The sequence below is a fragment of the Macrobrachium nipponense genome, chromosome 18 (assembly GCF_015104395.2).
Source record: "Macrobrachium nipponense isolate FS-2020 chromosome 18, ASM1510439v2, whole genome shotgun sequence".
Classification (NCBI taxonomy): Eukaryota; Metazoa; Arthropoda; class Malacostraca; order Decapoda; family Palaemonidae; genus Macrobrachium; species Macrobrachium nipponense.
In genome coordinates, this window is record NC_087211.1 from 81054328 (window position 1) to 81116364 (window position 62037).

At 37.0% G+C, this 62037-nt stretch overlaps 3 protein-coding genes across 5 annotated transcripts in view; 2 read left to right on the forward strand and 1 right to left on the reverse strand.

Moving 5' to 3' along the window:
• Positions 1–7661, forward strand: part of LOC135197255 (uncharacterized) — a 16871-nt gene extending 9210 nt beyond the window's left edge. The window contains exons 2-7 of the mRNA XM_064224352.1: positions 1345–2336; positions 3065–3117; positions 3545–3647; positions 4173–4501; positions 4909–5092; positions 5205–7661. Of these exons, the coding sequence (XP_064080422.1) occupies positions 2224–2336; positions 3065–3117; positions 3545–3647; positions 4173–4501; positions 4909–5092; positions 5205–5277 (855 nt within the window). The 5' untranslated portion in view covers positions 1345–2223 and the 3' untranslated portion in view covers positions 5278–7661. The remainder of the gene's footprint in view (positions 1–1344; positions 2337–3064; positions 3118–3544; positions 3648–4172; positions 4502–4908; positions 5093–5204) is intronic.
• Positions 7662–17154: 9493 nt separating this feature from the next.
• On the forward strand, positions 17155–42036 carry LOC135197256 (ankyrin repeat, SAM and basic leucine zipper domain-containing protein 1-like). Of its 2 annotated transcripts, none has more exons than XM_064224353.1 (11): positions 17155–17629; positions 20814–20874; positions 24962–25097; positions 25475–25648; positions 26046–26168; positions 27576–27795; positions 34963–35104; positions 35260–35457; positions 36322–36485; positions 37016–37241; positions 38027–42036. In XM_064224353.1, exons 1-11 carry the CDS (start codon positions 17493–17495, stop codon positions 38228–38230), a joined length of 1785 nt encoding a protein of 594 aa, XP_064080423.1. In that variant the 5' UTR covers positions 17155–17492; the 3' UTR covers positions 38231–42036. The 2 variants fall into 2 exon arrangements, with proteins under 2 accessions (XP_064080423.1, XP_064080424.1); XM_064224354.1 differs by lacking the exons at positions 17155–17629; positions 20814–20874 and adding exons at positions 21979–22011; positions 23479–23829.
• Positions 42037–42997: 961 nt separating this feature from the next.
• LOC135197257 (proteasomal ubiquitin receptor ADRM1-B-like) lies at positions 42998–58585 on the reverse strand. 2 transcript variants are annotated; one of them, XM_064224355.1, is made up of 5 exons: positions 58365–58585; positions 52679–52810; positions 45527–45641; positions 44438–45237; positions 42998–43574 (listed from the first exon to the last, which is right to left on the reverse strand). In XM_064224355.1, the coding sequence occupies exons 1-5, from the start codon at positions 58425–58427 to the stop codon at positions 43458–43460; spliced, it is 1227 nt and encodes a 408-aa protein (XP_064080425.1). In that variant the 5' UTR covers positions 58428–58585; the 3' UTR covers positions 42998–43457. The 2 variants fall into 2 exon arrangements, with proteins under 2 accessions (XP_064080425.1, XP_064080426.1); XM_064224356.1 differs by lacking the exon at positions 58365–58585 and adding an exon at positions 53097–53117.
• Positions 58586–62037: the final 3452 nt, after the last annotated feature.

Genomic DNA, 62037 nt, shown 5'->3' on the forward strand with positions numbered 1-62037 from the left:
ATGAAGTGAAATATTCCATATTTCAATAGGAATTTTAAAAAATAACTCCGGCAGTAATTCTTATCCTGAAACATCACAATATTTCTTGAATTTTTTACCTTTTACATTTTATCAGGCTCACGATTTTCAGATAATTACCGTATTCCTAATATTAATATTGCCCTATGATAGATTTTGAATCATTTCAAGGTGTCCCATCTCTCCCTTCCAATCGTAGGTTGTCTGTGAAGGGGTAACCACCCACTAAAATGTCTGGCATTACCATCACAGCATTCTAGGATATGAAGTGCTATTGTATACAAATTTTACTTGGTATCTTCAATGTTGGATGCAGATCCTGTCTCCCTCTCCCCCTCCCGAATCATTGTGGGGTGTCTGTCAGAGGGTAACCACCCACTAAAATGTCTGTCGTTACCATCGCAGTACTCTAGGATGTGCAGTACTATTGTAGTACAAATTTTACTTGGTATCTCCGATGTTGGATGGAGATCCTGTCTCCCCCTCCCCCCCACTCGTTGTGGGGTGTCTGTCAGGGGGTAACTACCCACTAAAATGTCTGTCATTACAACCGCAGTACTCTAGAACGTGCAGTACTATTGTAGTACAAAGTTTACTTGGTTTCTCCATGTTCGATGCAGATCCTGTCTCCACCTCCTCCTCCCCACTCGTTGTGGTGTGTCTGTCAGTGGGTAACCACCCACTAAAAAGTCTGTCATTACCACTAAAGCATTCTTGGATGTGCAGTGCAATTGTAGTACAAATTTTACTTGGTATCTCCAATGTTGGATGCAGATCCTGTCTTCCCCACCCCACTCGCTGTGGGGCGTCTGTCAGGGGTTAACCGGTACCCACTAAAATGTCTGTCATTACCACCACAGTATTCTAGGATGTGCTGTGCTATTGTAGTGCAAATTTTACTCGGTATCTCCTAAGTTGGATCTAGATCCAATTAACCCCCCCTTTTCAGTGCGTCTGTCAGGGGGAACCCACCCTCCAAAATGTCTGTCACTGGTCATTCTATAATCAGTAGAGTTTGCAGATATATTATATATTAGATTTATCTGGTATCTCATATATTGGATCTAGACTCAAAATCTAACAAGCAATTAGTGGTGCTTGTTAAGTAAGCCACCCATATATTTTAGGCAAGTCTACTCCTAAATATCAGTAGAGGTTCCAGTAGGTATCTCGTTCGTTGTATCTCAATGGTCCGGGCTGCCGCTCTATTATACTATGAAAACAATATTATAAGGCAAGAGTTTATTTATTTATGTTTTTTTACTGATTATTAATGATACTATACATCTCTTTTGTATTATTTATTGTCTTTTTCGTATATTTCAGAAGGTGGGAAGCTGATACAGACTGGAAAGGAAGAGAGAGAGAGAGAGAGAGAGAGAGAGAGAGAGAGAGAGAGAGAGAGAGAGAGAGAGAGAGAGAGAGAGAGAGAGAGAGAGAGAGAGTCCAGTCCTTCCTAAGATGAACAGCCCGAAGTTGAAATGTGACTTTGGTGAACTTCAAAAGCGCCAGACTAAGTTTGGTAGACAATTCTTTCTTTCGCCGTAGAGGTGCCACCAAGGTGCATGATTTTTTTGGAACGACGCGAAAAACCAGTTCTTGACAATTGTTTTTTTGTTGCTGCTTTTTTATTTCCCCGATCTAGAAGAGTCTATGGGTTGTTCGACACCAAGAAATGTGTATACTTCTGTCGAAGTATACTAGTCATGGAACAGAGAACCTGCTACTTTTAGATTGTGCTTTGCCGTTACTTGTGATGACAAAATGCTTTGAAATGTCAATTCGCTGAAGTTCAAGTTACTCCATCTTATTTCGACGAGTTCGGCTGTACTAGAAAAAGCAAACCGATAGCACAATACAGTATTTCGGCTTAGAATCTATAACCTTTTAGACAACGCCGCTCTGACAGAGGTCGTATCGACGTTTTGTTAAAGTGTTCACATGTAAAACGTATTTTTCTTTTTGTCCCGCCGATGTGGTCAAGTTCCCGGCGCGCCATGAGGAGCAATAATCACTGGAGCAACTCACCAGATAAAGAAACTAGTACTACTGACATTGCGAAAGCTCAAAATATGATCGCTACATCACGCTGCGTGGATTTCTGGAAAGTCTTTTCGACTTCAAGCCAGGGAGAGAATCAACTTTAGACTTTCCTAAAGTCTAACGATTGTTTTGAGGTGTTTTTCATCTTGGCGAGAGACCAAAATGTTGCTAGGACAAGGTGTGAGGAAGCTCGGTGAAGCTTGCTGGACTCATGCTCAGTGCTTCAGATCTCAGCCGCATGCGCACTGCAAAGGACTCGTTTGCACCTGTGATAGGTAATGTTAATTGAAACATTTTATATGTATTTAAAATCCACCAAACGCATGACGATTTAAGTGTCTTTTTTACAACAAATTGAAAAAATATCGAGTAGGCCTATGAGGCAGCGGATAGTAATAAAGTAACAGGAAAAAAGCAAAAAGTAGCAGAAAAAAAAAATCGCAATTTTTCTGGGGAAAATGTCACGTTAGTTTACAGTCTTTTGTTTGTGGAAGTATTAATGTGGCTTTTTTTGCCCTATGGCTTTTTTTTTCACCTAGATTCATAATGCATTAATGAACGGGTCATGTCCTGAAGTAATATTCTAACTGACAGAATGACTGAGACATCCAAAACTATACTTTTTTTTTTTTCCATCTGTCCATCCGGCTGTGGTGTAAGCGTATGGTAACACTGCGTCCCGGGCTTTATATAGTTACATTCAGCTTACATTCAACAATAATAATAATATCCTATTTCGAATATTAACGGTGTAATTAGCATACAGTAATTTATCAAAACACTTTTCAGTTGCAAATCTGCACCCAGATATCCTTTTATTTACCTTAAACTTACACATAGCGTAACTATTTAAAGCCCGGGACGCAGTGTTACCATGCGAAAATACCACAGGCGGATGGACAGGTGGGAAAAAACAGAGTATAGGTCTAGAGACCTTGTGTCTAGACCTCCACTGTAGAAGTGGTAATATTGTTTTAAAACCTATTTCTTTCTTTCCTTCCAGTGGGTTTCATGATACCGACGGAAAGTGTACGAAACACATGTGGGAAGATTTGGGTAAGCCATGATTCTCGAATTTTGGCAGAAGTTCCTATCACACTTTTAAAAAAAATGTTTCGAAAAAATATATAGTAAGTTTCAAGTTAGTAAAAAAAATAAGAACAATTGCAAGAGCATCCAACAATAACAGTAACTCATAATGTATACTGAATAGAAATCTAGTTTAAGTTCGAATTTTAACTCCATTAAATTGGAGAGGTTAAATGTCAAAAATTATTTTATTTGTTTATTTGTTTAACTCAGAATGTAGACTGTAATTGCCTTGCTAGGTTGGTTGGTTCTGAGACAAAGTATTAGTAAAAAAAAAAAAAAAAAAAAAAAAAAAAAAAAAGATGATTGTGGCGATATATATATATATATATATATATATATATATATATATATATATATATATATATATATATATAAAACTTCATATTTCCAGGTTTGGTCCCTTGGGAAATCATCGTCTTCAGCCTAGTGTTTACAATCTCCGCGTTCGCAATCTTCGTCGGGTGCGTTTACTTCGTCATCTCCAAAGTCGTCAGGTTAGTTATAATTGTTCATGAGAACGCGCTGGTTGCTGAGTTAATTTAACATATCTCTGTTATATTATCATTATGGGATTTTCTGATAGATTTATTTATGTATCTTTATTTCCCGAATACATGGTAGCTACTACTAAAGCTCCTCGGAGGACGCTATACAGTCAGGGTCTTCTGTCGTAGCTTAGAGTTGCCAGGTAAAGTTCGAAATTATAAAGTGATTCTATAGCTACCCAGGCGTTATGCGATAGAACTTGGTGCATATTCATTGAAAGGCCTCGAGATTATTATCGTTCAGAGGGAAACTGGGTCGTAGGACTAAGTGTTTTCCGCTGAAATTATCGCAAATTACTCAGTTGGAGCAAGTCCACAAAAAATAGTTATCTATTGTATATCACCAAACCTTGTTGACTTGTCCTTTAACGGAGTATTTTATTTCTCATGGTTATCTGCATTCCCACCAATCTTAGGACAATGTCAATCTGTAATTATGTTAAATCAGCCATTATAATCGTAACGAATCAACAGGTTTGCCAGAACGCGTCCAGCAGAGACCTTGATTCCCAACAAAAGCTTCAAAGGAGATCCAAGAGAGTTGAAGAAACAGAACTCGGTGGTGGAGGGCAGGATGGCCATCAGAGTCCCCAAAATTTGCGAGACAAAACTGACGGAGGACAGCACAGTTGAAAGCCAGTTGGTCGACGAGACAGCCGTCAGATTCTGCGACTTCTCAGATCTCGGCGACAGCCAGAGCGACGCCAACCACAGAGACAGTATTTCGACGACTTCCACCAGTTTCATGTTTGAGCCGGCCAGGTTCATAACGCCGCTCGACTATAGGTCTACTAGTGAGTCTGGTGAGTTTTTTGGGCAATAATTCATTAAAAAATTTTGTTTTTAAAATTATGTTCAATGTATATATTGTAAATTAAGATAACTCTTTGGAAACCGCAATTCAAGTTTAAAATCATAACTTTCATTTAAAGAAAGAAGAAAAATGACATTTTGCTCGCAAAATCTAAGATTTCATCTATAAAATATACCATTTTTTAGGGTTTAGATGCTTATAGATATCCAGGCATTCTTGGTTTTGTTATATAGACATATTTCAATCTAATAATACAATGAAATCAAAGAGTAGGCCTACATTTATAAACCAGGATTAAAAAAAAGTCAAAATACTTCCCGGAGGAGACGCCTTCCAGAAAGATGGCAGTCGATTATTTTAGAAATTACCTATCTACTTATTCTATCTCTGTCGCAGCCGAGACCCGTCAGAGCTCAAGACGAAGCAGCAGCACCACTCAAAGCGCCATGAGCCAGCCGATGGGCGGTTTCCGTCCTCCTCAGCGCTTCATGAGGGCCTGGTCGACGGCCACCTCCCACGACGATAGCGACGACTGGTTCCAGCCGAACAGGAATCACCTCAGGATGGCGGGATCGAATAGGCGAGTTTTAAATGAGTTTCAGTTTCATCTGCATTATCACGTCCACAGTTTATATTATAGATGTAAAGTTTATTATCTAAAAACATTCATTTTTGTCGTTTTTTTTCAACAGCCCGGGTGGTGCAACGCGTCTTCCACTGCTTCTGAGAGCATCCACTTTTTCGGAGAGTGACGAATCTCCCTGAAGACACGAGATAAGAACCACCCCCCAACCCCAGTTTACGGAAGATTCCAACCCCGTCAGTGTACCTACGAAAGATAAATACGTCGCTATCCTCACATGGGCGATCTTAAACCTACACCTAAAATTAAACTACTTCAATGGATGGAGGACATTCCCTGGTGTTACGAAAACGCTGATGAACCTGGAACCTGGTTAACTGATTTCTTATTAGACTCAACATAAATTTTTTTTTTCCATATCAGTGGAAATTGGTTTAACAGACGTGTCTGTGCATCAGTCCGTATCTGTAACTGCATCAACTGTATTCAACTGTTTGTGTGGTGCGTTTGTAAGCATGTGCGTAACTGTATTTAAGAGAGGGTAATGCGTATGTTTATTATAAACATCTGTAACTTCAGTATAAAAACTGATTTAATGCATGTTTATTTTCCATCCCATTTTTTTCTTATTCCGCGATATAAGTTGGTATCAAGAAGAGGAGAAAAATGATGTACAAAAACCTTCACTTGCCTTAAGATAATAATACAAAAATTTACTGGAGTACTTATTTTATAAATTAGAAGAAACATAACAAATAGTTCAAGAACGTGAGCAGTTAGTAGAGAGCCGTTGCAAGGGTTTCCCTCAGATTAGCCATACTACTAATTCTCAAGCATCTATCTGGTAGATTACTGGTTATTATTTGTGCTTCTGTAATACTTAGCAGGTCAGGATATGTGATTTGATTATGGGGTAGACGGAAAATTAGGCTAAAAAGTTTACTTTAGGCTTGAGAGTTCAATTGATGGCCCTCGTAGTATTCCAGTAAGTAGGCTAATCCTTCAAGTTGATCTTAGGCCTATTTCCCCGCACCACAATACACCGCCTGCAGCCAAAACAAATTCCTGCTAAAGGAAGCCATTGTAGTTAGGCCTTTGTCTACCCAAAATCATGTCAATACGCCCTATAAAAGTAAGCCACATCAGAGACGTTCCATGGCCAACTTTTACCAAAAAATCACCCAGAATAAGAAGTCACTCTATTGTTAGACAGACGCCTCCACCATCTTTTTCTTTGAAAAAGAGTCGCTCCATTTCAATTTGCTTCATCAGGACTGCTTTATTTGTTTGTTTATTTTTTCTGTTTGCAAATTTACAACACTCGAAGTACTACAGTTTTTATGTTTCAAATCGCCCTTGAGTTTATAACTAATTCTTATAATAGGCCTAGTACTACAAGTTTCATAGCCATGTCTCTTGTTTCTGTGACTATAGTAGATTCATTTAAGGTAGATTCTTGCGCCTACGAGACGTTTGTTTGGCGGCCTCTGATTGGCTGGTAGCGGGAGGCAGACTGCTCGCTCAGTGGGTCATATTTTCGTTTGTAGCTTAGAAAACTAGCAATATGTTTACATTTCTTCATTTATCTCACGTTTTACAAAAGATAGGACAGTTTTGGTCATACCAAAGGATTCAGTATTAAATGTACAATTAATGAATCTTTCCCTGAAATCAATAAGTTAAAATACAAAGGAATTACAACGAGTAGAAGTGAAGGGAGAAACATTTCATTCTTTATACCTGTTTTTATTCATCATCGGATTTTGCATAATTCACGAGATCAAGATAAAATGAAATCTTGTGTTTTAAAACAATGAAATCACCCTGAATACGCTGGTGCTTTCAGATTTTAAATACGTGTAATATGTAAAGAGAAAATGAAGAATATGTCTTATTATGTTGCATCCGTGCTTGACTCGGTTTGACAGTAGTGCCGAGAGACGCAAGATATCGAGGGGCTAGTCCTCTCAGCTAGAGCCGTTGGCGTGTTGGCAGTTGCCAATTGGCGATATGAGAAGTTTGCAGTTTCGAGACTATGTATTCACCGAATTATTATGTCATTACATTTTCTATAAATAAATGCATAGAATTCCCATTATGACTTTCGAACATTTTTACTAAAATATTATATATGTCCGTATTTCTGGACATATCTGATAAAAGAAAAGTAAATAATCAGATGGATGCATCTGGGTGTTGGCTTCAATTTAGTCTAAGTGAGAAATGTAGTACATGCTTTATGAGGCTCACTGATAAATAACAGAACTTGTTTCTCTGGCCAATAACATAAAAAGCTTATGGTTTTCATATGTTCACTCAATAAACAAAAGTACAAATGTTTATTTCTTACCATAAAATTTGTTGACGATGTAACGAATATAATATACTGTCTTTTTCAGAATTGCTTGAGTTACTCTTACACCAGAATGTTTATCTCCTTTATATACATGTTACACTTGACAACATGTCTACAACAATGTTTAGGAAAATTTGCTTAGTTTTCTCCTGAGGTAGTTGATTATTCTTGAATCACTTAATTCATACCTGAGTTAGAATAGCTCCCGTAACCGTTCCCACAGCCCTGCATAATTATATATATATATATATATATATATATATATATATATATATATATATATATATATATATATATACATGTATGTAGGAATTGAGACTAATCAGAAAGACTGTTATATCATCATCTTTTTATACAAATAAAATGGAAATTCATGCAGATATATTATGTCATAAACAAAAGAAAGTCATACACAGAAAAGGCCTTCTAGGCTTACATTGGTATGTCATTAGGCTATCGATATGAACAAAAACCAAAGAAATTACAAAAATTTTACCAATTTTCTTAGTCATCATACAAATTAAATTTAAAAAAATAAATAAAGGAAAATCATACATATATACATAGTCATGTATTGGAACAAAAAGAATGCGAAATTATAAAGATACAGTGATATCCCCTTTTCTATTAAAACCAAATAAAAAGAATTTATGAACAGATATGTACATTGTTATGCTATTAAATATTAAAAAAGGAAACTCATATAGATATTACTGTAGTTATGAAATTGCCTATCTAAAAAATGGAAAACTATAGAAACACTGTTAGGTCTTCAACTTTAAAAAAAAATAATGAAAAATCATTGATATATATCATCACTGTCAGTGTCATCCTCCCTAATATCAATATCATCACTGTCAGTTTCGTCATCTCCAATGTCAATAACAAAACTTTCAAACATATGCTCTCTAGCAACATCTTTCCTCCTATAATCATCTTCTAATTTCTTAACGTGGTGAAAACATTTCTTCCAGTCTTCTGTTGTAACTTTGTCTATCGCCAGTCTCGTAAGCTGCTCAACAGTTTTCAAAGATTGATTTGCATTAGAGTTATTTTTTCTGATATCCCCCTTTATTTGAGCCCATATAAGTTCTATGGGGTTAAACTGACAATAATATGGTGGCAGTCTGAGCACATCATGACCATTTGCACGGGCTATCTCATCTATCACATAACTCTGTTTTTCTTTGTGACACTTGGCAATCTGCAGCAATTTTGGCTTTGTTGCTGATGGGTCGTGGGTGACGTTATTAGAAGAAAGCCACTCTATGACTTCACTTTTTCTGTTGCTGGTTGTTGGCACTTTATTTTCTATTTTGCTATGGTAGGGAGCATTGTCCATTATGATTAGAGATCTATCTTCTATATTAGGCAATAGTTGTTCCTTAAACCACTTTAAAAACCTTTCATGGTCCATGGAATCATGGTAGTCCCCTTTGGCACCATTTTTTTGACCTAAACAACAATAGCGCATCTTTGACAAACCCCTTCTCACTCCCCGCGTGCACCACAATAAATGTTGACCCCTTTCCAGTCTTAAGTTTGGGTCCTATTTCGCCTTCACCCGTTGTCCAACACTGACGTACACATTCATTTTGGTTTATCCAAGTTTCATCCAGGAATACTTCAGGTTTACGTTCAGTTGGACTACAATTCCTATTCTTTTCAATTAACCGTAGGTATTCAGTTCTCGCTGCCACTATATCATCACGTTCCATTAAAATTGCTCTTCCACTCGTCACTTTTTTTGTACCGGAATCCAAGCCCTCTCACAATTTTCCATAACGTTGTTCTTCCACCATTAAACTTTACCGGGTCTTCCTTCACTTTTTCCAGTAGGGCATCTAACGTTGGGAGCTCTCCTCTCTCGTAAAAAGACAAAATCTCCTTCCGAATACACTCATTTTCAAAACTATCCACCTTGTCCTTCACTCGGATCCTCTTCATGGGATATACATGTGAAGCGAAGGGGACGTTACCACACTCAGATGACTGTCGCTTGATTTTTTTTCACTGTGTTGGTGGGCACTCCTGTAGCTTTGGCGGTCTTCTCAAATACTTCATTTCTTGAGTCTGCTCCCCACTGTGAGCTGAAGTAACGATGAACATTCATTATAATGTTGCGAGCTTGACTTGCAAATCTGGAAACGGTGCGACGAATGGTGCTGGCATCTCGAGACATCTGCTTGAAAAGAAAAAGAAATCTTGCTTAGTTCGTTGCTGTTTATTGCTCCACTGAGATTATTATTTCATATCACTCAATTAAGTCTCTGATATCTCTTTCGTTTGAAAATATATTCATATAAGAAAATTAGAAACAATATGTTGAAACCAACATCATTAAAACTAAGGATGAGCTGAAGAGTGCGAAGTAGGTCCGTAGATTTCAAATTCATTCCTGGACTGAATTTCCCGCCCGCCCGCGGCCAGCCTACACCTCCAACGATACCGGATGCTTCCATCTGATTATTTACTTTTTTTATCAGATATGTCCAGAAATACGGACATATATGATATTTGAGTAAAAATGTTCGAAAGTCATAATAGGAATTCTATGAATTTATTTATAGAAAATGTAATGACATAATAATTCGGTGAATACATAGCCTCGAAACTGCAAACTTCTCATATCGCCAATTGGCAACTGCCAACACGCCAACGGCTCTAGCTGAGAGGACTAGACCCAACGATTGTCAAACCGAGTCAAGCACGAATGCAACATAATAAGACATATTCTTCATTTTCTCTTTACATATTACACGCATCTAAAATCTGAAAGCACCGCCGTATTCAGGGTGATTTTATTGTTTAATAACACAGATTTTATCTTGATCTCATGAATTATGCAAAATCCGATGATGAATAAAAACAGGTATAAAGAATGAAATGTTTCTCCCTTCACTTCTACTCGTTGTAATTCCTTTGTATTTTAACTTATTGATTTCAGGAAAAGATTATTTAATTGTACATTTAATACCGAATCCTTTGGTATGACCAAAACTGTCCTATCTTTTGTAAAACGTGAGATAAATGAAGAAATGTAAACATATTGCTAGTTTTCTAAGCTACAAACGGGAAAAAAAAAAAATATTGACCCAACTTGGAATAGGCGAGCAGCCTGCCTCCCGCTAACCAGCCGAATCAGAGGCCGCCAAACAAACGTCTCGTAGGCGCAACAATCTACCTTAAATGAATCGACTATAACATAACATTAAAACTTTGGTGCTAAAACATTGGCTTTTGGTTTTAATTTCGTAAAAATTTATTTTAATATAATTATGAATTTGCATTATTGTTTGCATGTATATATATATATATATATATATATATATATATATATATATATATATATATATATATATATATAGGTTGAGAGGTAAAGGCATGTCGATCACAGGTATCGTTTATTTCACCGACGTTTCACATCACATGATGCATCCTCAAGGCTAGAAATTATATATTAAGAATACTAAAATCATCACTCACTCATAAAACTCTAAAAAGCACAACAGATATTTGACATTTACAAAATACAAATAAAACGAGAACTTGAAAGGAACACCTACCAAGGTAAGAGTTAAAAAGTGACTAAAAAGGCAGAGAAAATTAACATAAGAAGATGACTAAACAGAACGTGGAGAGTAAACAAACAGGCAGTTATGCTAAAAACAGTTGCGTGGAACAGGCAGTTATGCTAAAAACAGTTGTGTAGACGACGATCGGGTGTTTAGTGTTGGTACATTGGTCTTAATAAGAAGGGACTCCAGCACCATCAATTCGTCGTCTCTACTTGCTGATCCAATAATCTTAAAATCATTGATGTCCAAGCGGGCACCACAAATCTGAGAGTGATTCCGAATATTAGATAATTCGGGATTGGACAATCTGCATCCTGTCCTAAAGCTGACACCTTGATGGGAGCAGAAACGGACCTTGAGAAGCCTCCTCGTACATCCAACGTAGGTTCCCAGACTACATCTGGGACAGGTATATTTATAAAACAATGTTGGATGTCAAGGAAGGGCTCAGTCTGTCCTTCACTCTGAAAAAAAGAACGTATACTTAGAGGATTTCGTGGAATCAACTTCAAATTAACTGCTGGCAGTTCATTATGAATTAAATTAATGAATTTCTTTTTAAAGCTTTTATCGTGAAGGAAAGGGAACTTAGCATAAATACATAATTTTGGAACGGTATATATGGGAATAGGCGGTTTCATTTTAGTGGTTAGGAGCTTTTTAAGGACTCTATGGAAATAGTGGGATGGAAAACAATTATTGCGGAAGAAATTTGCCAAAAACTCAACTTCTTTATGAAAAGCTGATCAGGTGGAAGTCAGAGAGTATGCCCTGTGGAGGAGGGTAGAGCATGAAAATATTGGCGAAGGTAGGGCCTAAAGGGCTTCCCATTGCCATCCCCTCCACCTGTCTGAAACAAGAATCATTAAAAATAAAGACTGTGTCCCGCACGGCCAATTCTAAAATTTGCTTAAATAAGTGTATTAGAACCGTTAAAAATGGAATCAGGTAATGGAAAAAGTTTGTTTAGTATGATCTCGATCGTCTTCTCAACAGGAACATTAGTGAACAGGGACTCTACCTTCGCCAATATTTTCATGAACTCCCTGGAGGAGACAGTATTTGACAATTGCCACCTTAGTTTTCACCCATTATTTTATAAAAGGTATGTAGACGACACCTTTGCCTTGTTTAAACACGATTTTAACGCCGACTCCTTTTTAGAATTCATTAATGCTCAACACCCCAATATAAAGTTTACAGTAGAGAAAGAAACTCACAACTCTCTATCATTTCTTGATGCACGTGTCACTAGGGAAGATGCTGGGTTTCAAACCAGCATTCATAGGAAAAATACTTTTACAGGGTTGGGCTCCAATTTTTATAGTTCATGCAATTTAAATTTCAAGTTGAATTCTCTCTCTACCCTCCTCCACAGGGCATACTCTCTGACTTCCACCTGGTCAGCTTTTCATAAAGAAGTTGAGTTTTTGGCAAATTTCTTCCGCAATAATTGTTTTCCATCCCACTATTTCCATAGAGTCCTTAAAAAGTTCCTAACCACTAAAATGAAACCGCCTATTCCCATATATACCGTTCCAAAATTATGTATTGATGCTAAGTTCCCTTTCCTTCACGATAAAAGCTTTAAAAAGAAATTCATTAATTTAATTCATAATGAACTGCCAGCAGTTAATTTGAAGTTGATTCCACGAAATCCTCTAAGTATACGTTCTTTTTTCAGAGTGAAGGACAGACTGAGCCCTTCCTTGACATCCAACATTGTTTATAAATATACCTGTCCCAGATGTAGTCTGGGAACCTACGCTGGATGTACGAGGAGGCTTCTCAAGGTCCGTTTTTGCTCCCATCAAGGTGTCAGCTTTAGGACAGGATGCAGATTGTCCAATCCCGAATTATCTAATATTCGGAATCACTCTCAGATTTGTGGTGCCCGCTTGGACATCAATGATTTTAAGATTATTGGATCAGCAAGTAGAGACGACGAATTGATGGTGCTGGAGTCCCTTCTTATTAAGACCAATGTACCAACACTAAACACCCGATCGTCTTCTACACAACTGTTTTTAGCATAACTGCCTGTTCCACGCAACTGTTTTTTTAGCCATAAACTGCCCTGTTTGTTTTTTTTACTCTCCACGTTCTGTTTAGTCATCTTCTTATGTTGGAATTTTTCTCTGCCTTTTTAGTCACTTTTTTAACTCTTACCTTGGTAGGTGTTCCTTTCAAGTTCTCGTTTTAATTTGTATTTGTAAAATGTCAAATATCTGTTGTGCTTTTTTAGATTTTTTATATGATGAGTGATGATGTTTTAGTATTCTTAATATATAATTTCCAGCCTTGAGGATGCATCATGTGATGTGAAATGTCGGTGTAATAAACGATACCTGTGAAAGACATGCCTTTACCTCTTCAACCTGGATGTTGGTCGGGTCTGCTACCCCTATGATTCTTCTAAATTCTTTCTATATTTTATAAAAAAAAAATTTTTTATATATATATATATATATATATATATATATATATATATATATATATATATATATATATATATACATACTATAATATTGCGAATACCACAGGAAAATGATAGCCAGAAATCTAAGTGCTTTCGTCTTTACTAAGACGTTGTCAAGGAACGAATCAAATACAATTGGAGAGAAAGGTCTCAGGTACACAACAAGATCAAGAATACCAGATGGCTTATTGTCAAAAGGGTAAAAATTAAAGAGATAATCCAGGATTATCGGATATTACACGGTCACAAATCTAAACATAGATTTGACCCTAACCGAAATTACAAAGTATCCGTACAGTCCAAAGCATGTAAAAACTGAATATATTAATTTTGTTGCTTTCATCATAGGGTAATTTCTAAAATTACCCTATGATGAAAGGTTTTTAGATATTCCTAGAATTTTAAAGCTTTTTAACATAAATGTTGTTTCCAGTAATATTAATGTCAAGATTTTAGTAATAAATAATTCTCCTAAAGATCTTCCAGGCTGCATATATGAAATTCCTTGCAAAAAGTGAGATAAAGTCTATTACGGACAGACTGGTAAATCTCTTTCACAACGTCTCAAACAGCACCAATATTCTGTGAGAACTGGGCAAATATCGAATGCATTATTCGTACATATGAGAGATTTAGATCATCCTATTAACTGGAATCAAGCAAGTGCCTTAATCCCATATAATGACACAGTTAAAAGGAATATCATTGAATTTTGTTTCATCAAGTCAAATAATGGAAATGTTCTAAATTCAAGTCTTGGGTTATTTAAACTTGATGCCTTCATAATGAAAAAGGTTGTAGATAAATATAAGCAACAAAATTAACATATTCAGTTTTTACATGTTTCGGACTGTATGGATACTTTGTAGTTTCTGCTAGGGTTAAATCTATGTTTAGGTTTGTGACCGTGTGATTTCCGATAATCCTGGATTATCTCTTTAATTTTTACCCTTTTAACAATTAACCGTCTGGTATTCTTGATCTTGTTGTGTACCTGAGACCTTTCTCTCCAATTGTATTTCATTCGTTCCTTGACAATGTCTTACTAAATACAAAAGCGCTTGGATTTCTGACTATCATTTTCCTGTGGCATTCGCTTATTTAATGAAGTCACGTGCATCTACTGTGATTTTTTTTAAGCATATATATATTATATATATTATATATATATATATATATATATATATATATATATATATATATATATACATATATATATATTACTGTTACAAAAAATGTTCTGTTACAACAGATTTCCATCTGATAAAAGGAGCCCATAAAAACACCAAAATATAGAGAGAAAAATACTATATTTCAGAGACTGCAGTCTCCCTCTTCAGGTACATGAATAAGAAAAGTTTACAGAAAAGGTGTTATGTATACAAAGAGGTCCATCCACAGGTAAGCCAATTTAGGTCACTCCCGCTGATAATCTTCCTTTAATCTTCTTTAGCTTTGGTTAAATGAAAACCTTGTTGATGATATCTGAATCCTATGCTCCTTTTGAGATGTTCATTACCTGCCTCTGTTTAATCAAGGCCGATTCCATCATTTGACTCTTGTACCGGCAGTTGCTGCTATAAATTATATGTGACAAATTCCAGTTTATTCTATGGTTATGTTCATTAATATGGTTGAAAATAGTCGAGTTCTGTTGTCCACACCTAACTGACCGTTTGTTATGTATTAATCTCTGGGAAGTGATTTTCCTGTAAATCCAATGTAAGATTGGTCACAGTCCAGGCATGGGATTTTGTAAACACCTGTGTCCTTGGGGGATGTCTTTTGTTGGACGTTAATCAGGGTTTTGGCTAAGGTGTTGGGGTAAGTAAATGCAAAAGGGTTAGATTTTTCAAGAGTCTGGGTCACCGTCTTAATCCTGTCCAGGTGTGGAATTTTTATTTTATTGTTGGGTGTGTCTCTGGCCTTGTCTTGAGGGGGTCGGTAGAAAATTACGTTTGCTTTGTGAATTGCTTTCTCAATTATATGGTCAGGATACCTTAAAGATGAAAGTTGTTTACGAATTAGTTCAAATTTTGGTGTTTTTATGGGCTCCTTTTATTATATATATATATATATATATATATATATATATATATACACACATATATATATATATATATACATATATATATATATATATATATATATCTATATAGTAAACATTGTTCGTTATAAGCATTTTTTTAATTCTGAACGATTGACTTAAGAAAGAGGAGACAAATTCATCTTCAATATATACTAAAAAGTCTTATGAATCTTTTTTTTACACTCGTTAATTAAATGCACGTCAAATAATTCACTGAATAAATGAAACTCGTCAGAACAGCTACAGGCAAACTATACAGCAGTTTTGGACATTTTTGTCCGCGCCAACTATTCAGCAGCCATTCATCCTGATAGAGAGAGAGAGAGAGAGAGACGAGAGAGAGAGAGATAGAAGAGGAGAGAGAAGGAGAGAGAGAGAGAGAAAATAACTTCGTTCTTGGCTAAGTTGACAGGAAGATTAAGAACGGTTTCCTGACGTATAAACCATCGCTAACAGATTTAGCGTTACAACGAGTTACACTGTGACGCCTTTGGACAACGTGTGATTTATAGGAACAGCAAAACGAATTTTATAGCCAAGAAATGTATAAGGAACGGTCTAACTAATGTATTTACTGTTCTGGCCACTCGTCCACTAAGTTTAAAATAAACAAACTGAAAGCTTCAGTAGATAATAAAAAAAAGAATCCAATTCTTTACATAATTAGCATTTCATGCGTAGAAACATGGCAGATGTTCGTTTTTTTTTTCTTATACAGCAAAAAGTCCTGGCATAAGAACACGAAATGTCATTTTGAAGTTTCTTTCTTGCTTTGAGAGAGAATGACAGAGAAGAGAGAGAGAGAGAGAGAGAGAGAGAGAGAGAGTATTGTGCAAGTAGGACCAAGTGCGTATTTTGAAGCTATTCGAACTTGTCAACTAAAAATGAAATAAAGAAATAACCCGCTGTTGCAAGTTGAAACACGTGTTTCGTCTTGTTCAACGCTGCTTTTATGTAAAACAGAGCCACCACTTTTGTATATTTTGCAAATCTCCATATTCAGTGCCTGAATTTTGTGTCTCATTATACCTTTCATTATTTTATTCATTTTAACTTTCATTACTTTATTAAGCCAGGATTTAGAGATCTGGTGATATGTCGTGAAGGGCAGAAAACTAGATATCACACGCGTTCTTTTAATTTTGTTTTTGTCACTGTATAAAGTTTTATAGGATATGACATCCAAACCCAGAATCCTGAGGTGTTTCATAAGTATTAGGTTATCCTCATAATTGGTTATAATCAACGTACAAGTGAGGCAACCGCAAATAATAGCTTTGAAACTAAGTAAAGATTGGTTAGATCTACCAAAGACAAACAATGACATCAGTACCACATCCAGACACAACCAATGTCGGGTAAAAATAAGTTGAGTAACCTGAACTTTTTGGAGTATTTATTGCAGAAACGGGCAATGTTCAAGGGTTAAAGGAAATAGTTTGCTGAAATCTTTAGCTAAAGGCTATTCAAATACTAAAAGAGCAAGGAAATGCAGTGTCATCTGGTGCAATGAATTAGCACGAACAGTGTGCCCGGAACTGTGTTTGTGGAAGCAGAACCGTGACGTCACGAATGTAAACATAAGTCCGGGGAAATAGATGTCAAATTTTGGCTTTTTTCTTGGAAACTATTTTAAATTGTACTTTTACCACGAGTGATAGCCTCGAAAACTAAAGTAGAGGCTGGTTAGATCTACCAAAGACAATGAGATCAGCGCCACACACAGACAACAACGGTGACAACCCCCATCCGTGACGTCACGAATGTAAACATTGGCCCAGGAATAGACGTCGACTTTTGGCCCGGAAACCATTTTAAAGTTGACTTTTGCCAGTTGCCGTTGAATTCCGTGTCCGTGCCGTCTCGCGACAACGAGTTTTCACCAGCAGTGGGCCATGTTTGCACCTGCTGGGATGAGCGATTCCTCCGAAGAGGACGAGTTCGAGCTGGAGAGTAGTGTCTGGGGACCCGAGCGGTATACGAGGCCCAAGAGACCCCGCGAGGAGTTGATTGACATGACGCCTATTTCGAAGTAAGTGGTTTAATCATCCGGTTTTTAAATGTAATTAAATCAAATCAGACCCAAGAAATAACGATAGTAGTAGTGATGTCAAGCCTCTGGCTTAACAGCTAGGATGAGCAAATCCATCTCCCTACCTCCGTATTTGTGCCTTTATTACTAAAGGCACCTAGTATTTGTTTGAGGTGACAGGCCACATGTAGGATTAGTCATTTTTGTGTAAAAGTTTCCTAGTTAAACCTTCTTGCATGTTGTCAATATCCTAATCTATTTTTATAATGTAGTACGTTGAAGGCCTAGGCCTGTGTCGAGTTTTTTATGTGTGTGTTTTCAAGGTTTGCGTTTTAGTTAATTGGGAGCGCTTACAGTTCAGTTGACCACGGGTTTCGTCTGCTATGGAATCGGCGGAGCAATACAAACAAAATGGCGGACGCTTTGTTTTGGCGGGCCCCGGTTTTTTAAAAAAAACAAACCCCGAGAAAAAACCCCGAAAAAACCTCAGTTTTAAAAAAAACGATAATGGGGGACCCTTTTGGGAACCGGGGTTTTTGGGTGGGGGAGTACATGCGAGTAAATGAAAACGGTAAGGGGGGAGCCATTGGGAAACCGGGGTTTTTGGGTGGGGGGAAACCCAGATGACGACAATGAACACGAAAAACAACAAAACCCTAGCAGACGAAACCCGTTGCCAAGTAAACTGTAGGAGCTCACGTAACAACAAAAATGTAGGAGGTCCCATCCCCCGTTGTGTTAGGCTAACCAAACGACGGCAATGAACACTAAAAACCACGAAACCCTAGCAAAAAAAACCAGTGGCCAACTAAACTGTATGAGCTCCATTCCAACTAACTGTAGGAGCTCCTGTTCCAACTAAAACTGTAGGAGCTCCTGTTCCAACTAAACTGTAGGAGCTCCGGTGATCGTAACCAAACGAACCAACCTAACCAAACTTAGGCCGCGTGCCCTTACCTGGCGGGGGGCGACCCCCCATATAGTATATTAAGTGATTGCTACCTAACCAAAGGAACCAACCTAACCAATAGTTAGTTCTCCACGTCCTTACCTGGCCGGGGGGCGTTCGCCCCACTGGACCCCCCCAGTTATAGTATATTAACAGTGATTGCTACCTAACCAAAGGAACCGACCTAACCAAACTAAGTCTGCATGTCCTTACCTGGCCGGGGGGCTTCGCCCCCCCGGACCCCCTGTGGTAGTAAGTTAACAATTATAAATATCTAACCAATATAACTTGTCCATAAATATGGCTGGCACCCGTATATCCTTACTGATAACTAAACAAAATGAATATTTCCGAGAATACATTGGTTAAAGTCAAGGCCACGTTGTTTGCTCGAACACATGGACTGCGTTCGAACACGTGGACTTCTAGCGAACGTGAATGTTCGGATGTGTTGAGCGTGCCTGACTTCAGCAAAGCGGAAATAACAATGGCGTGCTTAATTTTGGCAAAATAATTAGAATAACGTGCATTTACATTGATAACCTTACCTTGGAGATGTTGCTAGTCGTCCAGAAATATAGAACTTAATAAGAGAAATCCGAGTCGTTCAAATCTTCTGGGTAGAGGATTTTTTTTTTCTTTCTTGGCGGGACGGTTTGTTTTCCGAGATGACTGAACAAGGGAATTTGTTTTCATTAAATAACTAACTAGGGATCGTTCGTCTTGACACAAAATGTATATGTCTTCCAGCGTGACGGGAACGGCGGCAGCGAACGCCACGTGTGCGGAACACGACAAATTCTCGGCAGAAGAAGACATGGTAGTTATGACGAAGCACTGAACTGGCTGAGAAGCAGGAACAGACTGAAGGGTCGAGGAAGGTCGGGCATGGTCCGTTCCAGGTACTAGTTATCCTAGCGGATAACTAGTACCTGGAAAATATGTATCGAAGAATGTAAAAAAATGTAGGTCATACAGATGAGTTGGGCAAGGAAAGAAATATCGAATAATGGGGAAAAAAAATGTATCTCCTACAGATTATGTTGGCACGGGTAAAACTATCGTGGGCAAGAGTCAAAATATCGAATAATGAAAAAAAAATGGAACTCCTGCAAATTAGTTGGGCAAGCATGGGAAAAAAAAATAGAATAACGAAGGGAAAAAAATGGAGCTCTTACAGTTCAGTTGGGCATGGGTGAAAATATAGAATACTGTAAATTAAATTGGAGGTCCTAAAGATTAGTTGGGCAAGATTAAAAATATCGAAGAGAATCGGCTTTCATGTTGATGCATGTTCGGGTTCGGTCCTGTGGGTTGGGTTCTGGTTTGGTCGGCTGGGGTCGGGTTTGGTAGGCTGCGGGTCATCTGCGAGAACTACTTACCTTGGCGGAGGGATTACGGACCGGGCAAAATGGTGTTACACGGTCCGGTCAACTGAACTGTAATCTACCCGTTAATTGGGTTATGTACTATTAATTAGAGTCAGTGTGACATGTATTCAGTTTATTTATTTTCCAAGTAATTTTCCATTTTACTCCTTTAAGTGTTGTGCCTTTAATTTTTCGTGGTAGCCTATACCTATTTCTGGACATAGACCCAGGCATACAGATACTAAAATGTTTTCCTATATGTTCATTTATCTCATTAGTTTCTTTCCTCATCAACATTTTAAATCATGACACTTAGATAGACCTAGATGGCTACTAATTCTGACAATCTTTGCCTTTTGTCTGTCAGGTCCAGTAGGGTAAAAAACCTCATGGTACAGGGGTGGACCATGTACGATCAATGTGTACAACCCCCAAAAAAGTACATTATAACGTGCCTGACATTGGAGATGGGCATCAGACGCGACTTGTTGTTGGTGAGAAACGGAGCTAAAGACCTCTACTCCAGTGTCAGGACGTGTTATAAAATGTACTTTTCTTGGGGTTGTACGCATTAATTGTACATGGTCCACCCCTGTACCATGCGGTTTTTTACCCTAGCACCAATATTTTAGATTGATTTTTGTAATCTTGCAGTTATTCTAAATTATCATTACCTCAGTATTTCAAACTTGATGACATGAGTTGCATGTCAGAGTTGAATTATTAGAAATCTAAAGACTACTATTAGAAAGAATAAAGATGTTCTGTTTACTTATGATTTAAATTATGCTACTATTAAATAGTATTAGTACTCATACAAGTATGTATTACTGTATTAATTGTGGTGTTTTTATTTTCATTCCAGGCGAGACGAGTCTTCAAATCCCACTGATTCTGGAATGTTCAACAGTGATTCTGCCACACAGGTCAGTTGGTGCTCTACTTTATAGAGAAAACTAGTTAAAGAATGTAAAATTACAAGTAATGTAGTGTTGTCATAGGCTACGACAGAAGGTAATGAAAGCCGTGTAAGGTCTTTTGTACAACAAGAAAAACAATCACTATGAAGACTTGTTTTTTAAGAGTTATTAAGATTAAGATCTTTTAAAACCATTTTAGTGCAAAGATTATTGCATTTGAGGTTTTTTCTTGATTGATGCTGGCTGGGATTAACCAAGGAAAGGTTAAGGATATTAGGAAAGATTACTGGTAATCTTTAGTTTGTTATATTAAAAATACTCTTAGTAGCGTGAGTCTTGAATTGGAGAAGCAAACTTCAGTTATGTATTGGTACATATACTTCAAAAGATATCTCTGCAGAAAGCTTTCGGGAATCTTTTCAATTGCAGAAATTTATTTTTCAATACACATACCCATACAAAGCTGTGGATTTGTTTCTCCAATCTTTAGTTTCTTTGTTAAATCTCTTCCTAACATCATGTACTCAGTGGGTCAAGGGTATGCGAACCTATACTTAATATTACTGTATTTTCTTTTATTTGTATTCTCATTGATTCTAACAGGTTTTTAGAGACTATAGTATTACATCTGTGGTTTGAGTGTGTTTGAGTAAGAGCACACTCAGGCACTTTTTTAATCATTTATTTATTGATGATCTTTTTATATTTTTATTTCCACTTATATTTATTGCTCTTTATTAGCAAGTTACAAATTTTGATCGTATGTATTTACTGTATTTTAGTTTAGTACAGCACAATGGCTTTTATTAATTCCTAAGCCTTCCTGTCTCCGTTCTCAATGTTTTCAACTGTTTGAAATCTTGCTTTATGAAAGGTCATGCCCTCTGGCTAATCCCAAAGCAGTGTGCTACCCTCATAATTAATAATACAGTTATAAGGTGAAGGCATACTCTCAGGCCCCAGAGATTAGAGATGTCACATATCATCTCTCACTCACCCACTGGTGCCCCCCATCCCACCCCTCACATACACCTCCCAAGGGTGGATGCTGTTATGCCAACTTATTGCCATTCTTTGGCACAGAACACTACCCTGGGTCAGTCAGGATCTAGTGTGTGTGGTGATTGGGTCATTTGATAATTGGTCCAGTATAACTTTGCTGTTTTGTTTGATGAACAGTGAAAGAACTTCAAAATGCTCTGAAGTTATAGAAATTGAATTGAATCTTGTTTTTCTAAGAATGTGATGATAGGGACATTTAAAAAGCTCTGAACTTACTGAAATTGAACTGAATCCTCTTTTGTAAGAATGTGATCACTGGCACTTTTTAAAGGCTGTAAACTTAGTGAAACAGAATTGAATCTTTTTTTTGTTGTTCTAAGAATGTGATCATTGCCAATAGGTTTCTGTTTGTGAAGATGACAGTTTTCTTTAGAAAAATTTTTTTGAAGAAGAGTCATGATTCAGTCAGTGCTATTCAAAGAATTTTTTAGGTAATTTATGATATTTGGTTTCCATCAGTGGCATAATAATGAGAACTACAGTTTTACTTGTGCTGTTGTATTTCCAAATTCGAAATTGCAAACATACCTTCTCGAGTTTTACTATGTTTTTCGTGGATTATTGCTGGAAGAATTCTTGTGCTTCATGATGGCTTATTTGGAATCAACCTCCAAATTAAATAACCTGAAATTAGACTACATATTTTGCTTCATTTCAGTCGCCTTTTATTAGTAGCTGGCTTAGTCTGTCAGATGTGTGGATTGAAACATAGGTGTTCAATTTTGATTAAAAATACTATATGTACGTGCACCAATGTATGTTCTTCTCTGATAGGGTATTGTGTCTTATATAGGCAGGCTGTATGTTAACATTGTAACATATTAAATAGTAATGTTGGTTTATAGATGAGATTTCAGTTTATGTCTTGTTAGTTATTCAAGGGTGATGCTGTACCTAAAAACAGTCTCTAGAACACATTTACTCAATTGTGCTATAATCAGATTTCACTTTTCACAATTTTGCATTGTGATTCTATTTGTTCTCTAAATATTTACATTCAGGTTTCATCATTTTCCTCTATGTATTAAGGTTATTTTTCAAGGGTTGTGTCATCTTTCATTGTTGTTTTTTGTAAGTTATTAAATGAAATTTAAATTTTATTACTGAAGATACCAATTGGGCCTGCCTCTTGAAAGTTAAATATTATAACTCAGAGGTCTGGATAAACTTCTTGATAATAGTGATAGATGGTTGCTTTTTCTATTTCTTCTTTCTGTAATATACGTCAGTGTTCTTAGCTTCTTTGTCGTTGAATAGTTTTCATCTTCCTTATTATACTTTAGATCTTCATACATCATGATCCTTCTTTTCATTTTGCTTATTTTTTCATGTTTTCCATTTCTCTTTGTTCTACGTTTTGGTGATCTGGCTGTTTGATTGCCGTACTTACTATGCTCAAGTTGTCATTGGATATTACTTTCATTTCTTTTTGCTGACCTGTCAAAATTTTTCTCATCTTCCCATCTAATTTTTCTTTGATCTCACTTTTGGTTGCATTTTTATTTGTGCATTTCCTATTTTCACATTTTTTTTTTACCTTATTTACAGGTGATAATAAGGAATTGTCATCAACAGTACCATTTAGCCTCTGACTAAGTTGAATTATTCAGAACTGCAAATGAAATTGACAGTGCGTTTTTATTTGAGTTGAAATTGTTTTCATTGTTGCTATGTTTATGTATCATGGACAAGTGTTACAGCCTATGATAAAATTTGTGAATCAAATTTGTTATTTTAGAAACGAGAACCTTTAAGGCACTAAAGGTTCACATTATTTTCGATAAGTAAAGACACTTAGTGAAACTAAAACTACACAAACAATTTTTGACGAAAATGGACTTTACCGAAATATACGAAAATATGCATAACTCCACTTCTGACTATGATTCATTAGATGTGGTGAGTATATCTGATATAAATAGCCATGATGGTTTTACAGGTGGTTTCTAGAATTGCTTTTTTATCATAGAGTTGCTTGCTTGTTCAACATCTTGAGGAATTTATTTTATTATAAAGATTTAGAATTTGATCACTTGAGTTTATCGAATAGCTCTGTCAGTGTAACTCATATCTTTATTGCTTTTTACCCTTTTTTATTTGACTAATTTTATTTTAGCAGACATCATAGATTTTTAGGTGTTTTTGTTTTTATTTTGTGGAAGCCACTAACTTGAGGCACATGAAGAGAATTTGAATTAATGATTGTAAAATATGCCTATGGATACACATCAGTAGGGATTTCATTAAATTACCAAGACCACACCTAAGTTATTAAGGTATTTGTATAAGATGGGTGGATTTTGAGATCAAGTGGGATTAGGCATCAACAAAAAATGAGCATATGAATGGTTAAAGCCTATTCTAAGGATTTCAGGGCTGCATCATTTTTAACAAAAATGTACAGTGCTTGTGATGAGTTTAAAGAAACATTACCAAGCTCATGTGAAAAGAAAGTGATAGATTTTCATTTTACCATCTTTTGTATAGTAAAGGAGTATACTTTAATTGAATTTATTATGCATAAAACAGCTATTTGTGTATAGTTACAGCTTGAAGAATGAAGAGCCAGGACTAGTGATTGTTAATGCATTTTTACTCATTCGATGTTTCTCTTTTGTTACTGCAGTCACTGGTTCTCAGTGTCTTTAAAATTATACAGTATGTAGTTTGAGTTACCAAAAAGAATTAAGTATTACCATACAGTGATTTTGTTTCCCTGTGAAGAGAGATTTTACAAAGCCTCATATCAGTTACTTTTTAAGGAAAACAGGTTTTTGAAATTGTGACTAATACTGTAGTAAAATCCCTTGTTTGCAATATATGTCAGGAATAGTCCTGATATGTTTGGTGTAGTTGGGAGTTGAATACCAATACCAATTGTACCAGGCATTTCCTTAGCATTTTGAATTAAGAGTGGAACTATGTTAGTGGAAAGGAGCTTATGGTTACTTTTAGTAAGTTTTAAATTTTGAAATAGTTTTTCTACTGATTCAGAATTACAGCAAGTATTAGTTCTGAATTATTTCAACAGAGTCTTGGATCCATTATGCAAACCAGTATGCAATCCAGTGGAAGCAGCCTTAATGAATTCGGAGACAGACCAGATGCTTATGTGAATGGGTACTCGAACACACTTAATCCTGGTTATAGCAACGGATACTTGAAAGGTTAGACCTTTGCACAGTACTACGCAGTATTTAGATTTTGTAATAATCAGCCTAAAAAATTGGATGTTTGGTGGTGTACCTTATTTATATACAGTTGAACCCGTTGGAATGTTTTTTAGTTTAATTACAGTAATGTTAATTACAGTATGTGTAGTTTAATACTGTACATATTGCTTATTCTGTATCTTTGGATAGTTTATTTTAAAAGTGAGGAAAGTCAAAGTTAATATTTTTGTAGTTTAATTACAGTACATATTGTTTAATCATCGTACGTGTTGCTTATGAAGACCTAATTTAATTTAATTCTTTGGTTAGGTTTTTATTTTAAATGTTAAGAAAGACAAAAAAAAAGTCTGACGTCTTTGTCACGAATACAGCATCGAGCCCTACGCCCTCATGGGGTTCCCGTAAGAGCCGTAGTCCGGCACCCTCTCTTACTGGGTCATGGCGACAACGACGAATGCACGAAGGTTATTCTCAACCCCTCGATGAATTTCGAATGGCAGGAATGCAGGGAAACTTGCCTGTTATTAAGTCCTTAGTACAGCAAGGTAGGTTATGGAACTGATTATCCTCAGCTTACTGGAAAGTATACATTTTTTTAATATTGATATTGTTGAAGTAATTTTCTAAGTTGAGTTATGTATGCAAAGAACCTTTTAAAATGCCCTGTAACTATTCTATAGAAAGGTGTTTGATGTTGAACTAGATACTAACTAGAAAATAAAGCAGTTGTAACACAGTTATAGATACTGTACATATACAGTACATGGTTACTGTTGAATTACAGTCTTTGTCATGATAGTATAAGTTTTAATTGATCATTTTCAGTTGTTAATTTACTGTTTTATTGTTGAAGACATTGCTATGAATTATATCTTAGAAGCAGGTATTGTACTTATTTTTTTGTGCAGATATGTATTTATTTTACATTATTTATTTTTGAAGGAATTGCTGTGGATCAGATTTTAAAAAGTGGGTGGACCTGCCTGATGTATGCATGCTCATGCGCAAAGCCTCACATTGTGCAGTATCTCTTGCAACAGAATGCTGACCCAAATCTTCACAAAGGTAGATGATCTTGCATTGATATTTTTGGTTCAGGCCAAGGCTATGCTTAAGGAAAGGTTGGATTGTAGTGGTATATGCATAATGATTAAGAAATATATTTTGCATGAAAGTGATTATTCTTGTTGTAAAATCAAAGTCTGTAGAACTCATAAGGAGTCTGCAAAACTTATCAATGTCAAGTTAAGTCTTGGATGTGTTCCAATTGGCTTAGTTACGAGACCTCCACCTCTCACTCTTGTTGATTTGTTTTACTTTGTTTGTGGTTATGTAAGCAACAGATGTTTATGTAGACAACAGATGTTTACATATAATGTGTAGCAAGTGCATGCTAAGTTGCTGTCTTTATTATTTTAAAGTACTGTACTATCTGTGTATTCATACTGCTTTTGTGTTCCTGACTTCAGTCTCCTGACGTTCAAAACATACTTTGGCATTTTATTGGAGACATTTGATGGCCCCAGGTCTGATAATACACTGTTAAATGTCACAGTGGAATGTATCTGGCAGCTTCTCTTGTTTTATGTCAAGAGGAGGCCATCTTAGATTCTGGCCCGTGCCATTTTTACTGCTTGTTGAATGGTAAGTCACAGGGTTTCTCACAACGCTCTACCTTTTTAGCCTGGACTTGTTAGACTGCCGTCAACACAATTAGTAACAGGTTTAGTGTAATTTTTCTTATTTTGGCTCCAGTGACCTCATTACTTAGCTAATTTAATTTGTTTGTAAACACTTGTCTGTAGAATTTTCATGGCTGATGTAAGACATGTTACTAATATTCATGGAGTGTTTTTATCTTTTGTTTTTAAAGTGTGATGTGCTAAACTTACCTACATAGCCTTAAAATTTCAGAAGAAATTACTCTTATTAAAAGGAACATACAACTGAAGACCTAAGTTTTAATGAACATACAACTGTAGTGATGACTTATGTGATTGTCTTGCCAATAATGCTTCATTGCAGTTTTAACTTTTAAAAACCCAAGGCTCTTAGTAAAGTTTAAATAGTTTCATCTCTCTCTCTATCTTCTCTCTCTCTCTCTCCTCGTCTCTCTCTCTCTCTCTCTCTCTCTCTCTCTCTCTCTCTCTCTCTCAGAAAATACTGTCCAGGATACAAATGAAGTTCCTTCTATTAAGTTCTAGTTGAATATGCAGTGGTCTTACAATAATAATAAACTATACCATAATGCAACCTTTCATTGCTTTTACTTTATTGAACTAATGGTAATTCATTTAAATGAATGAATATTCATTTTAGTACGTATTATCTATTAATGATATGTTTCCTTTAATTCATGTTAGTTTCTTATTGCTTATCAAGTTGATCGCTCGTTATTGCACCATGCAACTCTTTACTCAAATTTGTTTTTTTGTACTGATGTTACTGATACCCGTTTCATACTTTCCCAAGAGCTGTTCACCGCTCTCATGGCTGCGTGTGCTTCAAGTCGGGAAAGTGAAACTGACTTGTTGGAGTGTGTAGAGCTCCTGCTCAGCTACGGAGCACTGGTGAATACTGCTGAACGACACAGGATGACAGCGTTGATGTTTGCAAGCAAGGAAGGCCGCGCCACCATCGTTCAGAGATTAATCGAAGCTAAAGCTGATGTCAACAAGCAGGACAATAAAGGGTGAGTGATAGAAGTAATTCTGCTGCACGATTCTTTCTTTTCCTTTTGGGGCAACGTGATTAGAGATTCATGTCCATTTAAATCTTTGTCTGTGTTACACTCATAATTCCCCCTCATTTTGGGACCACCTTGACGTGGTGAGGGGGCTCTCGAACCTCAGGAATCTCTTCCCAGGTTCGAACCCAAGAGTCCCATATGACATTATATATTTTTGAGTAAACTTATGTGGACTTTTCCATTTTTTGCCAAAATTTTTGAAAGCAAATAAATGAGAAAACATATCATGGCTTAACGTGGAGTTAAATCCGAAGCTAAATAGTGAGAACTGTGGTAGAGCCATCATCTACCCGACAATTGTTCGGACCTGTTTTTTCAGGCGGAACTATTCTGTGGAGCTGGACCACGGATTCCAGGGGGGGCCTGGTTCTAGGAATAGAACTCTCGGCATTCTATCCAGTTTGCCCATAATGTGATTAGGATGGGGATAATTGTATTAACATAATACTCTTAGTCCTAGCAAGCGGGTTCTGCTTACACTTGGGCCATACTAATCATGTTATGCCATCCCCTTTTGGGGTAGGGTAGGGATGCGGACATTTGGGAGTCCTTTCTCACTTGTGCCTTTGGCAGAAGATTTAACTTCGCGAAGGGCCAATGATATCTTTTCAAGAATTAATTAATTAATTAATTAATTTTTTTTTTTTTTTTTTTTTTTTTTTTTTTTTTTTTTTTTGTAAAAACTCAAAATTTATGAACTGTGAAATAAATGACTTGAGTTCCCCTGGGCCCCATGATGGAAAAACTACGGCACAGTTGATGACCATTGGCACGTCACTCTCCCGAATTTCCTAGGTACTGCCACAAGTAAGTGAAAGTACTATAAAAGATACAAAGGAACACCCTGTTCCAAGTAAAGCAGCAGAGCCAGAAAACCAAATAGAGTGCATTAATAAAAAAGAAACAAACAAAAATAAATTGGTAAACTCCAATATCGTAACAATGGAACCTATATGATGAACAATAATTCTGAATTAGAGACAAATAATCCTCCCAGCAATACAGAAAAATATAAAAATCATAATAGACAAGCAACATACATAAACAAGGACCAAAGAGAAACAAAAATTACCTGACTTAATCCCACATTGGTACATTTTGATGACCTCTTTGGACCAGATAATTGGTCAAGATTTCTAGTCCTCAAAGCTGACAACAAAATCTCAGCAGCGCATGCTAGAAACCAAATTACTTAACATATCCTCCAACACAAGACATGGAATGCAGACACATCAAGGCAATGAATGGCTTATCCAAGTAACCAATAAAAAGCAGTCCACTGCCTTTTTAAGTATAACAGAAATAAATAATATAAAGGTAATAATTACAAGCCACGAAACATTGAATTATGTACAGGGTACAGTCATCCTACCCAATAGCGAGCAGGGAGCTTCCTTCAAAACAACTATTGCTAGACTCCCTAAATTGAGATATAACAATATCCCACGATTTAGAAATATACTCTATTTCAAGTAAGAAAGATAAAAGTAAAAATATCAACATTGCCAAAATAAAATTTACAGGCCAAGACATTACCATTTATTTAAAATAAAAATTCTTGGACAAAATAGAGAAGTTCGTCCTTTTGTTCCTAAACCATTACAAATGTACACAGTGCTCAAGGTATGGACACACATACAAAAGATGCCGTAATAAAGCTATATGTGCAGTCTGTGCATCAGATGACCATACCACTAATTGGAACTGTAATCAATCAAAATGTATTAATTGTGGACTAGCCCATCACGCAAAATCGAAGGAGTGTTCATTTTACCAATATAACACAGAACTTCAGTTGTTAATAAATAGGACAGGAATGTCCAGTCATGGAAGCCAGACTTGAGCTAAAAGTAAGAGGCGTTAACAATCCATCAAAACCAAAACCACCTTTTCAAATGTGACTAAAAATTTCAAGACATCAAACAGCACAATGACAAACAAGATAGTATAAACATGGAAACTGGATTTCATACCAATAATACTGAAACCCAAAATAAAGTGATATTACAACAACCAATACCACCACTAACATAGATGATTCAGTTATCCATGGAAAGAACTTCCAATAGAAGAAGAAAATTAAATATGATGATAATCGAAACTGGCAAAAAGAAAAGAATTCTAGAAAGAACCCCACCTAACCTGGGAAAAAGTAAATATTGAAAATTACAATCAATCCAGAGAGACTCCCAACTACACCAGGAGAACATTTTAAAAAAGATATTAAACTAACCTCATCACAAGTGGAAATACACAATTACCCTCAATCTCAATCAAACAGCCAACATCTGGACAGTAAAGATCACTCTTTACAATTTCCATCAAATAATACTAATGAAAATCATACCATTAAACAAACCAAAATATAACTATCACCACCAACCATCCACAAGACCGAAATATCCCATTAACGAACAACAAAACAAATAACCCCTCAAACCAACAGTCCTTATCACTACAGAAAAGGAACAATAGATTACAAAACCAGAAATTTCTAAAGCTAGACCAAAAACTTCTGAACCAATAATTAACATTACCAAACATGCTTCGTCTTGTGGTTGTAATGAATGCTTTGTAAGTACATATAACCAACTAACTACCAAGACAGAGGACACAGTATGAAATTGTATTGACAATTTTACCAAATTAAGGAGGTGCCCTTTAACACACCAACATGAGAACGAATTATGTTCTGAATCCTTAAAATACAAAAAGGGAAATTATAAAATCAAAAATAGACTTATTAATATTCAACTATGAAAAACAAACAACTGCAGAATCTAATAACCAACATACAAATACAATGATTAAAAAACCACAAATAAATTCAAATGCATATAAACTACGAGATAAAGTAAAATCAGCAATCAATTTACAGAATTTAACACCAATTCCTCCCAATAATGGAATATAAAATCATTCATGGAATATAAATGGTCTCTTAACCCGACTACGTCTGGGTGAATTACAAAGAATCATACGAGACCACAACCCAATGTGCATATGTCTACAACATATAGGAAGTAACCCTACAAATATCCAACACTATAAAATTGCCTGTTATTCACCCCAACTGACGGTGGAAAATTAGGCACAGCCATATACGTTCATAATAGCATTACATATGAACCTGTTGATATACCATCTATGCAATATCAAATAACATCAATTAAACTGTAATATGCCTGTAAAAGTAAAATTACTATTTGTAATTTATATAACCAACCAAATTTCAATGCAAATTTCAGTGATTTTTTCTGAACTTATTAGCAAAAGTATACAAGAACCACTACTTATAGTAGGAGATTTAATGCACATAATCCATTATGGGATATTAATAACCCCACTGACACATCCGGAATCAACATAGAGAATACTATAATGAAACACAACCTGTATAGTCTCAATGAAAGTGAAGTTCCAACATATTTTTCAAATACACACCTAACCTTTTCTTCAATTGACATTTCAATATGTTCAAATGATGTAGCGGCAGAAATTTGAATGGGGGAAAAAACGTTCCTAGAAGGGGACGATTCCATAAAACCAACCAAAGTTGACCATTTCCCAATAGTTCTGAACTACTTAAGTAATGTCAAAATATTGCCACCTACAAGATATAATATCCAAAAAGCTAACTGGGATAAATATTTCCTATACACACGAAACATACCACCATTCCCACATAATGAAGATCACAATACTACATGTGAATCCTTCTCAAACTTCATAATAAATGCTGCAGATAAAAGTATTCCAAAACCAAAAACACATTCCACATCCCTGTCCCATGGTGGAATCCAACATTAACAACATTAAGTAAATAAAACATATATTGAGTCGCACTCTAAACAGACTCAAAACTCGCCTTAAATCACTCAACAAAATGCCCTATAGTATAAACATATTAAACAAAATAGTTATAACAAACATAACAATTAACCACATTAAACCACTATATAACAAATATACAGCAAATTTAGAAAAACGGTAATAGCTGAAAAAAATCGCATCATGGAGGAATATGTCTCAAACATATCTTCAAACACATCCACAAGGGATGTCTGGCAAAAGATAAGGAAAATCAATGGAAAACATATAGACCTCCAAGAAGTGCAATACATTTAAATGGAAAAATATACCATGATACTTATGAAATATCAAACATAATTGGGAAACATTTTTGAAAACATCAGTGCTTACTCCAGCCTAGATACACATTTTTCAAAGTATCAGAAAAACAAAAAGAAAATATAATACTCAATTTTGAAACTCTTGAAGACCTGGAATATAACTATTAATTTTTTAACATGGTATGAACTAGATAATGCCAAATTCAACTCTTTGTTGACATCCCTCTGCACCCAGGATATGATAAAATATCATTTGAAATGATAGAAAAATTAGCTCCTATAGCTAAATCATATTTATTAAAATTTTACAATAGTATCTGGCTAAAACGTGGTCTTTCCTGATAAATGGAAAACATGCCATAATTATTCCAATAAACAAACCAGGAAAGGATGCAAGTAATCCATCCAATTATAGACCGATATCTCTAACAAGTTGCCTATGCAAAATCTTAGAAAAAATGGTTAATGCACGATTAACGTATGTAATAACCAAAGAATCCATTTTAACACCAACACAATCTGGTTCAATAGCTGGCAGATCAACCCTAGATCCCTTAACACATTTAGAAAATCATATCAAAAAAGGCTTTGAACAAAAGAAATTAACAGTAGCTATATTTTTTGATATAGAAAAAGCATACGATACAAGCATGGAAACATAACATCATGCAAAAACTCCACTCCAAGGGACTAAGAGGCCACTTACCAATATTTATTAAGAACTTCTTAACAAACAGAAACTTTTCAAGTAAGAGTAGAAAATTCCTACTCAGTAACCTATCAAACTGGAAGAAGGAATCCCTCAAGGTAGTGTCTTGAGCTGTACATTGTTTGCTTTAGCAATCAATGACATTACTATAAATTTACCAAGTGGTGTAAAAAAAAACAGTTTTTATATGTTGATGACTTTGTCATTTACTATATGAGTAGTAATTTGAGACATGCTCAGAGAGTTCTCAGTACTGCCATTTCAAATATATGTAGTTGGGCAAATTCAGTGGATTTAAATTTTCAACTGATAAAACAAAAGCAATCGTCTTCTACAAAGACAAAAGGTGGATGAAGAACCAAACAATCAAACTGCATCTTTATAGCACTGAAATACAATTTTGTACAAAAATCAAGTATCTAGGAGTAATATTTGATCAACATTTAAATTGGAAAGAGCACATCAAATACATTAAAGCCGAAGGGCAATCAAAGCCCTTGCCATATTAAAAAAGTTATCACACACTAATTGGGGAGCAAAGCGAGACATTTTATTAATGATATATAAAGGCAACAGTCTTTATCATAATAGATTACTGCTGTCCAATATATTCATCCGCCTCAGAATCTGCATTAAAATCTCTTGATGCAGTGCACCATGAAGGCGTGCGATTGTGCACAGGAGCTTTCCGATCGTCCCCAACAAACTCACTTTTGGTGGAGGCAGGTGTTTTGCCCTTAAAACATCACCGTAATTTAATAACATCAAAGAGGTCTTTCAATGCAAGCGGGGGATCGTCTCCTGCAACTTACTGCTTCCAAAACTGTAATCAAGTAACAGCAGTTAATAGTACTAGCTCTTTCCCAAAAAGAGCTAGATACATAATGAACATACATAAGTATGAATCCAATTTTTCACCCACCAATGGAATTGCCACCACCATGGATTTTAAATAGAGTAAAGATATGTACCTCCCTGTCTTACCTACTCAAAAAACAAATGACAAGTACGGAAATGTACCGCCAACATGCTTTGGAGCACATTAGAGAAGAAAAGGCGACAAATTTATGATATATACAGACGGCTCCAAAAATAATGTTGGAGTAGGAGCATCTGCATTTTCGAAAAATATGTTAAGTAAAAAAAGCCTACCTTCAATATCATCAGTATTTACTGCTGAAGTCACAGCCATACAGATGGCTCTAGATATGATATCTGAGGCAAAAAGCAAGTGTCTCTGTTATTTTCAGTGACTCACGTAGCGCTATAGATGCAATAAGACAGTATAAACCAGGAAACCAAATAGTACAGGAAATTCAAATAAAAATTCATCAACTCCTCCAATCGGGAATATCAATGGAAATATGTTGGATCCCAGCACACGTGGGAATAAAAGGAAATGAATATGCAGACTCTGCTGCCAAATTAGCCTGCACTATCCCTCCAACAATTTCATATGCCCCAGTGTCAGACTGGGTAAAATCAGTTAAAACATTAATTTACCAGGATTGGAAAGAAGAATGGGCCTCGGTGCCAACAAACCTAACTAACAAAATAAACTCAAAAATATAAAAACTGAAAGTCTATGCATGGAGAACATCCTCACAGGAGGAAAAGAGCAAAAGAGGTGATCTAGCAAGGCTACGTATAGGACACACAAGATTCTCACATGGTCACTTGATGTCAACACCACATGCTGACCCAGTGAAATGTAACAGATGTCAAACACCCATGACAGTACAGCATTTGCTTGTTGAGTGCCCAAATTGGACCCAGGAAAGATCTATTTATCTGCGGAGTTCGGAAATGAAAAAATATTCTTGCGGAAAGCAGGGATTTTTCTTAATTAATAAAATCATAAATTTTTTAAATAAGACGGGTTTCTCAAAATAAAGTCTAATTTTTTTTTTTTTTTTTTTTTTTCCTCAGGATTGATCCCTGAGAACCAGCCCGAGAAGAGTCTACTTGAGACTCAGAGGTCTGGAAAAACTAACCCCTATTAATAATAATAATACACTCATAATTATAGAAAATTGTCGTTTTGTATATGTAGTTTTTATGTAATGTGTATACATGGTACTCTTTGTGTAGTTGGATCTTGTGGTTTAGGATGGTCCATGATTTTTGGCCAATGAATCAATACTTTATGATATGCCTTGTTTATAGGGTGTCTGGCTTCTTTGGTAGAGGGACATTACCTTTACTAGCGGTACTACACCTTTTATTGTAAGGTGTCAAAGAATCACCTTAACATTTTTCCTCACACAGGTGGACTGCACTATGTTGGGCAGCTACAAAAGGTCATGGAAAAGTTGTTAGAATTCTTTTGCAACATTCGGCTGACCCAGTAAAAATGAATAACCATGGGCAGCGGGCATCAGATATTGCTCTTGCAGCAGGATATCCTGAGGTAGGGCAAAGTAATGGAGCTTTTTAATTTTCTCTTTCTCAGTTTCATGCATGATATACTTTGTACATGAGTAGATGTACCTTTTACATCTAATACGAGTCATTTGCCTTCTGTGATGTTGGCTAAAAATCCTTCCACCATTTTGTTTATTTCAGATTGCAGACATCCTTGATCGTGTTATTGACAAAGGAAATGATGCTAAAGACAGCCTTTCCATCTTGGATGCTTTGCCTGATGCCACGTTGCCAAAGTCACCAAATGGAAGCAAGGATGCAATAATATACGGAGAATTGGAGATGGTTCTGTGTGGTCTAGAACTGAAAGATTTGATTCCTTTGTTTCATGAACACAAGGTATTGATAATGCACAGTATGCTTTAGTTAGTTATGTAGTTTATGAAAGGTTTGATTATTTTAAACAAGTACAGACCATTTATGTACGTACTCAAATCAGTGACTGCTAGACCATGTAGAGGCTTTTGGTACCGTCATTTGTGTTTGGTGATCTCATGTATTGCGCACTTAGTAACCACTGATATTTGGTGATAGGGTTGGCAAAAGTTGTTCAATTTTTTTTTTATCATGGATGTTAGTGATTACATTTGGTTTCCAGTATTTTATATATCTGCTGTAACATTTTGAAAAATGTCACTTTCTTTGATATTGATGGTATAATCTTCTTTTTTGTTTTATATTCATTTTATAATTACTGGTCTTTAACTGTGTTCACAAAGTTCTGTATTCTTTTCAAGAAGCCGTCGAGAGCACACTATAATACAGCATAGCTTGAACTGTCACTTGTAAGCCATGGATTAAACTACTGTTTGTTAATATGAAATTTACAGTAATGAAGTTGATTACTTGCGTATGCTCAAGTTTTCTCTGTAGTGATTATTTCTTATATGAGTTTTAAGTTCCTTGCTGCTGGCTACTAGAATCTCAAAAAGTAGCTTCTGGAATGTAATGCCTAGATCCTTAGTTGTTGCAGTATTAGTTGCTGTAACAGGACATGTTAAAGTAGGGTTTAATTATATATGTATTTTATTTTGAGTATTGTGTAGTGCATTTTAATAACCTGAATTCTGAAGTTTCTAGCACCTGTTTACTGGGATATCTAGTCATATTACGCTATTTTTATTCCTTCCTAATTCATAAGATGCAGTACTTAAATTTGACTACTTTCCAATTCCTGCTTTATCACTGGTACTTCTCTTTCAGGTGTCCTTTGAATCATTTCTTCGTTTTACTGAGAAAGACTTAGAAAATATGAATATTGATGCTGTTGGAGTACGCAAGAAGATCCTCCATGCTATCAAGGAAATCCACAAAAAAGATTGGCAAACATCTAGTCTACCTGATTTAACTCAGAGTACAATGATTACGTAAGTTCAAGAATTTTCTAGTTTGTTTACATGTAAGTAGTTGAACAGTTTTATGAAAGGATGATGATGATGGTAATTCTCTTACAAAAATAAATGAGAGCAATAATAAATATGATAACAAGTGAGTTGGACTTGTGATGGGAATGATTATCAGAAATATTATTGTAACAAAACATTTTGGTTTGATTGTATTCTACAATAATGTATATAATTACAATATACAGAAGCATGAAAAAGTCCTTTAGAAAGGTCAAAAGGCCTAGAAAATCAAGGGAAGATGGAATAGCTAAACATCAAGGGAATTTATTTCATATTTAACTTCATGAAGTACGTAAATGATTGTAGCAAGATTGCACACTTGCTTTCCTCTAAAACTTCTAAGTCCCATAACAGTTCTTACTTAACTTCTATCATAATTTTTTGTTGTTACTTTTCCAGTTACAGTTTCAATTGTAACTTATTGATGCCCTTTAGTAAAATATTTATCTGTGCTACTTCACTATAGTGTTCTAATTCAGCTTCTATTGCAGTGTTCCAGAAGCAGTGGCAATGATAGGCAACATCAACAAGCACATAAGGTACATGCATGCATCGGTTGGATATTTACGGGACCAGATACAAGCCAACCCACGTCTGCTTCAGCTGGGCCAGGAGGTTCATTGTGTGTCATCTTTGGCATCCAATTGCGGAGACTCTTTGAAATATACGCAAGGGTTATTCGAGGAGCTGAAATTCTTCAAAAATTATCTTGACAAAGTATGTATATTTTTTCATTTTAATTGTTCTTTTAAGTTGAATCCATACACTGCAGAGGTTTTAGTGGCTTATGATTGGATGGAAACTGTCAGTGTTGAGTAAATGGAGAAAGGGAAGGTTGTTTATTCCTGCTCAGATGCATCTAAAAAATCCACAAGTAAAATATTTATTATTACAGTTTAAAATAAGTCAACCTTTACATATGTTCATTGCTTTTGGTGTATGAAACTTGTTAAGCATAATTAGCCTTAATTCAATCACGGCATATTTTTTTTATTTACCACCCTGTTTCTTATAATTTCTTGCTCAGTTTCATGTTCTGTAATATTCTGAAATAGTTCACATACACATTTTTGCCTTCGTAGAGGTTTCATAAATGTTTTTTGCAAGTTTTTGCCCCTATTTTCTTTCTTGTTTCTATCTCTTTCCTTACTTATTAATTCTTCCTTTTTATACAAGAATATTCAAGATAAACAATCCATGCAATAGCAAAACATTACCACATATAAGCATTCACCATTTTGTGGTAAAAATGGCATTCCTAAAATCAACAGCAGTTTTGCCAGCCTACAGAGATACACTCTTTTCAGTAATAGAAATAGAATTATTGCATCATAAATATTTAAGGCATTTATTCTTTCAATTTTGATATTAAGTTATTCATGTCCCATTCACTCAGAAAGTGTTATAAATGATCTCATATGTTCTTATAATTCAATTAATTCTCTTTCAGACTTTGTATAAACATGGTAGTCATAATAATTAATCAAGAACATTTCCTCCAGGTGTCAGGAAATGCTGAATACAGTCCTGCGGATCTCATAGTTGATTGCACAGACAACGGGAGAGTTTGGCAAAGACGTATATTGGCTTCTTTAATAGCAACCACTGCAGTTGCTACTGTTTTATGGTATTCAAGACCGAGGATATTTGCCAAAGTATTTAATATTACAATTATGCCTGACGACATAGTCACTCTCGATGTTTAAAATGCCCAGTCCACTGTAAATAAGAAATTATTTAATCAGTCCAGTACTTTAGTCAAATAGAACTAGGGTATTTTAGTAATCAGTTTGATCTATAACATTGTTATATATATTGTCCTAGAAGTAGCAGTCTGCATTATCAAAATCAATAGCTAATAGTTTATCTTGGGTATGGCCAGTGAATAAATCAAAAGTAGAAATAGCTGATAGTCATTCTGTAAATTCAGGTTAGTGATAGTCATCACGCTGTACTCACTGAAATTCTTACTTCCATTTTTATATTGTCCTATGCTTTATTTGTATCCCCATGTAGTAGTCACTTAAATTTGATAAAATATTTAGTCCTTATCTAGTCAGCCTGTGATATACGTAGTAGTAATAATAATAATAACAGTTAATGCTTCATTGATTTATGTAGTGGTTAAAGAAGAAAGTACTATTTTTTTTGTATTTGTAGTGAACTCAAAGTGGAATTCTAGTTTGTCTGCTCAAGTTTAAACTCGAGTCATACAACTCCTTAGAGTAAACCAAAATTATTTTACTCTCAGGAGTTTTTCAAGTTTTTCTAACCTTTAGCAATAATTCTTTTGACTAGTCCAGTTTGCTGTCATGTGTAATTTTTCATGTGGTTAATCATACCTTTTTGGATGAAGGGTTGTTACGGTAATGTGGAAATATAAACAGCCTAATTCTACAATTGTATTTACAAGAGAAAAGGCATATGGTTATCTTTGATGGTGTGGTATATTATGAAAAGGTTTATGTACAATAATAAAAAGGTTGATGACATATTAGTTGATTTCGATGATGTGCATCTAGAGGGTGTAGCAATGATTTCATGTCTGTGTAGCTTTCAAAGAATTTCCTTTCAGCAAGGTTCTAGTTCTGAGATTTTGTTTATAGTAATACTGGACAGTGCTGTAATGGTCATATTCAAATTATTTTGTAATTATGTATGCACTGACTATGTTTATTATAGATATAATTAAGTCTGAAATTCCTTTACTACTAAAGGAAATGGTTCAGATATTCAAATTACAAGAATACATAATTGTAAGCTGTACAAGCCAAGTTTTAGAAAACTTAATAGTTCACATGTAGTATTCTAGATTTACTCTTGTGATATTTTGAATTTCAGTTTTATAACTTAAATTAGTGTAAGCTATAAGGCATTGTTGTTGTTACATTATTATTTATGAATGTATGATTGCAAACAACTTATTAACATTAGATGATGTAGTGTTGCAAACCTGAGGGTGGTTTGGCCAGAACAAATGTAATTTTTGAGAGACGAGAATGGTTAGGATTGTAGAGGGCCACGTTTGTTAAGAGTAATATTTTCATAATGTCGTAGCATCTTACCACAAATATAGCCATTTTTACATTGATACAAATTGAAGTCAGGCATGTTCATTTTGGTGCTACCCCGGAAGCACAAATAGGTCGATTTCAATTTTTCTATCGGTATTGGTTACTTGGAGCAGAGTTTGAAGAAACTTCATATCATACTACATAAACATACAGATAGCTTCATTAGCTTCCATAGGCATGCATAGCTTACGTTTTTTTTGTTAGAACTTACTGTGAAATTGCCTTTTAGTAGAAGTGCAGCCAGTATGGTGTTGTCCAAAATGAAGTTTAGCACAGTCCACACAAGGTGCACATTTTTTCAGTGCTGTATTGCCTTTACTCACATGACCTTAAGCACCTAGGTGGCGTGATTGGTATGGTATTAGCGTTCCACCTCGGTGGTCGCGGGTTCGATTCTTGGCCATTCCATTGAGGAGTGAGAGATGTGTATTTCTGGTGATAGAAGTTCACACTCTACGTGGTTCGGAAGTCACGTAAAGCCGTTGGTCCCGTTGCTGAATAACCACTGGTTCCGTGCAACGTAAAAACACCTTACAAACTCACATGACCTTTATCTTATTGAGGCAATCCAGATGGAATCAGACCCAAGCTAGCATTGCTAGCAGTTACCTTTGTTTTACGAGTTGGAAAAGTCAGTGGACTGTTCTAAGGTTATTGGGCTTCATTTACATTAGTGATCCTGTTTGTAGTGTTGATGTAGAGGCAAATGGATCAGTACCTGTATATGAAATTAGTCTCAGGGATATGGTAGCCTTCTTGTATATTCATTGTAGTGATTAAGTCTGTTATAGCCATGCCAAATAGGATTTGTTGTATGGTATATAGGGTAAAGTGATCAGACATATCATTGTTCACATATTGGATGTAGTGACAAGTGCGTGTTTGTTGATTGTAGTGCTTTGCATGTTGTTTCTTCTGCTCTAATACTCACTGGATATTAGTCCTTAACTCAAGTGTATAGTGCGAGGATGCAGAATTGTACAATTAATCCAAACCATAACCCACAACAAGGAATGCATAATTAACTACAAAATAAATAAAACCTGTTTTACCTGCGATCAGAAAATAATCAGAACCATGCCCCTATTGAAGTAGTCCTCATGCTCATGTATGCAAGGTGACAAATTTTTGGAGTCAATTTGGAAAAATGGGAGAAGATATACTAATTTAAGCATGTATGACATAGCATTATATAGATGAAAGTTCTGTCTGTGCTGTTTCAAAAGAAACATTAGTGAGAAAGTTTTAAAGTTTTAAAGTTTTGGGTTAGGTCATATCATTGTAAGAAAACATTCAGCTACATATTAAGGTTTCTTAGGCTCTACTATATTTCCAGTTGAAAGTTGCTGAAAACTGTACGTCTCATATAAATTGTCCTTGGTAATTGTTTCAAATATCTTGATGTAAAGTTTTAATCAAATCAGTGCTGGTGGTCTGTCAATCTATGATTTATCATATCAGAAACAATTATGTTAAGCTTAGCCAAGAAGTTTCTTTTTGCCGCATTCTAGTTTTTTCTGAATGTTATCACTTGTCGCCAGTCATGAGGCCAACCTTCGGTAAAATACTGGTAAAAAAGGACATATTTTGTATAATCTTTTTATCAAATTCAAAGTAGCTGAATCAAGGTATACTCTCGTCTGCTTTAAGGAATATGCAACCATAGAAAAATTGTGGACAGTATTTATCATTTAAAGAAATAGGATTATGTCCCATAAATACTTAGTGGTAACATACTGTAGTGTACTATCATTTGTAGCTCTATTCTCACTTGCATGTTGTTGGGTTTTACTTTCGTAACTATAGCTCTGAGATATCTCATATACTGTTGCCAAATATCACACAAAAAATGTAGTTGTTTGTTTAGGATATTTATGGGTACAAATGGAATTCAGGCTTCAAAACTAGTCACTGAGATTTACAAGCCTTTCTGAATAATACTGTGAAGTGTATGACTAGGTGAGGGAATCTTCAACTTATAATTATTTCTTTCTTCTCTTGAAGCATTGGAGAAACTGTACATAAGATAAAAATCCTGCTGTTGGGAAACTGGCAGAATTCATTTTGCAAGTGTTTTATTTAAGGAAGATGGTGGAATTTAGAAATTCGGTGACACGGTATAAGCACAACCCGGTTTATATCCGTATGGTAGAGAATATATCAATTTAAAAACTTATTCCTTGAGAAAATTCATCCAGTTTGGCTGTCCAAAATTGTAGTAGGTTTGATGTACAGCAAGACAGGTTACTGAATGGAAATTACCAAGCATTTTTGCATATCATTCTGCTTTATGGCCTTAGCAAACCATAGGTTCCTTAGTTTCTGTAATACATATTTTTTAAGATATATGGCATAAAATTTTATATTAATTGTTATGAAGATAATTTCCTGCAATTTATTTTTTTGGCTGTTAGCTCTCATTAAAATATTTTTTTCTATATTGCTTTGAATTGACCCCTTAAAAAGGCATTTACCAATTCTCAGCAGCAAGATGGTGGTCACAGAAAGTGTGAAGAGTCATGTTTGGAGGGCATTCATTTGTTAAAAGGGAAGGTAGTAAAATTACTGGCTTGGAAGCCACAACTTCAGCTGTTCTTGGTCTGTATGGATTAGGTGACGATTACTCCAGCATATTCCAGAGATATGTACGTTACCTTTCAGCAGAAAGCTACGGCTGGGACCAAATGGAAGCAGCAAAGAGCCTTTAGTACCATATACAGGTCTGCCCAAGGCATACCAAAATCTTAATACATAATCTGTGGTCAGTCCTTAAATCCTAAATCTCTTGGCAGTTCATCATCTCTTAATTTTTTGACGAGAGATTTCTCAACAAATTATGAAGCATGTCATTCACAAGACATGAAGTTGAATGACTGTGAAATCCTCGCAAGAGCTGAAAAACCTTTCTTTACAATAAAATTTCTCTTTCAGGTATCGTACACAAAACTTTAAAACGCACACACCAAGATTATCAGACAGTCCCCACCTTTGGTAGGTGGTTACATGAAACATTAAGCTTAAATACCACCAGAGTCAGTCAGAGGACACTTCTGTACAGAAGGGCAAAGCAACCAGCATTTCAGACCCTTTCTTGAGTTACATTCCCATGAATTTTGCTGGTCCTTCCATATTTATTCACAGTGTTTAGTGGTGTGAAGCACTAAAACCATGTCTTGCCCAATATGTCTCAAATATATTTGCTGCACTGAGGCGATAAGGAAATGCAAGTGGTTCAAGATGCAGTCCTTTCTCCTCCAAACACTAACAATCATACTATTACATCTGTGTAATATTGGTTTGGCAAAACAAATCTGAACGCTGAAAAAAATACCCTGAAATGAGAAATTCAATATTTTGTTCAGAAAAAAAAAAAACAAAAGGTAAAACAAATGACCGGACTTCATTACTACTTAAATTTTATGATCAAGAGTAGAAAGACAATAGATTTTAACATCAAAACTGAGAAACTATGGCAACAATTCCAATACTGTACTCCCTAGGGAGTAACATAAAAGCTACAAAATATAAACAATAACAACTAAGATTATTTTTATCAATCATAAATTATTTCTCAAGGATTGGTGCAGCCAAATCCTGAAATGTATATAAAAAGTAATGAATCAGTGTAAGAGCTGCTGTTCTCACTTTCGTGACAAGAAATTTAACCCACAACGTAACCATGGTGGTGGCTTAAAAAATGTGCAACTCTGTACTATATGCATAGATCATATTCTTAGAAACTCAAACAAGACTGAAAATTAATTCTAATACAAAACATGCAGCAGTATTTTTTAGATATTTTACCAAAATCCTATTTCCTTAGTTTAAATATTAAAAGCCTTTTGAAAAATATGCCATCTTAATCGACAGACATGGAATCGTCCTCATCTTTGTCTTGATCTGTGTCCTTATCAGCTTTCTTTTTTTCTTCCTCTTTCTTGCTGCCTTCATCACTGCTTTTCTTCTTCCCCAATGCCTGAGAAGACATTAAAATAATTTCTTTTAAAACACATGCTTAATATAATCTATAAAGGGTATAGATAAAGGACTGGGAGCCAAAGCTATAAAACATCTGTAATTAAAATAACAATTCTCATGATTCTTAGCAATATGGCTTGACAAACCTTCATACCTGTCAGTAACAATAATCTAAAAGATCTTAAATCATCCAATACATTATACCATGCACATCTTTTTGGAGATCTGAAGCTTAGTGCTCTTAATAATGATAAAACTTGAATATATAAATATATATCTACTGTGGAAAAGTACAGAATTTTCAAGTTCTTAAAGAACATTTAATACTTAAAATGAAAATCTGATTTGAACGAGTTTGACATTGAAAAATTAACAAATGGTAAACATACACATACAGTGGACCCCCGCAATGCATAACAGAACTCCCCCACAAATAGCTAGAATCCGCAAATACTTGGAACCCCTAAAAACACTTCAAACTTCCTATTTTGTTAGTTCAAACTCAAGAAAAACCCACTAAAAATGCTTATACCTGATTTTTTAATAGTTTTACCACAAAAAGTGCATGTAATCATGAAATAGGAAAATTCAGTAATTTGTGGATGTTTCTCATAGAACAATACTGCAAATATGCAAATTTCCCAGGAGTAACGGACTTTTAAGATCCACTGAGAAATCCGCGAATAGCGGGGGTCGAATGTAACTCAAATAATGACAGTAAATCTCCAGTACGTATAGACTTCTTACATTTACAAAATGCTACAATGCTCCCTTAAGGTGTCATGATTTTGTCAAATAATTTACTCAAACCTAATATTCTAAAATGTAACATTCCAACAGTGAAGATCAATCTTCACTAACCTTGATGAATGCTTCCATATCGCAAGATGAAGCAGCTAAGACAGCATCTTCACCTAAACCAAACTGATTAATGAGAGGCCCCAACTGGCCAGACTGTAATGCACTGCTGAATAAACTAACAGCCTGCTGGAACTGGGGAGAGGTCACCGTTCCACGCAGCTGCTCGGTTGGAGGAAGTTCGTCAGCAGTGGCAGGTAGGTATGGTTTGAGGGCATTCACAAAGTTTTCATTTGTTAAAATAGGTTGAAGGGCCTCTGCAGTCATGGCTGAGCTGAGGTCCACTGGTAATCTAGGAGAACCCGATGCATCTGGAGGTACAGAGATTCCTGAGAGAATATTCTGCAAATCAGAAAGCTGGATAGGATGAACACTGCCTGGAGCTGGCGTAGTGCTGCTGCTCTCGTTACCACTCCCGGCACGGGTGGAATCCTGGGCGGGAGTAGGGGCTGGTGTTGGGGTGGTGGTAGCTGCAGGAGTGGTTGAGGCCGTGGTTGTCGCCGAGGTGCTATTGCTACCGCTGCTACCGTGACCACCACCACCACCACCACTTCCACCCGATCCGGGTCCAAGCAGATTGGCTAAACTGGACATTCCACTACCTAATATTTGCATCAACTGCTGCTGGCTGATGTTGCCAAATAAATTCTGGATGTCCGAGTCCCTGAGGTTAGATATGTCATTGCTCAAAACTTGGTTGGGGGTCGACCCAGTTGATCTCTGAGATCCTGGGGCTGGGGGATTGTTGATGAGCTCATTCACTTTACGTGAATGCTCTTCATCTTTGTCTGTTTTTGGTTCCTGGGGAAAAAAAATACACAAGTCTAAGAATGTGACACACTGCAATGAAGTATTTAAAGAGAGAGAGAGAGAGAGAGCGAGAGAGAGAGAGAGAGATGAGAGAGAGAGAGAGAGAGAGAGAGAGAGATCATTGATGTTAAGCTTAAGTTACTTAATAACAACACACGTTACTCTAAGGAATGGATGACAGGAAGGCCTATATAACATACATGTGCAAGGTGAAAAAGGTACGGGCTAAGTATGTATTTAATGATAAAACTTCATTACAGTATTTGTAAGAAGACGCTTACCGCATCCAGAAAAAGAGTTTTCTACTTGAAGACTTAAATTTCAAGACATAAACTCTTCCAGTGGTGCACTGAGGTACTCGTTTGTATTCACAGTCATCAGGGAAGATTATTAGGTCCTGGAAGTATAAAAAAATAAACATTTATATAAAATTAAAAAAGATATTGTTAAGATACAATACAAAGTTTTGTACATACTTACCTGGCAGATATATACTTAGCTATGGACGACCGAGTCTATAGCTAAGTATATATCTGCTGGGTAAGTTACTTGTACAAAAATTATAACTGAAGAATATGTAACCTTTTCGATATATGCTAAACCAACTACTAGACATCATACTGAAACAATTTTCCTTTCAGAATTCAAAAGGCAACAGGTAGAACAGAATCTATCAGAAACTTATTAAGAAGTTAATAATGTCTTATCATAAATTCTCTGAATTATCTTCCGTAATATGATATTGTTATGATACAATAAAGTTTCATACATACTTACCTGGCAGATATATACATAGCTAAGACTCCGCATCCCCGACAGAGAAAAATTCAAATTTCGCGGCACACGCTGCAGGTAGGTCAGGTGATCTACCGTCCTGCCCTGGGTGGCAGGATTAGGAAAACCATTCCGTTTTCTATCATTATTTTTTCTCTTCCACCTGTCTCCTTGCGGGGAGGCTGGGTGGGCCCTAATCGTATATATCTGCCAGGTAAGTATGTATGAAAACTTTATTGTATCATAACAATATCATTTTCATACAATCAACTTACCTGTCAGATATATACATAGCTGATTGGCACCCTTCGTGGGAGGGTAAGAGACAGCTACTATATGGAATAGACAGGTAAACAACAAATGTTGTAGGTATAATAAAACCTTGGTTACCTACCTGATAGGTGGTAGACTTCGTGGGTGTTTGCCCAGTAGTCTGCATCACCTCAAGAAACTTTAGCGAGATATGTGATCTATGGCCAAGAGTTCTTGTGGGTCTGCCGAAGGGGTCTTATCCACTTACTCGGCAGAGCCTGAAAGACTTTGTCAATGGGTGCTGATCCACTTATATGACAATACACCTTATGAAGGAGCGCAACACCGATCACCCGATCACCTGATCCTAACACGGAGGGTTCGCGCTCAAATTGGAAAGAGTTATCCCCACACCTCCTTTCAAAACCCCAATAATTTCACTAAGTTAAAAAACTTTAACTCAAAGTTAAGGATCAGTGTCGCCTCCTTATCCCAGTAACGTATCCGCAGAACGTATAAACCAGAAGGATCTCTCGTAGGTTAACTTGACATCCTTTGTGTAATGAGAAGTCAACACAGAGTTGCCTCTACCGTACAACACAGCTAATATGTCTTATATGACATATTGTTATGTAAAGAACAAGAAATTTGCAAAAGCGCGCACTTCCTGCGCTTTTAATTCTCAGCTGTTTGAAGGAATCAAGTCACTAATGAAGTGCTTAGGAGATCTCCATGTTTCAAAGAAGACCAGGGCTTTCTTGAAATGGATCTCACCCGACTGAAGCCTGAAGCCTGGCAGGAACCTCGCGCCTGGCTGGTGCTTCGCTCTTGGTTGGCGCCTAGCGCTTGTCTGGTACCTTTCGCTTGACTGGCGCCTCGCATCTGGATGACGCTTCGCGTCTTAGCTGGAGATTCGCGCCTAGACCTGGCTTGCGCCTGGGCTGGCTGCTCGCGCCTGGCTGGCGCTTTGTGCCTGCCTGGCGCCTCGCGCCTGCCTGCGCCTTGCGCCTGGCTGGCGTCTAGCTCCTGGTTGGAGTGGCGCCTTGCGCCTGCCTGGAGCTTCGCGGCTGGCTGGCACCTCGCGGCTGGCTGGCACCTCGCGCCTGGCTGGCGTCTCGGCCAGGTTGGCGCTTTGTGCCTGCTGGCGCCTCGCGCCTGGCTGGCGTTTCGCGCCAGTTGGCGCTTTGTGCCTGCCTGGCGCTGCCTGGAGCTTCGCGCCTGGCTGGCGTCTCGCGCCCGGTTGGAGTGGCGCCTTGCGCCTGCCTGGAGCTTCGCCGCTGGCTGGTACCTCGCGCCTGCCTGGCCTCGCTCCTGCCTGGCGCCTCGCGCCCTGGGGGCCTCCTCTACTTGCCGGAGCTTCGAGCTTGGTAGAGTCTCGAGGATGTCTGGCAATGTCCACATCGGACACTCTTATCTGTCCTATATGTTCGCATCTAACGCATCTGTTGCAGGTTGTAGGCCCGGTCTTTCTCCTCATCAGACAATGACAGTGTTCTTGGGCTGTCTGCAGGTTTCTTCTTCCTTACTGACTGTGTCAGAAGGTCTTGAGTCGCCTTCTCAGTAATGAACGAGAAATGTCCTTCACTACTGAGAAGGGAACAAAAAGTCAGACAAAGGCGAGTACAGAAGCGCTGCCCTCTGACGTGGGAGACCGCTTTGGTTAAAAAGACACTATATACTGTCCTCTTTTTAAGAAAAGACCTGCTCCAAACAAAGAGGAGATCTCAACCGAGCCATCCTGAACCGCTTTGTCTATACAAGACAAAATACACAGAAGGACTTCTGGTTCGAGTCCTTCAGAATCATGGGCTTTCTTGGACATCACCCCAAGGGACAATCTAAGAAGTTGAAAACTTCCAATACATGAAAGAGTCCCTTGAGGAGATGGTCCAGTTCTGAAATGCCCCAAGTTATACGGGCAGAGTTTCAAACTTGTCTACGTGAAGCGTCAACTAAGGTCGAAAAGTCCGCTTCTGACGTAGACGGAAGAGAAATACCCCTATTCTCTCCCGTCTGATATCAAATGCCTCTTTTACCAGCTAGTCTCGCTGGAGGCATGCAGAAGTACCGTTCTAACAACACCTTCTTCAACTTCATCCAAGAGTCTAAAGACTGAAGAGCCCTCTTCATCGAAATGGCGGGCTTCATTCTAAGAAAAAACGAAGATTTCTTCGTTCTCTGCACTCGAGAAAAGAGGGCGCGGAGAAGGAGGAGAGGCAGGAGTCAAGTCGTCTTCCATACTCCTCTAGAAGCAAGGCTGTCAAAACATTATAGTTCGACAGTCCTTCTCTTCCTTGAAACTCCTCCTCCGAGTTTACTTCTAACTCTGGGTCTAGATGAGTCTCCGTTGCTAATTCAGTACGTCTTTCCTCTGGAGGAGACAAACTCCTAAAAGGAGAGGGGCTAAGGGAATGATATTCCTTCCTCTTCCCCGCTTTAATAAAAGTCCTGGAAGGCGCCAACAGCCCAGGCTTGCTCTCATAAATGGATGACGCTTCCCCGCTTGGAATGACGCTTCTAGTCAGCCAAGCGTCCTGGCTGACGCCTCCCGTTTGTGTGGCTGCTGACGTCTGGATGACGCCTCGCGCCTGTAAGACGCTTCGCTCTCAAAAGGCGGTCCTAACTGGCGCCAAAATTTTGGTTGGAGCCTCGCGTTCTAAAAGCAGCTTTAACAAATGACTATTCATGTCTTGACGACGTCTCACGTCTCTCTGGCGTTACGTGTCTTCCGTAAGATTCTCCCGATCTCGCTCGCGAAACCGAAGCCTCTGCGATATGTTTGGAAGCTTCACGTCTGCATGACGCCTCTCGCTTCGCAGGGGAGAGAGGACGAGACTTCTTGATTGGAAGCGCAACGTCCTTCCTACGAGGCGCTAACACTCCCACCAAAGAGGCCAGTTGCTCTTGTACTGGCAAGATAATCTTCCTTGAAGCTTTTCCCACGTCATCTTCATCTGGGGGAGAAGTAGGAAAAGGAAGCAGTCTATAGGAAGCTGTTCGTCTTCTCACAACTCTTCCCAATAAATGTTAAACATGTTTAACAGTTATTATCGTCGATCGAGAAGGATCTCTTTGTTAACGCGAATAGGAGCGAAAAAAGAGATTCTCGATGCTCTATGCGATAGAGAGTGTCGTGAAATGGCCTAAGTGATTAAATGGGTAACGAAAATCAGGAACGAATCTTGCCGTTACCGAGCTTGGTGTCCGAGAGTCTACTGGACTCCTAGGTTAATAACTCGCTAAAACGAGAAAATCTTGGATGGTGCTCTTGGCTCACTGCGCCAGCTGGCGCTTCTGGCGCAAATTTTGCGCCAGGCTGGCGCTTCTGGAGCATTGCGCCAGGTTGGTACTTCTGGCGCGTTGCGCTAGACTGGCGCTTTCTTCTAATTCTTTTTATGTTATGTGCCAGAACAGCTGTGCCTTTATGGTACCCGACATCCTTTCACATGTTAATTCCGTTCTTAGTAGGAAAAAACTTTATATACGTAGTATAGTCCATTCAGGGAAACAAGTTCTGTCCCAAAGAGAATGTTTCCCATCCGACTCATCCATCTTCTTCTGAGCAGGTACTCTAATAAGCTATGCTTTCGTAAGCCTGAGAGCATTACATAATATAATGTTCTGCTGCGATAGAACCTTTAATAATGTTACCTACGTAAACCGCATTGAAAGGTTGTACTATCTCTCTTATTGAAAGCTTCTTAGCAAAAGGCATACAATATTTATTTATGTTAGCTTAATTATCCCCTCAATCCGAGGTTAGACCGCGATTGTAGGGGAGAGATACGGAAAGTTATTCCCTCCCGCAGGGAGAGAGAGATTCGCCCGAACGCTCATGACTGACACCTACATGGTACTGACAGTAACTGGCATAGGCGTACTGCGTTGGTCCTCAGGCTCTCAGCGAAAGCAGTCCCCCGCTTACTCTTCCAGAGTTGCCAGCTACTCCAATTAATAAAGGAATTTAATAAAATTATTATCGAACTTCAGGAAGTTCTTATTAAAGCATATTAAGCGAAACAAGACTTCGATAAATCTAGAAAGCTAAGTAGGTGTAGTCCTTAACAATCCCTTTCAAGCGTAGTCCTTCCTAGGAAAGACGTAGAAGGATACTTGTTGTAATTGAGTTGCACAGAAAAGAAGTAAACTACGGTATGTGGTTTATGAATTGACCGTATCGTATTCTCATACAGCAGAAAACTCTACTACCTTCTACTATCTTCGTTCTTTTCGTTAATAGAACGATAGAAAGAGTATATATATATATATATATATATATCCTTAAGGAACGAAGTTAATCAAGGAACTCTTTAAATCTTCGTGATTTCTTCATAAATCGCGGAAGAGACAGAATTCCTGTTCATCACTAGGTTTACGGAAGGAAGTAGATATTTTCTATCCGCCATCATACCCAAACATCGATGAGATCTTATTAAGAAAAACTCCCAAAGCTCTTGCCTCCTCAAAACGAGGGAAGAGCATGGATGAAGGAGAGAGTCCGCATTGAGAGGAACTGCCTAACAAAGGAGTCTTCTGAATAATGAAAAGGGGCTTCTCTTAGTATCAGAATCCTTCTGACAAAGCAACGGCCGCCTGTGCGACATCTTGCACATTTGCCAGGGGAAAGTTGTTCAAGTTAAAAATTCAAAGAGGAGTCTCGCGACTGACCTCTCTCTCTAATGAAGATTTTTGAAATCTTCTGACGCCTGGCGTCATGGATCCTTGCGCCTAGCGCCTAGCGTCTGGAATAGTTCCGCGCGCCTGGAATGTTCCGCACGCTAGAAAACGGAGACTCGCTCCTGGAACGCTTCCGCTTGCGTGGAAGGTCCCGTGCGCCCTAATAGATCCGAGCGCCTCCTAGTCTTGTTATACGAGCCTCTTGCCAGAAACGTTCAATGGAAGCATCCTTCTGATTGCCATTCTACTATAAGGCTCCTTAGTTAAGCCGCTGTTTTCTCTTTGAAGGCGCCTTGCGCCAAGAAAAAGTTCTGGAACGCGGCTCTCACTCAGTTGCTGGAACGCGGCTCGCGTTTATCTGTATGAACGAGGCTCGCGCTAGTCTGATGGAACGCGGCTCGCGCTAGTCTGTTGGAACGCGGCTCGCTGCTGGCTGTTGGAACGTGGCTCGCGCTAGCTTGCTGGCTGGCTCTCAGCCTCTCGCTCAGTGAGTCAGTGTTCTCTTATTCAGAGAACGAGCCAGATCGTCAGAACTTCTAACATGTACATTCTTCGTCGTTTTCGGATGTAAGATGAAGAAACGAAAAATAAACGGAAGAACAGACGCACTTTTTAAAGGCTGCCTTTGCAATGGCTATCCCTGGCAGTCTGGGACGTTTTACAGATCCCGCCGAGGGAACGCCCGATCGGTGGGGATTCTCCATAACCTCGTAAGGCTTTCGACTTTCCTTCTCCTCTGGGCTTGTGAGTTTGGAAGAGGTCTAGGCCTGAGAGCGAGACAGAGCCGATCGAACGCACCCTCTACTAATTAGGACGCCTTTCCAATGGCGAACTTGGCAGTCTGGGACGATCTACAGATCCTGCCGAGGGGACGCCTGATCGGTGGGATTCTCCATAACCTCCGTAAGGCTTTCGACTTTCCTTCTCCTCTGGGTATGTGAGCTTGGAAGAGGTCTAGGCCTGGGAGCGAAACAGAGCCGAACAGAACACCCTCCACTGCACTAACAGTAAAATCACTTCTTACCTTTCAATAGCTCGTATTTAGAGCTACCTTCCTTTGTCTTCAAATTGCAATATGAATTTGAAGATTCTGTGAAGTAAGAAGGAGATGAGGATACCACACTACTAGTAATGTTAATGCTCTAACTGCTCGTTAGTACGAGAGCTATAATAAACTTCTAAAGGAAGCGTAACTATTCTTTCCTTACATCGTCAAGAAGGAAGTTAGCTCAATCAATTCTAACATTTACTACACGTTATTATGAATAAATATTAAAATTTTCCTTCTTGCAAACTATGTGATTGTCTACCGAAAAGTTCGGTAGTTACACGTAAACAATTCTTCGAAATTTTCGAAGCCAAAGTTATCAAAACAAAATTAATATGCGTATGCCGACCAAAGATCCAGTACTTCCCTGCAAAAGATAGCCCAGAAGATCGATGGCGATGAAATCAAAAATCAAGTCAGGAGGAACTGCAAACGTTGTTTACATTCCAAGCGACAGAAAAAATAAAAAATGATAGAAAACAGGAATGGTTCCTAATCCTGCCACCCAGGGCAGGACGGTAGATCACCTGACCTACCTGCAGCGTGTGCCGCGAAATTTGAATTTCTGTCGGGGACGACGGAGTCTTAGCTATGTATATATCTGCCAGGTAAGTTTATTGTATTGATGAAAAATTAAAAATCATATTAAAAAAAAAAAATGCCAGTTTAAAATATAAGCTCACTTCTTCAACTGTTCCCGTAGTCCTGTCCTTCCAGCAAAAGTGCATAAGTGAATCATCTGCCTGGTACAAGTACACCTGCCCCTTCCGCTTGTCTGGATGGACCATTTGACCTTTAGTGTACATCTTCCCAGCCTGTAATAAAAGAAGCCCATTTACAAACAGGATTATACAGAACTTTTGAAAATAATTTACATGTTAACAAATACTGTACTACAGTAATCTTAAAAGAAAAATTGTATGCTACATAAGGATACAAACCTCAAGTCTTTTAGGTGGATATACCTTTCACAGAAAGTTAGCTGAGTCACTGACACTAAGTAATTTGTAATTTTCCTGGGTATACAAAGCTAGAATGGTCGTTAAACTTGGTATCAAGGTCATTAACTGGTAGCCATAAGAAATGAAGAGGAGTACATACTTATCACTAATGAACTGAGGCTAGCCACTTTTCATTCGCCTAGAGGGACACAGCAGGGTGGTTGAGGTGAGATTATGATAAAAGGCTCTGGTTTGTACACCTACGGAAAAACAAAATTACTTCAAAAATTTCCTGTTTGTTCCTACAAAAACACAAATCATTGCCTTTTATATAGGAGGCCTAGTCCTTAGGTGTAAGGTTGTCCCTGAACTTCCACTGCAAAGGAGACCAACTAGCAAATTAACATAATAGCAAAATCAGCATAGGAAGCAAGGATCAGGAGTGTAAAGGGGCATAAAGGATCTAAGCACACAATGAAGAGGATTCTCAGAAAAGCCTCAAACTGCAATTCTGAACAGAATGGGGGAAACGTCTGCATAGGATTGTTAGCTACCACCAATTGACCACCTCGGTACCAAGTTTCAACGACTGTTTCCATACGGAGCCTTGGGTACTCTTACATAAAAGACAATGGACCAAGATAGCTTAATATTATTTTACCATTCAATTACTTTGCATCATGCTTACATCTTTTTGAGTTCTGGTTAAAATTTTGTGTGTGATTACAATTTAAGAATCTGGACAGAATACTTGTGAATTTCATTGCTTAACTGTCTCTTTCTTTACTACACAGAACTCTGCCGGCCTTTCAATACTTGAGAGGTATAAAAAATGTTAAGAAATGCTACTGGTACTTATCATTTTCCTTAAATAATTCCAGGGTACAGATTTTTCCATATAAGGCAGTCCCCGGTTATTGGCGGACTTGCTTATTGTTCTAAAAAGCTTGTCTAGGGCCGAAAATCTCCTGCAATTTTCACCAATAGTAGTTATGGTGCCAATACTTACCCAACAGACACACCAATGACTGGTTATCAGCACCATGAATTGCCAATTTTCGGTTATCAGCGATTTTCACCCATCATCAGTTGAAGGTTTCAATTTTTCTCAGCATATTCCATTCATTGCTTTAATGTGCATTAAATCCCATTACAGGACTTAATATCCCAATGGGAGGTCACAGCATGATTCCGATTTCCCAATATGAAAGAGCTTTCAGTAGGGTACATAATAATGTAACCTTAACCTAAGATTCTTTTCCCTGGCTGGGGAGGGGAGGGGGGTTTTTAACCACCACAGACCTGCCCTAACATGATATTGTGCAAAGAAGAATGAAGTGCATATCTCTTGTACATGTGTAGTATGCAGACTGACAGCCAGTGGCTATACTGTATCTGATGATGTAAAGATACAACCTTTCGTTTAATAGACAGTAAAGAATAAAAGTTGTTCAGGGTGTTAAAAAAACTTTGAAAATTGTCTTACCTAGTCAATACTTGATCAATTATTCAGTCTGTGACATTCTGCCATCCTCTTATTTTTTGTGTAACCTGCGATTTTCCCAAGTTTGTAAGTGATGTTAACAGTAACATTGGACTATTCTGTCCCTAACTTTTTTTATGTACATTTAATGACTTGTCAACAATATGGGTTGTGGCTCTCAGGCTTTTAATATGAAACCAGTCCATGCACAGACTGACCTGCATCATGGCCCTGTCATATTTTGGCCATTTTTTATATTCCCCACAAGAACTATGACTAGACATCCACTTTGGATTTTGCCAAAAAGGTGGGCAGGCAGTTCTTGGATAGACAACTGTTTAATGAATCATTTATTTATTTCTTGTGAATGATTTACTCAAATCCATGAACCTAGGTCGCACAATGTATTATTTGACTCCACATGTTGATAATGATTTGTAAGTTTTTATATCAAAATGGATTCTTAAGGTAATTACAGTGGCAGATGCAATGCACTGAAAGCAACATGCATTACCCATATGACGGTTGTTACACTCACAATGGCAGGCCTGTGTATTTTACAACCAGAAGAATCTGAGTAAGTCAAGATAAAGTGTTTTTATCCTGTTTGTAAATAGTGTTTGGAAAGAACATGTGGTCAAGATCTTTTTCATTTAGTAATATTCCAGAATAGTTGTGCAAATATCACTGAGTTATACAAGCTATCATGTTTAGTTGGGGAAGTCCAAGGGTAAGGGCATGAAACTCTAGATTAAGGTTATTTCACCTATAGTACTGCATTATAAAACCCTTACCTATACTGGTCAGCTAAAAAATTACATTAATAAATGATATCTTTATGCAGATGTCTCTTATACAACCAAAAAATTACATTAATAAATGATATCTTTACGCAGCGTCTCTTATACATTAAGCAAAAATCATTAGCAGGCTCCAATCCGGTTTCTCCTAACAATACTATTACGTATTGACAAGCTCCAGATTCATCCACTTTCATGCAAGATAAACTGTTTTATTAGAGTTAGGAGCAACTGCAGATAAAAGGATGCATGAAAACTTTTTGTTGTTGTTTTTGTTAAAATTGACAGAAAGCCCAATATATCCTATTATCTTCCCTTAACCTAACCTTACCTAGGGCATAGTGCCCTAATATGGTCTGAGGGGGTTCTACCAACCCTGTTCCACTAAGATTTCAGGCATTTTCACCAATTTTAAGGTCGTTTTTTGGTAAAACTGAAGACTATTGACACGGCCTCGTTCCCATTAGTCACTGATGGGAATATTTACCATCTTTTGCTTGTGCTTATATTTTGTGTCTTGTTTAAGATTATATTTACTATCTTTTATATTTTAACGTTCACCCTTGGTTGTAAATACAGTTTAGTAAAAGTTCATTTCTGGTCTAACTCCGATTCCACACGAGGGCTAGTATTAAACATGGTAAAACAGTTTTGCCGTGTTTAGTACTAGCCCCTGGGGGTCACATGTATTTTGCCGTGTTTAGTACTAGCCCATGGGGGATCAAATGTCCCTTCAAATGTCCCTAAGTGCATTTTGCAAAACTGAAATTTAAAAAACCCTCAATTATCTACATATATTTGATTTTTTAGGTAGATCTACATAGTAACTCCGCATCAGGTATTTCTTTGGAAATTACAGTTTCCTATAGTATTTGGGGGGTCAACTGTAATTAACCTCCAGGGACTAGTACTAAACATTGCGAAATACTTTTGACGCACCAATCTCTAGCGGCTGTCACATTCGCGGGACATTCCTTGCAGTCCGAGTGGAGTTATTGCCTAGAATTACCATTTTTTTTTTTGTGATAAATATCAGTTTGCAAGAATTATGTATATATAGAATATTTTCTTTTCATTTTTGTAGGAAAATTTCAAATATTTAATAAAAAATAAGAGTAGAGACGTTCAGACCGGAAACGAACATTATCCTTCAGTTTGACATGGGTTATGGCCAAACCCAAAGACTGCAGTCAACCCTTGAGAGTTACCTAAAGTGTGTAGAACAGCCTTTAAACCTAGGGCTAATCATTGCTCAATGTCTTAATACGATTTGTTGTAGGTTTCTATTTAGGCTATCAATTAGGGGCCCCCATACACTCAACGATTGTATGAACGATTCGACAAACACACACACTATTCAGACAGTATGAACAATCTCCGCACCGATTTCAATTTGAACAAAGATTTTCTCTCAGGAAGATAAGGAACCACCTCTAGAAGAGACATGCACGATAGCGTTATATCGGCAGACAAGCACATACATTGAACGACCTATGTATGACAGACATACTATATCAGTCGCAAACCAGCAACCTGGTCATGATAGATTCCTGCCGAGATTGTTCAGACCACTTTTGCATTCAGACAAGCCCGCCATACAGTGTTTTTGCGAACGATACAGTCGCTCATACAATCGTTTAGTGTATGGGGCCCTTTAGGCTAGTGCTAGACTAGATAATCGAAGTGTATGATGCAGTTATGGCAAAACCATTTTTCAAGGAGTAGTATTACAAATGCCAAACTAAAACTGAACCTAATTTCCAACATCTGTAATTCTAAAGAATAGTTCCGCACGGACTGCAAGGAACGTAACCGCGAATATGACAGCCACTAGGGATTGGTTTGTTTGTTTGCATGGTGCTTTTACGTTGCATGGAACCAGTGGTTATTCAGCAACGGGACCAACGGCTTTACGTGACTTCCGAACCACGTCGAGAGTGAATTTCTATCACCAGAAATACACATCTCTCACTCCTCAATGGAATGGCTGAGAATCTAACCCGCGAACACCGAGGTAGGACGCCAACAACATACCAACCACGCCACTGAGGCGTTTCCACTAGGGATTGGGGCATCCAATGTATTTCGCTGTTTAGTACTGGCCCCTGGCGGTTAATTACAGTCGTCCGAATAAATATTACTTTAAATTCTTGTTCAGGAGGTAAAACTGCATAGAAAAACCGTAACTGCCATAGCCAAGGCCGCCACAGAATAGTAATAAAGATCTACCCCAACATCTGATATAGGGTATTAAAGAGTAGGGCAATTCTAAAGAATAGCTCCGCATAGACTGCAAGGAACGTAACCATGAATACGACAGCCACTGGGGATTGGGGCGTCCAATGTATTTCACCATCTTTAGTACTGCCCCCTGGGGGTTAATTACAGTCAACCGCCCAAAAATAACGGTAAATTCTTAATAAGCAACCCGAATGCTATAGGAAACTTATTTCCGACGAAATACCCGACGCGGAGTTATTATTTAGATTTACCAAGAGTAGGTCTATCCTCGTCAACTAATTTCAGTGATTCAGCGAATCCAGCGAATGGCCTTCATGGCCAACCCTAACCTACTTCGGGCCACGGGTCTCCTTAAGCAGGAACGCTTCTAATTTTTTATTAAATGCGGAGATAAAATAGCCTAGTTTAAACTAAGCCTGGATAACCTATAGCCCTACGCGTCGCACCCTAAAATTGGCCCGTCTGAGACTATAACCTCTTGCCTAGGACCTAGGAATCTTCTACGTAAGAAACCCTTCCATTTATATTTTTTTGCATTTTATAGTAACTTTATGGCCAAACAATCGTTATTAAAAACGCCAGGCCTATAATAAACGTACGATAAATAGCCCTACGCATTACAAGACTAAGCTTAACCTGCAGGGCTAGGCTATATTCAAAATTGGGAAAAAAAGTGATACCGGGCGATAAAATATTATATAAAAAATTAAATCACGGCCAAAATTGCTTTAAATAACCAGATTATTATTATAAGAACGCTATTACCTAAACCAAGACATAGGCAGTATAGGCCTAGAACCACACGACCGAAGTAACCTAGACCTAGATATAGCCTATATAACCGTTAATAACCGACCACGCAGTTAATTAAGGTTAAAACAAATTAAATCAAGTCTTCACTCACCCTAAACTCAACCAGATTTTTACTGGAAGACCGGGCACTGCCTCCAAATAACGCCGACGACATCTTTTTTTTATAAGAGTTGTTGCTCTCGAGTGACTGTCTGTAAGTGACTCAACACTTTGTGTAGCTTTGCGTCTCCCTCTCTCTCTCTCTCTCTCCCTTTCTCCTGGGGAAGGTAAACATTCGACTATGGCTTTCTCCTTCTCCTCCCCCTCCCCCATCTCTTAAAAAACCTTCATTTTTAAATTATATATCGATTTACGAAAGGTTTTTCGACGCTAAAGAATTATATCTACTTCATTTATGTCAATAATGACGCGTTCTTTAAGCGGTTTCACTATGGCTTTCTCCTCCCCCTCCCCCCCCACCCATCTCTTAAAAAACCTTTATTTTTCAATTATATATAGATTTACGAACGTTTTTTCGACGCTAAAGAATTATATCTAAGTCATTTAAGTCAATAACGACTCATTCTTTAGGTAGTTTCTTGGGCTTTCTCAGTTCGCCTGCATGTCCCAAGATGGCTTCATTTGCTTATTTGTTGGAATCATACGAGTTTTTAGGACTATGCAAAGTTATATTCAGTTTATTTAAATAAAGAGTGACTTTTCTAAGTGGTTTTTAAAAAAGTTTTATGCATAGTTTGCCGTGCAAATCCGAGAGTAGCATGATAATCGGGAGGAAATCATAGATATCAAATTTATCGTCAAGATGCACCGTAGTCATGCATATGGAAGGGTGAGGTTGTTGAAAATTAAATTGGTTTTAATTTAGAATATTTTGTTCAGTTAGTAAGTCTGGACGTTTGTTTTAAGTTTTTAAAAGTATCTAATGGGGATTTTTGGCTAAATCGAGATATTAGAGTCATTTCCAAAGCCGAACGAAACCGATATAAGATGTCGACATTGCAACCACGTAAATTCTGTGGGAATGTTTGATCATCTTTTATTTTTAATGCGTGTAATTATTTGTATTAGTTACCATAAAATCATTTCAGATCTCAGGTAAAATGAAATCGATTTCCATCCTTCCCATTCTGTCCCATCCTCATTTATAATTTTTGATTATTCGTCCTCCAAACTTGTCTTGAATCTTTAAAAGGTGATTTCCTTTTTAACATTTTATATAAACTTATTAGCATTTTCGGTAAACTAGTGAATTATCAAGATGAACTACTGTATCTATATAGCATTCAGGATATGCATATGGATGCGTAAAAAGAATGAAATCTTGTCGACAAGAATTTAGATGTGCTTAGAAGTATGGCGTCAACAACGCTCTGTGGCCACTCCGCTATTGAGGAAAATTACTTTCAATGGTGTTACGGAATTCTGCTTTTAAGTTATAGATTAGCTGCGTGTGTGATCTCCTCTTCTTGCCTTGTCATAGATTATTATTACTTATATAAATATATATATCAAAAGCATACCTTCATCCCTTGCTATATTGACATAAGGTTGTAAAAACGTCCCTTTTTTCCCACTGATTGGTGGAAAAAACTTACTAGATTGAGTGCTAATGGTTCTATTCAGAGTTGACATAAACTGGAAAAATGAAGTTTTCCTCGGTTTTATGAACTTCCTGGGATCGTCATATGAAAAAATTAAACATGTTTTCAATTTACCAGATAAATTTTAAGAAATATACGCTCTGATTAATGTAGAAATAGTATTATATGATTTATTTGTGCCTAGCACGCCATCAATTGTAAATTTATATAGCATATATCAACTAAATCTAGAGAATTATATATATGAGAATCGGAGATGGTTCCAAGTAATTCTCTAGATTTAGTTGATAAATTATACAAAATTGCTCTTTGCCCTACTGATAGATTCGTTAGTTTTGACGTATGTTCTCTTTTTACTAAAGTTCCTATAGACTCTATTTTAAGATATCTTAGCAATGAACTAACTCAGCATGAATTACCTCTACCTATAAGTCACATTATTTCACTCACGAGTTTGTGCATTTGTGATTGTAAGTTTATATTCAATGGTGAATTTTATCAACAAATTTTTGGCATGGCAATGGGAAATCCTTTATCACCATTGCTCTCAAACCTGTATATGGAATTCTTTGAAAAACGCTACTTACCTAATATCATTCATATTCCTGTAAAGTGGTATCGTTACGTGATGATTGTTTAGCTGTTCTTCCTGTCGGTATTGATGTTAAATGATTTACTCTCTAAATTAAATAACCAGGTACCATCGATTAAGTTTACTCTAGAATTAGAAAAAGACAATTGCCTCCCTTTCTTAGACGTTTGATACATAGAGAACCATTTCAATGTAAATTCAGTATTTATTTAAGGAACCGAACTAACAAACTTAACTTATGTTCATTTCTTCTCAGGCCACCATCTTAATATAAAAATATCAATTTTTTCCTCTATGTTTTTACGAGCATTGCGAATTGTCAGTCCACAATATTTGGATCAAGAAATTGAATACATAAGAAAAATAGGGAAAGGTTTATGCTATCCTTCACATATATTAGACATTTGTTATAATAAAGCCCACAAAAAGTTTTATACTGAAAATAACACACAGAAAGAAAATTCTAAGAACATTCTCAGTTTGCCTTATTTTAACGGATTTGAAACCATTAAAACCATTGTTAAAAGCTTTTAATGTCAACCTTGTTTCTTCCTATAATAACACACTAAAAAGAATGTTAATAAAAAATGGCCCCAGAGAAAGCAACAACATAATATATAAAATTCCATGTATGGATTGCCCTCATTCTATCTCGGACAGTCCAGCAAGGGCTAGAAGTAAGGCTAAGCCGCAGAAATACTCTTAAAAAACTGGGCAAAAATCTAATGCATTATTTATTCATTTAAGTGAAAACAACCACCGAATTAATTGGATTGACAGTTCAGTAATTGCACGGTCAAGAGATATCTTATCACGAAATCTTTTTAGAATCTGCTTTAATACAACTTACTTTTCATTGTAATTTCAATGTTAGTCGTGGCCTTTTTCATTTAGACCCTTGTATCTGTAACATGTTTAAGAATGACCTCAAATATATAATTACTGACTTAAATAAAAATCAGTTGCCTTAGAGTTATTAAAATTTTATTGTAATGAATTTCTGTCATGTTTTGTAAATATGGTTTTGTTTACCAGGTTCCGAATAGCTGTCACCTATAATCCTTTAATTGTCTGGAGATTGTATCTGAGATGATTGTCTTAAACCTTTAATTGCACCCTTTGTTTATGCTTGTTTGGGAAGGTTTCTTATCTTCCAGGTGTGTCGGATTCTAGGCACTAATCCCTTTATAATCCCTATCTGTCAGTTATACAAACCTTCTTGTATTGTCTTTTCTCGTATTTTTGTCAGTATCTGCTTCAGTAAAGGACTTTTAAGTCGAAAAGATCTCGCAGACTCCTTCGTTTATTTTTCCTTCGTGGCATTTATCTTTATTTATGGATTTATCACGTTCCTAACTTTCGTGATTCTGTTATACATATATATATATATATATATATATATATATATATATATATATATCTATATATATATATATATATGTATATATATGTATGTATGTATTATATATGATATATATATATATACATATATATATTTATATATATATATATATATATATATATATATATATATATATATATATATATGCCACGAAGGAAAAATAAACGAA

What these genes read in the sequence shown, in the direction of transcription:
- LOC135197256 (XM_064224353.1), top strand. Translation starts at nt 17,493, where the DNA reads ATGTTTGCACCTGCTGGGATGAGCGATTCCTCCGAAGAGGACGAGTTC. An exon ending in AACAAGCAGGACAATAAAGG is followed by an intron (nt 27,796 to 34,962) that starts GTGAGTGATAGA and finishes TTCCTCACACAG; the next exon opens with GTGGACTGCACTATGTTGGG. An exon ending in ACTCAGAGTACAATGATTAC is followed by an intron (nt 36,486 to 37,015) that starts GTAAGTTCAAGA and finishes CTTCTATTGCAG; the next exon opens with TGTTCCAGAAGCAGTGGCAA.
- LOC135197257 (XM_064224355.1), bottom strand. Translation starts at nt 58,427, where the DNA reads ATGTCGTCGGCGTTATTTGGAGGCAGTGCCCGGTCTTCCAGTAAAAAT. An exon ending in CTACGGGAACAGTTGAAGAA is followed by an intron (nt 45,642 to 52,678) that starts GTGAGCTTATAT and finishes TTATACTTCCAG; the next exon opens with GACCTAATAATCTTCCCTGA. An exon ending in AAAACTCTTTTTCTGGATGC is followed by an intron (nt 45,238 to 45,526) that starts GGTAAGCGTCTT and finishes TTTTTTTTCCCC; the next exon opens with AGGAACCAAAAACAGACAAA.